At 40.6% G+C, this 66,542-nt stretch overlaps 3 protein-coding genes, 1 long non-coding RNA gene and 50 other non-coding genes across 54 annotated transcripts; 3 read left to right on the forward strand and 51 right to left on the reverse strand.

Annotated features, from left to right (window-relative positions):
- The first annotated feature begins 822 nt into the window (after positions 1–822).
- On the forward strand, positions 823–1,666 carry LOC149640199 (uncharacterized). Its single transcript, XR_016372234.1, has 3 exons — positions 823–901; positions 1,452–1,538; positions 1,645–1,666. It is a non-coding gene; the product is annotated as an uncharacterized LOC149640199 (long non-coding RNA).
- A 5,165-nt stretch (positions 1,667–6,831) lies between these two features.
- LOC149640200 (uncharacterized) lies at positions 6,832–9,836 on the forward strand. Its single transcript, XM_089850665.1, has 2 exons — positions 6,832–9,674; positions 9,745–9,836. The coding sequence occupies exons 1-2, from the start codon at positions 7,134–7,136 to the stop codon at positions 9,805–9,807; spliced, it is 2,604 nt and encodes an 867-aa protein (XP_089706791.1). The 5' UTR covers positions 6,832–7,133; the 3' UTR covers positions 9,808–9,836.
- Positions 9,837–9,864: 28 nt separating this feature from the next.
- LOC149640201 (uncharacterized) lies at positions 9,865–12,644 on the forward strand. The gene is made up of 2 exons (XM_089850670.1): positions 9,865–9,901; positions 10,006–12,644. The coding sequence occupies exons 1-2, from the start codon at positions 9,865–9,867 to the stop codon at positions 12,642–12,644; spliced, it is 2,676 nt and encodes an 891-aa protein (XP_089706796.1).
- Positions 12,645–14,905: 2,261 nt separating this feature from the next.
- On the reverse strand, positions 14,906–14,977 carry TRNAP-CGG (transfer RNA proline (anticodon CGG)). Its single transcript has one exon. It is a non-coding gene; the product is annotated as a tRNA-Pro (tRNA).
- A 565-nt stretch (positions 14,978–15,542) lies between these two features.
- On the reverse strand, positions 15,543–15,614 carry TRNAP-UGG (transfer RNA proline (anticodon UGG)). Its single transcript has one exon. It is a non-coding gene; the product is annotated as a tRNA-Pro (tRNA).
- Positions 15,615–16,976: 1,362 nt separating this feature from the next.
- Positions 16,977–17,048, reverse strand: TRNAP-CGG (transfer RNA proline (anticodon CGG)). The gene has a single exon. It is a non-coding gene; the product is annotated as a tRNA-Pro (tRNA).
- Positions 17,049–17,296: 248 nt separating this feature from the next.
- TRNAP-CGG (transfer RNA proline (anticodon CGG)) lies at positions 17,297–17,368 on the reverse strand. The gene has a single exon. It is a non-coding gene; the product is annotated as a tRNA-Pro (tRNA).
- Positions 17,369–17,616: 248 nt separating this feature from the next.
- Positions 17,617–17,688, reverse strand: TRNAP-CGG (transfer RNA proline (anticodon CGG)). Its single transcript has one exon. It is a non-coding gene; the product is annotated as a tRNA-Pro (tRNA).
- A 1,366-nt stretch (positions 17,689–19,054) lies between these two features.
- Positions 19,055–19,126, reverse strand: TRNAP-CGG (transfer RNA proline (anticodon CGG)). Its single transcript has one exon. It is a non-coding gene; the product is annotated as a tRNA-Pro (tRNA).
- A 5,154-nt stretch (positions 19,127–24,280) lies between these two features.
- TRNAP-CGG (transfer RNA proline (anticodon CGG)) lies at positions 24,281–24,352 on the reverse strand. The gene has a single exon. It is a non-coding gene; the product is annotated as a tRNA-Pro (tRNA).
- Positions 24,353–24,920: 568 nt separating this feature from the next.
- TRNAL-UAG (transfer RNA leucine (anticodon UAG)) lies at positions 24,921–24,992 on the reverse strand. Its single transcript has one exon. It is a non-coding gene; the product is annotated as a tRNA-Leu (tRNA).
- A 246-nt stretch (positions 24,993–25,238) lies between these two features.
- TRNAP-UGG (transfer RNA proline (anticodon UGG)) lies at positions 25,239–25,310 on the reverse strand. The gene has a single exon. It is a non-coding gene; the product is annotated as a tRNA-Pro (tRNA).
- An 89-nt stretch (positions 25,311–25,399) lies between these two features.
- On the reverse strand, positions 25,400–25,471 carry TRNAP-CGG (transfer RNA proline (anticodon CGG)). The gene has a single exon. It is a non-coding gene; the product is annotated as a tRNA-Pro (tRNA).
- Positions 25,472–25,876: 405 nt separating this feature from the next.
- TRNAP-CGG (transfer RNA proline (anticodon CGG)) lies at positions 25,877–25,948 on the reverse strand. Its single transcript has one exon. It is a non-coding gene; the product is annotated as a tRNA-Pro (tRNA).
- Positions 25,949–26,358: 410 nt separating this feature from the next.
- Positions 26,359–26,430, reverse strand: TRNAP-CGG (transfer RNA proline (anticodon CGG)). Its single transcript has one exon. It is a non-coding gene; the product is annotated as a tRNA-Pro (tRNA).
- An 88-nt stretch (positions 26,431–26,518) lies between these two features.
- TRNAL-UAG (transfer RNA leucine (anticodon UAG)) lies at positions 26,519–26,590 on the reverse strand. The gene has a single exon. It is a non-coding gene; the product is annotated as a tRNA-Leu (tRNA).
- Positions 26,591–26,836: 246 nt separating this feature from the next.
- TRNAP-UGG (transfer RNA proline (anticodon UGG)) lies at positions 26,837–26,908 on the reverse strand. The gene has a single exon. It is a non-coding gene; the product is annotated as a tRNA-Pro (tRNA).
- Positions 26,909–26,997: 89 nt separating this feature from the next.
- Positions 26,998–27,069, reverse strand: TRNAP-CGG (transfer RNA proline (anticodon CGG)). Its single transcript has one exon. It is a non-coding gene; the product is annotated as a tRNA-Pro (tRNA).
- A 244-nt stretch (positions 27,070–27,313) lies between these two features.
- On the reverse strand, positions 27,314–27,385 carry TRNAP-UGG (transfer RNA proline (anticodon UGG)). Its single transcript has one exon. It is a non-coding gene; the product is annotated as a tRNA-Pro (tRNA).
- Positions 27,386–27,634: 249 nt separating this feature from the next.
- TRNAP-CGG (transfer RNA proline (anticodon CGG)) lies at positions 27,635–27,706 on the reverse strand. Its single transcript has one exon. It is a non-coding gene; the product is annotated as a tRNA-Pro (tRNA).
- Positions 27,707–28,117: 411 nt separating this feature from the next.
- On the reverse strand, positions 28,118–28,189 carry TRNAP-CGG (transfer RNA proline (anticodon CGG)). The gene has a single exon. It is a non-coding gene; the product is annotated as a tRNA-Pro (tRNA).
- A 563-nt stretch (positions 28,190–28,752) lies between these two features.
- On the reverse strand, positions 28,753–28,824 carry TRNAP-CGG (transfer RNA proline (anticodon CGG)). The gene has a single exon. It is a non-coding gene; the product is annotated as a tRNA-Pro (tRNA).
- Positions 28,825–29,548: 724 nt separating this feature from the next.
- TRNAP-CGG (transfer RNA proline (anticodon CGG)) lies at positions 29,549–29,620 on the reverse strand. The gene has a single exon. It is a non-coding gene; the product is annotated as a tRNA-Pro (tRNA).
- Positions 29,621–30,345: 725 nt separating this feature from the next.
- Positions 30,346–30,417, reverse strand: TRNAP-UGG (transfer RNA proline (anticodon UGG)). Its single transcript has one exon. It is a non-coding gene; the product is annotated as a tRNA-Pro (tRNA).
- Positions 30,418–30,506: 89 nt separating this feature from the next.
- On the reverse strand, positions 30,507–30,578 carry TRNAP-CGG (transfer RNA proline (anticodon CGG)). The gene has a single exon. It is a non-coding gene; the product is annotated as a tRNA-Pro (tRNA).
- A 249-nt stretch (positions 30,579–30,827) lies between these two features.
- On the reverse strand, positions 30,828–30,899 carry TRNAP-CGG (transfer RNA proline (anticodon CGG)). The gene has a single exon. It is a non-coding gene; the product is annotated as a tRNA-Pro (tRNA).
- Positions 30,900–30,988: 89 nt separating this feature from the next.
- Positions 30,989–31,060, reverse strand: TRNAP-CGG (transfer RNA proline (anticodon CGG)). The gene has a single exon. It is a non-coding gene; the product is annotated as a tRNA-Pro (tRNA).
- An 87-nt stretch (positions 31,061–31,147) lies between these two features.
- Positions 31,148–31,219, reverse strand: TRNAP-CGG (transfer RNA proline (anticodon CGG)). Its single transcript has one exon. It is a non-coding gene; the product is annotated as a tRNA-Pro (tRNA).
- Positions 31,220–32,105: 886 nt separating this feature from the next.
- TRNAP-CGG (transfer RNA proline (anticodon CGG)) lies at positions 32,106–32,177 on the reverse strand. Its single transcript has one exon. It is a non-coding gene; the product is annotated as a tRNA-Pro (tRNA).
- An 84-nt stretch (positions 32,178–32,261) lies between these two features.
- On the reverse strand, positions 32,262–32,333 carry TRNAP-CGG (transfer RNA proline (anticodon CGG)). The gene has a single exon. It is a non-coding gene; the product is annotated as a tRNA-Pro (tRNA).
- Positions 32,334–32,742: 409 nt separating this feature from the next.
- Positions 32,743–32,814, reverse strand: TRNAP-CGG (transfer RNA proline (anticodon CGG)). The gene has a single exon. It is a non-coding gene; the product is annotated as a tRNA-Pro (tRNA).
- An 89-nt stretch (positions 32,815–32,903) lies between these two features.
- Positions 32,904–32,975, reverse strand: TRNAP-CGG (transfer RNA proline (anticodon CGG)). Its single transcript has one exon. It is a non-coding gene; the product is annotated as a tRNA-Pro (tRNA).
- A 728-nt stretch (positions 32,976–33,703) lies between these two features.
- Positions 33,704–33,775, reverse strand: TRNAP-UGG (transfer RNA proline (anticodon UGG)). Its single transcript has one exon. It is a non-coding gene; the product is annotated as a tRNA-Pro (tRNA).
- A 410-nt stretch (positions 33,776–34,185) lies between these two features.
- TRNAP-CGG (transfer RNA proline (anticodon CGG)) lies at positions 34,186–34,257 on the reverse strand. The gene has a single exon. It is a non-coding gene; the product is annotated as a tRNA-Pro (tRNA).
- An 88-nt stretch (positions 34,258–34,345) lies between these two features.
- Positions 34,346–34,417, reverse strand: TRNAP-UGG (transfer RNA proline (anticodon UGG)). The gene has a single exon. It is a non-coding gene; the product is annotated as a tRNA-Pro (tRNA).
- A 249-nt stretch (positions 34,418–34,666) lies between these two features.
- Positions 34,667–34,738, reverse strand: TRNAP-CGG (transfer RNA proline (anticodon CGG)). Its single transcript has one exon. It is a non-coding gene; the product is annotated as a tRNA-Pro (tRNA).
- Positions 34,739–35,310: 572 nt separating this feature from the next.
- TRNAP-UGG (transfer RNA proline (anticodon UGG)) lies at positions 35,311–35,382 on the reverse strand. Its single transcript has one exon. It is a non-coding gene; the product is annotated as a tRNA-Pro (tRNA).
- A 250-nt stretch (positions 35,383–35,632) lies between these two features.
- TRNAP-CGG (transfer RNA proline (anticodon CGG)) lies at positions 35,633–35,704 on the reverse strand. The gene has a single exon. It is a non-coding gene; the product is annotated as a tRNA-Pro (tRNA).
- A 404-nt stretch (positions 35,705–36,108) lies between these two features.
- TRNAP-CGG (transfer RNA proline (anticodon CGG)) lies at positions 36,109–36,180 on the reverse strand. Its single transcript has one exon. It is a non-coding gene; the product is annotated as a tRNA-Pro (tRNA).
- An 87-nt stretch (positions 36,181–36,267) lies between these two features.
- Positions 36,268–36,339, reverse strand: TRNAP-CGG (transfer RNA proline (anticodon CGG)). Its single transcript has one exon. It is a non-coding gene; the product is annotated as a tRNA-Pro (tRNA).
- Positions 36,340–37,064: 725 nt separating this feature from the next.
- Positions 37,065–37,136, reverse strand: TRNAP-UGG (transfer RNA proline (anticodon UGG)). The gene has a single exon. It is a non-coding gene; the product is annotated as a tRNA-Pro (tRNA).
- Positions 37,137–37,225: 89 nt separating this feature from the next.
- On the reverse strand, positions 37,226–37,297 carry TRNAP-CGG (transfer RNA proline (anticodon CGG)). The gene has a single exon. It is a non-coding gene; the product is annotated as a tRNA-Pro (tRNA).
- A 249-nt stretch (positions 37,298–37,546) lies between these two features.
- Positions 37,547–37,618, reverse strand: TRNAP-CGG (transfer RNA proline (anticodon CGG)). The gene has a single exon. It is a non-coding gene; the product is annotated as a tRNA-Pro (tRNA).
- Positions 37,619–37,707: 89 nt separating this feature from the next.
- On the reverse strand, positions 37,708–37,779 carry TRNAP-CGG (transfer RNA proline (anticodon CGG)). Its single transcript has one exon. It is a non-coding gene; the product is annotated as a tRNA-Pro (tRNA).
- Positions 37,780–37,866: 87 nt separating this feature from the next.
- TRNAP-CGG (transfer RNA proline (anticodon CGG)) lies at positions 37,867–37,938 on the reverse strand. Its single transcript has one exon. It is a non-coding gene; the product is annotated as a tRNA-Pro (tRNA).
- Positions 37,939–38,663: 725 nt separating this feature from the next.
- On the reverse strand, positions 38,664–38,735 carry TRNAP-UGG (transfer RNA proline (anticodon UGG)). Its single transcript has one exon. It is a non-coding gene; the product is annotated as a tRNA-Pro (tRNA).
- Positions 38,736–38,824: 89 nt separating this feature from the next.
- On the reverse strand, positions 38,825–38,896 carry TRNAP-CGG (transfer RNA proline (anticodon CGG)). The gene has a single exon. It is a non-coding gene; the product is annotated as a tRNA-Pro (tRNA).
- An 84-nt stretch (positions 38,897–38,980) lies between these two features.
- On the reverse strand, positions 38,981–39,052 carry TRNAP-CGG (transfer RNA proline (anticodon CGG)). Its single transcript has one exon. It is a non-coding gene; the product is annotated as a tRNA-Pro (tRNA).
- Positions 39,053–39,140: 88 nt separating this feature from the next.
- TRNAP-UGG (transfer RNA proline (anticodon UGG)) lies at positions 39,141–39,212 on the reverse strand. The gene has a single exon. It is a non-coding gene; the product is annotated as a tRNA-Pro (tRNA).
- A 249-nt stretch (positions 39,213–39,461) lies between these two features.
- TRNAP-CGG (transfer RNA proline (anticodon CGG)) lies at positions 39,462–39,533 on the reverse strand. The gene has a single exon. It is a non-coding gene; the product is annotated as a tRNA-Pro (tRNA).
- Positions 39,534–39,622: 89 nt separating this feature from the next.
- On the reverse strand, positions 39,623–39,694 carry TRNAP-CGG (transfer RNA proline (anticodon CGG)). Its single transcript has one exon. It is a non-coding gene; the product is annotated as a tRNA-Pro (tRNA).
- Positions 39,695–39,783: 89 nt separating this feature from the next.
- Positions 39,784–39,855, reverse strand: TRNAP-CGG (transfer RNA proline (anticodon CGG)). The gene has a single exon. It is a non-coding gene; the product is annotated as a tRNA-Pro (tRNA).
- Positions 39,856–41,379: 1,524 nt separating this feature from the next.
- On the reverse strand, positions 41,380–41,451 carry TRNAP-UGG (transfer RNA proline (anticodon UGG)). Its single transcript has one exon. It is a non-coding gene; the product is annotated as a tRNA-Pro (tRNA).
- A 5,807-nt stretch (positions 41,452–47,258) lies between these two features.
- Positions 47,259–50,044, reverse strand: LOC149640252 (uncharacterized). Its single transcript, XM_089850626.1, has 4 exons — positions 48,712–50,044; positions 48,462–48,623; positions 47,512–47,542; positions 47,259–47,437 (listed from the first exon to the last, which is right to left on the reverse strand). The coding sequence occupies exons 1-4, from the start codon at positions 49,690–49,692 to the stop codon at positions 47,259–47,261; spliced, it is 1,353 nt and encodes a 450-aa protein (XP_089706752.1). The 5' UTR covers positions 49,693–50,044.
- Positions 50,045–66,542: the final 16,498 nt, after the last annotated feature.

Genomic DNA, 66,542 nt, shown 5'->3' on the forward strand with positions numbered 1-66,542 from the left:
CTTGATGAGGGTAACTTGGGGGATCAAGCGTTTCCCTGGTAAATTTATGCTTATGTTTCACGTGTCGATGATAAGTTTTGATATTAGTGAAAGACCTTCCGCAATTGTCTAGTCCACAAACAATACTAAAGTTACGATCGTGAGAATGCTTATTTAGCATATGAGTTAAAAGTATCCCAAATGTTTTAGCAAAAAAGGTACATCTAACACAGCTAAATAAACCGGGTGACGCCATATTTCCTCGAAGAGTGGAGGAAAGGAGAAAATTTTAACTATATACACGTACCACTGGACCAGAGTTTTAGACTCCAAGATTTAACCGTGCATTTGTTAATTGACAGTAAAGTCTGTTCTACACAAGGTCACGATTAAATGGTTAGGCCCATGTACCGCATTTTTCTTATAGCCAAAAGATAAGCTTCACTTCTCAAGGTAAATTCCACGGCCCATTGTTTGTGTTCTGGGAAAAAAAGGGTCGGCGACGATGGGACGGGGACAATATTCCCCCCCCCAAACCAAAAACTTTCCATTTTACGTAGGCTGTCCCATAGGAAATGGAAAGTTTTTAGCTGCGGTGCGACTGTACCAGCATCAAGAAAAGAACGGGTAAGGTCACTCTATGGTACTAGCATAGATACCAGTAACCAGTATTCGAGAAAATCTCGGAAAGAGTGGATTTAGAGGAGCGGACAAAAACTATTTCGAATATTTGAAATTAAATCTGCGGAAATAGTCTTATAATTATTAACAAGGATGAAAATGGAACTTTGTTGTTGTTGTGTTTTGGAGAACAAAAAAAAAGAAAATTCGGATCAAAGATAACACATATTCAGCGTTTTTGGAACATTTAAAATGTGATGAAAACCTACAGGACTTCGTGGGTCCGGATAAAGTTTATCAGGTAATATCCTTTTTAGATATTCTTTAAGTATTAGGGCTTCCTGAATATTAAACTAGGTCAAACCAGATATGGTTTTCAGATATGTTCAACCAACAAAATTGTTATCCTATATGAAGTTTGCACGATGTATAGAAACTAATATAAGCCTTTTCTTTACGTTTAATTTTCACGAACAAGACTCCACGACGTTAATTATTAAATAGACTTTTGTATATAACTCTCTCTCTCTCTTTCTGGCTCCCTTTCTCTCTCTCTTTCTCGCTCTCTTCAGCGAGCCATCCCTTCTCAACAGGTATCTATAGGGAAGTTGTAGGAGCACCTGTCTGTTTTATCCCATATAGAGTTGGAAGGCAAAATGAATGTGATAGAGGAAGTTATCATATCACGTGAAACCTTCCTATATGCATAACCAATCCCTATTATAGTAGTATCATATCAATTTTATTAAGAGTAGAGTTGCCCGCATGTCTTCGATTATTTTAATATTAAAGGAAGCTGATACTCTTAGAGACAATAAAATTTAAAAACCGCTAAAATTGGTCATTATTAGGTCTATGATGAAGATTTTGAGGAATATGTGGACCTGGGTCAAACTAGCATTTTTAAAAGCAAAACTAAAGTCAAAGTGGTTTTAAAAGTAAATATTTGAAATATTAAAGGGAAACTAACCCTGAATATAAAATGGTGATAATTATTTTAAGTCAAAATTATAGCTTTTCTAATTAAAATATGTTTAAATATAGAAAAAACGATTAAATGAGGACCCAGAATATTCAACAGAAAAAAGGTCAAGAAATGACCAGATAGATGCCACATCGACGTCGAACGCAGGCGAAAATGAAAATGAACCTCAATTGATTACCTGTTTAGTGCAGTTTTAATGCAATGAATTACATCAATATACTCAATTTTAATTTATCATTAATCTATGAATAATCCTAAGAGTTTGAGTAAACTTTTTCAACTTATGGTTTTACTGTAAATAATTGACTTTTTACATTTAAAAATGTTATTATTATTGCAAACTGCAAAGGATCAAGATTATCTTTTTTATAGAATTATCTTACTAAATTGAAAATACTATAGGGTTGCTGAAAATCTTAGAGAAGATATTGGCAGCTGTTCAAGAACGACATTTGCTTTGACATACTCCCTTCCGGATTTGCCAGAAATGTTTGTTAGTGCTGACAAATACCAGGGTCTTTCCCCTCAGGTTAAAATCACAATGAACAAAGAGCTTTTAAGCATTTTATTCAGTGATTTAATCAAGAGATATGGTTTGAAAGTATAACGTTTTGAAGATATAGAAATTTTACTTGATGAACTTGTATATTTACAAATACCCTTCAGGTATCCATATCACAAAATTGTTGCAGAAAAATTAATCATGAAATACCCACACTTAAGAACACAACCAGGAGAATGGCATGTATTAATCTTTATTGATTTTAATAGATTAAATTTTGTGATATCGCAGTGTACTCCAAATAACTTGTACAAGTACTGAAATTTCTTATTGTGAATTTCAATTACCATTTATTTAATGAAGTTTTAGCAGGTTAATCATGTTTGTAAAATAATATTACAGGAAATGTGGTACCAAATGCTGCGATCCAAATTCAAAAATTTTAGACAAAATTTGACAAATATAACCATTGTAGCGGATAACAAAAAAAATATGGAAAGGAGTCCTACAAAAAAGTACAGACATCTTGTCCTGGTTCAGATATCAACGTCATAGTAAACGTACAAAGAGTTCAGGTGATTATACATTCATATTCTATTTATCCATGATAGTCTAGCAGCATGAATCTATACAATATAGGTTCATGCTAGCAGTATGAGTTCAAATTCCAAAGCAAAAAACGTAAACCTAGGTTTTACCCGAATTTAAGATTTTTATATTACTTTGAAGCTTGGGTCCAAGTAAGAAAAAATTAAAACAGTGAGCAACAGTAAAAACATTTTTCGTTGCTTTACCGAGTTTAGTCATGTATCGCAGCTAAGCCTATTTATCTCTTAAATTTAAAAAGTATTTCCAATTATTTATTTGTACAATTTTTGCTTTTAAATTTGCCTTATATTATTACGATTAAGAATCGATAAATAATAAAGGTTTGTCAGATTTCATCTCGCACATATCCTTATTAAAGGGAGGATTAAGTAATGAAACGAGTTGCTTTTATTTGATAAAATTAGCTATTACAAGCCCTAAGATATTAATAGAACTTAAAGGAACATTCCAAAATTAAGTTTTAAAGTCCTCCATTTTCGCCTAATTTAAAATAATTTCAAACGCGCTCGTTCAATCGTGTATTGTCCCGCAAAGTGCGCGGCGCCCATGAGAAAAACCAACCATCGTGTGCTAAAGATTTTGCGGTACAATACGCGTTTGAAAAGCATAATATCGAGGAGGCTCTTTTTTATTGAGGACTGCAAAGATTAACGGGGATATTCCAGTAAGTTAAAATGGCTTTGGACTTCTAATAAAATAAAAGCAGCTTGTTTCGTTACTTCATCATCCCTTTAAAGGGATGCAAAAGTACCTATGTAAAGGCAAAATATTCCGATCTGAACTTAGGTCAAATTTGGCTCGGAAATTTTTTTGTATTAGGTAGTTTCATGTAACAGTTACTATATCAATTCTCTTTATTTGAAGCTTGCTGATGTGGAATCTTTTGAAGATGATAATGATAACATCGCCGCTCATAAATCAATAATGATCAATGAATTAAAAAAAAAGAAATAGACTGGGAGAAGATTGATACAAAAATGGATAAAACTATGTCTGATAGAAGAGAAGTTCTAAAAGCAGAGGGTACTTCTGTGGATAAGGTGTTGAAAGAGTACCCAGCGCTTTCCAATGCTCAACAAGTATGAACTTTGAATATGATCTGTAAATAAAGAATAGACAGAGGAGTAGATGGTGAAGTTTTCACTTGGAATTTTCACTCCTATTTCCGATTGAGGGAAAATCCCAAGCCTTCAACTCCTCTTCTTTCTATTCTCTATGGATTGATCAAGTCAATGCACTTTATCATTTAATTTTTAATTAAAGATATCCTTGGAATTTGAGAGAATAACAAAGATAAACATTGAGAAAAAACTGGATGAAATGTTAAAAAAATACTCAGAAAAAATTTGGGTTTTGGCAAAAAAAGAAGTGGTTAATTTGAAAGCGGAAATTCTAGACCAGATAAAAAAGGAAGAGGACCCTGAATCCATGCAAAGTAATTTGATTCAATAGTACGGAAATTCTACTATAACAATAATAATTTTCCTTTCCTTTCTTATTCTACAGGGCCGGTAGGCCCTTGTAGATATGACTTGATACTCTTCTTTAACGTTAAAGCAAAATTCACATGCTTTTTCCAATTTTCCTCTGGAGATTAACATGGGGTTTTTCGTGATATTTAACCACCTCTAACTGAAAAACTACAGCGAAGTTACTTTTCGGAATACTCTTAATTTAACAATTAAGTATTCAGGGTGTGCGATCGGCTAGTTTAATCAGAAAAAATTAAGTCTAAGTATGTTAATTTTAGTTAATTACAGAAGTACTTGTTTCGACCATCGTGATTGGACATAATAATAATGCTAGAGCTCTTCGAAAACTCAGATTAACCAAGTATCCATTGTGTAGTGGTTATCACGTCCGCTTTACACTCGGAAGGTCCCAGGTTCGAGCCCTGGTAGATACATGACTTGACTATCGTTATTGGACACAATAATAAGCTAGATCTCCTCGGAATCTCAGTATTACCTGGTATGTGTAGTGTAGTGGTTATCTCGTCCGCCTAGATACATTTTTTGACCATCGTAATTGGACATAATAATAAGCGGTAAAGAAAACATAATTACTCAAAATTTAATTACATTAAGACTGAAGCGACAGATATTATATAAAAACGTCTTGGTTTGGACCAAGGCCGAAAAAACAAACGATATGTGTAAGGTTTATCAATTGACTGAAGTTTCAGATATTGAAATTTTTTCTAGTTATTTTTATACACTCAATCCTTAATCAATATTTAATTCAATCAACTGATTTTACTGTTAATCGACCTAGTCCCTCTAAATTAATTGAAAAAATTACATATCTACGCTTTTTCAAGAACAATTACATTTTCCGAAAACATTTTATCATGAAATTAATTATTTTGAAGGGATTTCGTGTCGATGCTCACTAACTTGTGAGCATCTTGACCGACATAGTTTTAATTGTTGCTGGCTTGACAAATTTTCAAGTTTGCACCAAAAGAAGTTTAAATCTGTTTTAAGTTGTTGATAAGACTGTCGTTTAGAGTGAATGTCGTCTACTTAAGACAAAGCAACAAAGTTTATCCTGTGTAGTAAAGGGTAAAGATCACATGAACAGAAATACTTCTCAGATTTGTTATATTCATTTCCCGCGGAAATAATATGGTTAAACACATCATTCATTACTAGTTATGCCAAGAAGGTCACATTTAACTCCGACACCCCCTCCCTTCCTCTATTTTCCCAATATATGGCATTTTATAATCACCAGTGGTTTCAGTGTATGGGTCATCTGAGCTGTCGCAACACGCTCAGCCAATATTACCATAGACTGAGTTATGACCAAGAAATTCTTAAGTACGGAAAAGGAAGTTCCAGTGCAACTTTACCATCAAAGAGGCGACAATAGAAATGTAGCATTTCGATATACGAAATTAAATGTAAGAATTCGCGCAACACCCTTGTTTGACATCCACGATCAAATATTTACATTTTCCATTCAAGTTATGCCAAAGTTCGCTTGCTTTTTTTAGACATCCAGTAGAACCTTTCAAATATTCAATACTGTATCCTCAAGATGATAAATTAATTTCATGATAAAATGTTTTCGGAAAATGTAATTGTTCTTGAAAAAGCGTAGATATGTAATTTTTTCAATTAATTTAGAGGGACTAGGTCGATTAACAGTAAAATCAGTTGATTGAATTAAATATTGATTAAGGATTGAGTGTATAAAAATAACTAGAAAAAATTTCAATATCTGAAACTTCAGTCAATTGATAAACCTTACACATATCGTTTGTTTTTTCGGCCTTGGTCCAAACCAAGACGTTTTTATATAATTCTTATAGGTCTCAAGAGGTCACTTTAAATTTTGCAAATTCCCACCAGATTTAAGGAAAACCATGAAAAGTTTTTTTTCCCCAATGGCGACTCTTCCCGATACCCGAAAACGCCAGTCCTTGTTTTTTCGGGAAGCAAGATTCTAATAAATACAGACTACGAACTGTACATTGATCGTACCAAAGTGGCTGAGGCTTCCGACTTTCCGACTGCAATGATGATACTCATCGCAAGCTATTGGATTCAATACCCAGATGAATTATTTAAAACTTATAGTTTTATTGAATCGTGCTTTTTGGAATTAAACTTGACGAAATGTGCTGCGCCACTTAAAAGACTCATAACAACTCTCAAAAAATGAACTTCCTAAAAAATTTCACTAAAATGATTCGCAGTGCAAAAACAAATCAAAATTCACATCTTCACCTTGTTTTTTCTAGCCAGGAAAGTGAATACTTAAACTGTAACTGTAAATTTCAGTAAATATGAATGGTAGAAATCAAAATAAATTTCCTCTTGAAACATAATTTCTGTAATTTTTCTAAACTTAATTGAATATCTACATTTCGGAGCTAGTTATCAGGATAATGTGAAAAGTTTCCGAGAGAAAATAATTATAATGTTTATTTTTTTTATTTCCCCGGACAATTAATATTATTAAAGGGTGTGTGAAAATAATGCAATGGGTTCGATATTTGCAGAAAAACCCAGCTTGTTTTTTGAAAGTTTCGAACTTCTCTCCTATTATAAGCGCAGTTCGGTTTTTTTCCATCCATAGTAACATTACCTCTACAGAGGGTCCTCTCTCTTTTTTTTTGGCTTTGTTGTATTGAATACAGAAAACGCGGGAACGGGGACTTTTTTTAGTCGAAGAAGAAATTCAGTAGAAGAAGGATGCTACCCTTTTTTTTGTAAACGCATTGAAATTATCTTTTCGTTTTTTTGGAATTAAAACTGTTTATTATTAAACCTAGCATTATTTATCTCTGAAAACTTTATGGTGCAGAAAACTCGGGGATATCCTTTAGATTAGGCGGAATTAAATTGCGTAATTAAATATATTTAAAACGAACGAAGGCGCGACTTAATTAGGATACCTTTTGAACGAGAATAAACACAAGAAGGTACTATGGCGGATAAACAGAATAACCAAGAACAATTTTATGAAGATGAAGGACTCAAACGATTAGCAAAGAAGAGAGCCGCGGCCAGGGGGCAAGTTACAAGAATTTTAAATAAATTCAAGGACGAAAGGGATCAACCAAACGGGCCGGACAAAGAAAAATTACGAGCATGGCTTCAACAAATAAAGGAGAAAGGAAAAGCCCTCGTAGAAATGGACGAATATATCCAAAACTCGATAGATGTTGAAGACATGGAGGAAGACATCTATAAATCCGAAGAAGTTCAAGAAGCAATTTTAATTGCTACATACAAGATAGAAGAATTCCTTAAACCGACCCAAGACTCCTTATCAGCTGCTCAGTCAGATTCAACAATCATCCAAACAGGACAAAGCAACGTGATATCAAATCCCATCCAAACTACTTTCCCATTGACGGTAAATACACCACCTTTCGTATCAAATCAAAATCAACCAATACCCCCACAAGAAGAGAGCCGTCACGTCACAAATAGCCTAGTAAATTTGAACCAAGTCACAAACCTTCCGAAACTCGAAATACCTAAATTTGATGGTGACGAAGATAAATGGACAAATTTTTGGTTCTTATATGAGGTAGCAATTCACAACAATGAAGGACTGCATCCAGTTAACAAGTTTTGCTACCTCAGATCGTATCTGGAGGGAATCGCGGCAAACGTCATTAGAGGCCTAGATTTAGGTGAAGAAAATTACTATCACGCTATTGACTTATTAAAGGGCCGTTTCGGAAGCAAGGAATCTAGAGTGAGAACTCATATCAATAATTTAAGGCATTTGGAGTCGATTGAAAATCCGAGAGATGTGACGGGGCTGAGAAGATTTTTTGATAAGTGTGAAGTGGAGGTGAAAAGCTTGCAATCGTTAGGAGTAGCCGAATCGAAGAATTACGGAACTATTTTATGTCCAATGCTTTTGGATAAATTACCAGAGGACATTAGTTTGGAGTACACACGAAGATACGACAACGACAGTAGCCTAGATTTGCTATGTTTACTGGAATTCTTAAGGAAAGAGGTACAGAGTAGGGAACGAGCGCGATCGTTTAAAAGCCCGGACGCCTTAACTAAAGCTAATGAAGGAGGAACCAAGAAAGGCGACCCGCAGCCCCAAAGGCAAAAATTTAGCAGCGCGGGAAATTCAAATTGGAAACGTTCGGAGCCAACACGAACCGAGTATGGAAATAAACAACCAAACCGGTTCTCAGCCGCTAGCTTAACTACAAGCACGGAGTCCGCGTGTCTCTTTTGTCAAAGAAATCACAAGAGCGAAGCCTGTCCGAAGGTAACAGAAGTCGAAGAAAGGAAGGGAATCTTGAGAAAATTGGGCCGTTGCTACGTATGCGTCAGCGGACGCCACCTAGCGAGAACTTGTAAGGTAAAATTAAAATGCGAGAAATGCGAAAGAAGGCATCACACGGCTGTATGTGAAGATTCAGAAGGAGAGAAAAAAGGGGAAACCACCCCCAATTCCGTAGGCAACGAAACGGCTAACAATGCCGTCGGTTCGAACGAGGGAGAATGGTCCTCCTCCGTTCTCTTGCAAACGGCTAAGGCGAAAGCGGAGGGGGGATCACAACCTCAAGAAGTAAGACTCTTGATTGACAGCGGAAGTCACCGGACGTTCATTCTAGAAACGTTATCAAGAAAATTGGATCTTCCGGTAGTGGGAGAAATTGACCTAGAGTTACACACTTTCGGAGGGAAGGAGGCAAAAAGGGTTAGATGCAAAAAGGTGGAAGTTGTCTTACGCATCTTAAGGGACGCAAACAAATGGATAAAGGTTGTAGCCCTGGAAACCCCCACGATTAACACAGCAGTGTTCAACGTTCCTGGGGAAGAAATAAAGAAGGCGCTTGAGAATAAAAATCTACCCATGGCCGATAGTCCCAATTACCACAAGACTAGAGAAGAAGGACTATCAATTCTAATTGGATCTGATTTCTATTGGAGAGTCATAACTGGACGAATCGAGAAATTAAACGGAAACGGATTAACCGCTTTAGAGAGTACTTTCGGTTGGATTGTACAAGGACCGATGGAAATCTCCAATCAAGATAACCAAGTTGGAATTGGCACAGTTTGTGTTAACTCCATCGGTATTGAAATTCCAGAACAAGAAGAAATTTCCAGAGAATTAAGAAGATTCTGGGAATTAGAATCAATGGGAATCCGAGACCCGAGTACAGAAGCAAAACCCATGGATGAAGAAGCGATCAAGGTTTTTAATGAATCTGTCCAGATAGAAGACGGGCGTTACTGCGTAAAGCTTCCGTGGTCAAAACCCCAAGAAGAATTATCTCTCAATTATTTGGCCTCTAAGCGCAGACTTCTCAACCTGATACCACAATTCAAGAATAACCCAGAGCTTTTCTTCGAATACCGGAAAACCTTCAACTATTATTTAGAGGAAGGCATTGTGGAGCCAGTTTTTGAGAAGTCAGAAGAAGGGCCGATTAGCTACCTACCTCATAGGCCGGTAGTTGACATGGAAAGAGAAACTACGAAGGTCAGGATTGTCTTTGACGGCTCAGCCCGTGAAAGGGGAAAAGCTTCCCTAAATGAATGTGTCCCCACAGGCCCTCACCTTAACCCAGACCTCTTGGACGTACTGGTTAAGTTCCGGTTACATCGTGTTGTAATCACAGCGGACATCGAGAAGGCCTTCCTTCAAATCAAGATTCACAACGAAGATAGGAATGCTGTCAGATTCCTGTGGTTCCAAGAACCCGTTGAGTTGGAGGGACCATGGAAGATTATAGAATTGCGATTCACGCGCGTGCTTTTTGGAGTCTCAGCCAGCCCATTTTTACTGGCGAAGACTATACGATACCATGCAGGAAAGTACTCCAATCAGTACCCTGAAACCAGCCAGGTAATTGGCCGAGATACGTTTGCGGATGATTTATTATCGGGAGAAGAAAGCGAGGAGAAGGCTTATACAATAGCCAAAGAAGCAAGAGAAATTTTCCAAGCGGCGAAAATGAATTTAAGGAAATTTCAGACTAACTCCTCGAGATTACGCGAACGCTTAAGGATGGAAGAATTTGACGTTTCGTCACTAGAAGATAGCCCTATCAGAAAAGTACTGGGACTTCCGTGGAATCCAGCAACAGACGACTTTAGTTATGAAGTTTTTGGTATAATCCAATCATTACCCACCCTCGAAGATACGAAGCGCAGCGTACTGAAAATATCAGCCAAGTTATTTGATCCCTTGGGTCTGATTTCGCCCTTTGTCGTGAAAATCAAGATGCTTTTCCAAAGAATCTGGCAAAGGGGAGTCGATTGGGATGATCCTTTACCGGAAGAATTAGCCCAGGAATGGCATGAATGGTGCGCAGACTTGGAGAATATGGGGAAAATAACTATTCCTAGATTTTACGGGCCCAATAGAGACGAGGAAGTAGTACAATGCCAATTACATTGTTTTTCGGACGCCAGCGAGAGGGCCTACGGGGCTGTCTTGTATGTTCGATACGTAACCGAGACAGGGAAGATACACGTCTCTATGGTGGCCTCGAAGACACGAGTAGCGCCAATTAAGAAGGTGACTCTACCCCGATTAGAATTGCTTGGGGCATTAATCGGCGCGCGATTGACCACTCGGTTGAGGAAGATGTTTACTATACAAGAAGCCGATATCTACTACTGGAGCGATTCCACCATAACCATCAGTTGGATACGGGGTTCTCCTGAAGACTGGAAACCATTCGTTTCCAACCGAGTCTCAGAGATTCAAACGTTGACGGAACCCCACTCTTGGAACCACTGTACAGGGAAGGAAAACCCCGCTGATGTGTTAAGTAGGGGACAAGGAATAGGAAGACTTCAAGATAACACCACCTGGTGGCACGGACCTTCTTGGTTAAGTCAAGCAAGAGAATTCTGGTTAAAGGAATCTATAGAACCCGATCAAGAGAAAATAGATGAAGAAAGAAGAGTTACACGGCAAACAATAGCCGAAAACTATGTAGGAGTCAAAACGAAATCAGAACCCCTACTCAACCTAAATAAATACGAAGAAGTACGAAAATTGGTCAGAGTAACGGCATGGGTAAAGCGTTACACTCCTACCGCTATGAAGAATAAAACAAAAAGCGATTTTTTGACCACAGAAGAATTGTGGCAAGCCAAACTCTATTGGATCAAATTAGTCCAGAGGGAAAACTTTGAAGAAGAGTATCTTGCAATTAAAAATAAGGAAGAACTACCACTGAAATCAAAAATCGCGCAATGGAAACCCTTTCTAGACGAGGATGACGTCATACGAATAGGAGGAAGACTGCAAGAGTCCGAATTCTCCTTCGAGACCAAGCATCCTATTCTTCTCCCGAACGACCACCGATTTACCCACATGATTATTATGCATGCCCACCAAGAAGTCATGCATACGGGTACAGCCGCCACCCTCACGCAGCTGAGGGAAATGTATTGGGTACCGAAGGCCAGACAGACCCCAAAAAGGGTCCTACGTGATTGTCTCATTTGCAAGAAGTGGGGAGTAAAACCGATGGACGTAGAATGGGCTCCCCTCCCCAAAGACAGAGTTAAAGAATCCTCGCCCTTTATGATAACCGGGGTCGATTTCGCGGGTCCTATTTACATTAAAGGATTAGAAGGAAAGGGAGAGAAGGCGTACATAGCCTTGTTCACCTGTGGAACCACGAGAGCCATACATTTAGAGTTGGTTTCCAATTTATCCACGGAATGTTTCCTGCTGGCATTTAGACGGTTTGTGTCCAGAAGAGGTCTGATCCACACGATATATTCGGACAATGCCAAAACATTCCAGAAGGCAAACCGAGAGCTAATAGCCGTTTGGAAGCATTTAAACAAAAAGAAGATTGGAGAATTTCTAGGGTCACGGGGTGTCCAGTGGAAATTTATCAATGAACGAGCGCCCTGGTATGGGGGATTTTACGAGCGTCTTGTTAAATCTGTCAAAATGGCTTTGAAGAAGACTTTGGGGAATGCTTTCCTCAACTTTGAAGAAATGGTAACGGTGTTGACAGAAACCGAGGCAACTATCAATAGTAGACCAATCACCTATTTGAATGACGATTCTACTGATCCGGAACCTCTCACACCTGGGAATTTCCTTATTGGAAGACGATTGACCTCTATTCCTCAACCTTCTACGATCTTAGACAACAGATCCAGTGACTTGCGTAAACGATGGAAATACCAACAGACGATCCTGAATCGCTTATGGCAGAGGTGGAATCATGAGTACCTGCTCGAGTTGAAGACAGCTCATGAAGTTCATCGCGTGAAAACGGGTCGTGAAATTCGGTCGGGAGATGTAGTTCTCATCTCAGACGAGAAGTTAGCTAGGCAACAGTGGAGGCTCGCGCGGGTCCTTGAAGTTCATGTTGGTCGCGACGGACGTATTCGATCGTGCTCCTTGAAATTACCCTCGGGAATGATTATTAGAAGAGCTATTAAGATGTTGTGTTTATTAGAAGCTAACGATTAAGTTTAAGAATGAATTAAATTGGTTATGAGCAAGCTCATGGCCCGGGAGTGCAGAAAAACCCAGCTTGTTTTTTGAAAGTTTCGAACTCCTCTCCTATTATAAGCGCAGTTCGGTTTTTTTCCATCCATAGTAACATTACCTCTACAGAGGGTCCTCTCTCTTTTTTTTTGGGCTTTGTTGTATTGAATACAGAAAACGCGGGAACGGGGACTTTTTTTAGTCGAAGAAGAAATTCACTAGAAGAAGGATGCTACCCTTTTTTTTGTAACTGCGTTGAAATTATCTTTTCGTTTTTTTGGAATTAAAACTGTTTATTATTAAACCTAGCATTATTTATCTCTGAAAACTTTAATATTAAACCCGCATTGGTTTAAAAATGTACGGGTTAGGTTCTGTATCAATACCATAATGGGTTTTGGACTAGATGGGAATGGGAAAAATATTAAACCTGCTGTGCTAAGGTTCTAAACCTGCTTTGGTTTGGAAACGTACCGACATAGTTCTGAACTATAACCATAAAGGGTTTAACAGTAGATTGAAAAAGGTAAGGTTCTAAACCTGCTTTGGTTTAAGAGCCTACCGACAAAGTTCTAAACTATAACGATGAAGGGTTTACCACTAGATACAAAACGGTAAAGTTCTAAACCCTCTTTGATTTGAAAACGTACCGACAAAGTTCTGTACTATAACCATAAAGGGTTTAAGAGTAGATTGAAAAAGGCAAGGTTCTAAACCTGCTTTCTTCTGAAAACGTACCCGTTATGCTCTGACTTTAAACCATAAAGGGTTTAACACTAGGTTGGAAAAGGTAAAGTTCTAAACCCGCTTTGGTTTGAAAACGTACCCACAAAGTTCTGAACTATAACCATAAAGGGTTTAAGACTAGATTGAAAACGGTAAAGTTCTAAACCCGCTTTGGTTTGAAAACGTACCGCCAAAGTTCTGAAATATTACCATAAAGGGTTTAAGACTAGATTACAAAGGGATTAATATTAATCCCGCTATGGTTTAAACACGTTCCATACACGTTCTGAATTTAAACCAACTAAGGGATCAACAAAAGACCCGACATGGGTCGAATATCTAGCCTGTAATGGTAAATAAACAAACCAGGAGTGTTCTAAATTTAAACCGTCAAGGGGTTTAATAAAATAGTCCTTAAACCCTTCAGGCACTGAAACTAAACCACTGATGGACTGGTTTTCGGACAACTTTGACCAAACCCTTTGGGGTTTATTCACAGACCATTATTTCTCACTGTGTAGGGTACAATTTAACTAGTTGCATTTAAATAATCACTAAATTACTTCTGCAAAACTCGGGTCCGTCCGGGATATGAACCCAGGACCACTCGCACCCAAAGCGAGTATCATACCCCTAGACCAAAGGGACTGTATGACACTGAAACATGCTAAACTCATAGGCCTACAATTCTACTATTTGTGTTTAAATAGTCAATTACTTCTGCAAAACTCGGGTCCGTCCGGGATATGAACCCAGGACCACTCGCACCCAAAGCGAGTATCATACCCCTAGACCAAAGGGACTGTATGACACTGAAACATGCTAAACTCATAGGCCTACAATTCTACTATTTGTGTTTAAATAGTCAATTACTTCTGCAAAACTCGGGTCCGTCCAGGATATGAACCCAGGACCACTCGCACCCAAAGCGAGTATCATACCCCTAGACCAAAGGGACTGTATGACACTGAAACATGCTAAACTCATAGGCCTACAATTCTACTATTTGTGTTTAAATAGTCAATTACTTCTGCAAAAACTCGGGTCCGTCCGGGATTTGAACCCGTGACCACTCACACCCGAAGCGATTATCATACCCCTAGACCAACGGACCATGTATGTAACTGAATCATGCTCAACTCATAGGACTACCCTGTCAATAGTTGCAATTAAATAGTCACTAAATTCCTTCTGCAAAAATCGGGTCCGTCCGGGATATGAACCCAGGACTACTCGCACCCAAAGCGAGTATCACACCCCTAGACCAACGGGACTGTATGATACTGAAACATGCTTAACTCATAGGCCTATAATTTAACTAGTTGTATTTAAATAGTCGCTAAATTACTTCTGCAAAACTCGGGTCCGTCCGGGATATGAACCCAGGACCACTCGCACCCAAAGCGAGTATCATACCCCTAGACCAAAGGGACTGTATGACACTGAAACATGCTAAACTCATAGGCCTACAATTCTACTATTTGTGTTTAAATAGTCAATTACTTCTGCAAAAACTCGGGTCCGTCCGGGATTTGAACCCGTGACCACTCGCACCCGAAGCGATTATCATACCCCTAGACCAACGGACCATGTATGTAACTGAATCATGCTCAACTCATAGGACTACCCTGTCAATAGTTGCAATTAAATAGTCACTAAATTCCTTCTGCAAAAATCGGGTCCGTCCGGGATATGAACCCAGGACTACTCGCACCCAAAGCGAGTATCACACCCCTAGACCAACGGGACAGTATGATACTGAAACATGCTTAACTCATAGGCCTATAATTTAACTAGTTGTATTTAAATAGTCGCTAAATTACTTCTGCAAAACTCGGGTCCGTCCGGGATTTGAACCCGGGACCACTCCCACCCAAAGCGAGTATCATACCCCTTGACCATCGGGCCATGTATGTAACTGAAACATGCTCAACTCGTAGGGTACAATTTAACTAGTTGCATTTAAATAGTCACCAAATTTCTTCTGCAAAACTCGGGTCCGTCAGGGATTTGAACCCGGGACCACTAGCACCCAAAGCGAGTATCATACCCCTAGACCATCGGGCAATGTATGTAACTGAAACATGCTCGACTCAAAGACTACCATGTCAATAGATGCATTTAAATAGTCACTAAATTTCTTCTGCAAGAATCGGGTCCGTCCGGGATTTGAACCCGGGACCACTCGCACCCAAAGCGAGTATCATACCCCTAGACCAACGGACCATGTATGTAACTGAATCATGCTCAACTCATAGGACTACCCTGTCAATAGTTGCATTTAAATGGTCACTAAATTACTTCTGCAAAACTCGGGTCCGTCCGGGATATGAACCCAGGACCACTCGCACCCAAAGCGAGTATCATACCCCTAGACCAACGGGACTGTATGACACTGAAACATGCTAAACTCATAGGCCTACAATTTTACTATTTGTGTTTAAATAGTCAATTACTTCTGCAAAAACTCGGGTCCGTCCGGGATTTGAACCCGTGACCACTCACACCCGAAGCGATTATCATACCCCTAGACCAACGGACCATGTATGTAACTGAATCATGCTCAACTCATAGGACTACCCTGTCAATAGTTGCAATTAAATAGTCACTAAATTCCTTCTGCAAAAATCGGGTCCGTCCGGGATTTGAACCCGGGACCACTCGCACTTAAAGCGATTATCATACCCCTAGACCAACGGACCATGTATGTAACTGAATCATGCTCGACTCATAGGACTACCCTGTCAATAGTTGCATTTAAATAGTCTCTAAATTACTTCTGCAAAAACTCGGGGCTGTCCGGGATTTGAACCCGGGACCACTCACACCCGAAGGGAGTATCATACCCCTAGACCAACGGACCAAGTATGAAACTATAACATGCTCAACTCGTAGGGTACAATTTAACTAGTTGCATTTAAATAGTCACTAAATTACTTCTGCAAAACTCGGGTCCGTCCGGGATATGAACCCAGGACCAATCGCACCCAAAGCGAGTATCATACCCCTAGACCAACGGGACTGTATGACACTGAAACATGCTTAACTCATAGGCCTATAATTTAACTAGTTGTATTTAAATAGTCGCTAAATTCCTTCTGCAAAACTCGGGTCCGTCCGGGATTTGAACCCGGGACCACTCCCACCCAAAGCAAGTATCATACCCCTTGACCATCGGGACATGTATGTAACTGAAACATGCTCGACTCAAAGACTACCATTTCAGTAGTTGCATTTAAATAGTCACTAAATTACTTCTGTAAAACTCGGGTCCGTCCGGGATTTGAACCCGGGACCACTCGCACCCAAAGCGAGTATCATACCCCTAGACCATCGGGCCATGTATGTAACCGAAACATGCTCGACTCAAAGACTACCATTTCAGTAGTTGCATTTAAATAGTCACTTAATTTCTTCTGCAAAAATCGGGTCCGTCCGGGATTTGGACCCGGGACCACTCGCACCCAAAGCGAGTATCATACCCCTAGACCAACGGACCATGTATGAAACTGAAACATGCTCAACTCGTAGGACTACCCTGTCAATAGTTGCGATTAATTAGTCACTAAATTCCTTCTACAAAGACTAGGGTCCGTCCGGGATTTGAACCCGGGACCACTCACACCCGAAGCGAGTATCATACCCCTAGACCAACGGACCATGTATGTAACTGAATCATGCTCAACTCAAAGGACTACCCTGTCAATAGTTGCAATTAAATAGTCACTAAATTCCTTCTGCAAAAATCGGGTCCGTCCGGGATTTGAAACCGGGACAACTCGCACCCAAAGCGAGTATCATACCCCTCGACCAACGGGACTGTATGACACTGAAACATGCTTAACTCATAGGCCTATAATTTAACTAGTTGTATTTAAATAGTCGCTAAATTACTTCTGCAAAAACTCGGGTCCGTCCGGGATTTAAACCCGGGGCCACTCACACCCGAAGCGAGTATCATACCCCTAGACCAACGGACCATGTATGTAACTGAAACATGCTCAACTCATAGGACTACCCTGTCAATAGTTGCGATTAAATAGTCACTAAATTACTTCTGCAAAACTCGAGTCCGTCCGGGATATGAACCCGGGACAACTAGCACCCAAAGCGAGTATCATACCCCTAGACCATCGGGCCATGTATGTAACTGAAACATGCTCGACTCAAAGACTACCATGTCAATAGTTGCGATTAAATAGTCACTAAATTACTTCTACAAAGACTAGGGTCCGTCCGGGATTTGAACCCGGGACCACTCACACCCGAAGCGAGTATCATACCCCTAGACCAACGGACCATGTATGTAACGGAATCATGCTCAACTCATAGGACTACCCTGTTAATAGTTGCAATTAAATAGTCACTGAATTCCTTCTGCAAAAATCGGGTCCGTCCGGGATTTGAACCCGGGACCACTCTCACTTAAAGCGAGTATCATACCCCTAGACCATCGGGCCATGTATGTAACTGAAACATGCTCAACTCGTAGGACTACCCTGTCAATAGTTGCGATTAAATAGTCACTAAATTCCTTCTACAAAGACTAGGGTCCGTCCGGGATTTGAACCCGGGACCACTCGCACCCAAAGCGAGTATCATACCCCTAGACCATCGGGCCATGTATGTAACTGAAACATGCTCGACTCAAAGACTACCATTTCAGTAGTTGCATTTAAATAGTCACTTAATTTCTTCTGCAAAAATCGGGTCCGTCCGGGATTTGGACCCGGGACCACTCGCACCCAAAGCGAGTATCATACCCCTAGACCAACGGACCATGTATGAAACTGAAACATGCTCAACTCGTAGGACTACCCTGTCAATAGTTGTGCTTAATTAGTCATTAAATTCCTTCTACAAAGACTAGGGTCCGTCCGGGATTTGAACCCGGGACCACTCACACCCGAAGCGAGTATCATACCCCTAGACCAACGGGACTGTATGACACTGAAACATGCTTAACTCATAGGCCTATAATTTAACTAGTTGTATTTAAATAGTCGCTAAATTTCTTCTGCAAAACTCGGGTCCGTCCGGGATTTGAACCCGGGACCACTCGCACCCAAAGCGAGTATCATACCCCTAGACCATCGGGCCATGTATGTAACTGAAACATGCTCAACTCGTAGGGTACAATTTAACTAGTTGCTTTTAAATAGTCACTAAATTACTTCTGCAAAACTCGGGTCCGTCCGGGATTTGAACCCGGGACCACTCGCACCCAAAGCGACTATCATACCCCTAGACCAACGGACCATGTATGTAACGAAATCATGCTCAACTCATAGGACTACCCTGTTAATAGTTGCAATTAAATAGTCACTGAATTCCTTCTGCAAAAATCGGGTCCGTCCGGGATTTGAACCCGGGACCACTCTCACTTAAAGCGAGTATCATACACCTAGACCATCGCGCCATGTATGTAACTGAAACATGCTCAACTCGTAGGTAACAATTTAACTAGTTGCATTTAAATAGTCACTAAATTACTTCTGCAAAACTCGCGTCCGTCCGGGATTTGAACCCGGGACAACTAGCACCCAAAGCGAGTATCATACCCCTAGACCATCGGGCCATGTATGTAACTGAAACATGCTCGACTCAAAGACTACCATGTCAATAGTTGCGATTAAATAGTCACTAAATTACTTCTACAAAGACTAGGGTCCGTCCGGGATTTGAACCCGGGACCACTCACACCCGAAGCGAGTATCATACCCCTAGACCAACGGACCATGTATGTAACGGAATCATGCTCAACTCATAGGACTACCCTGTTAATAGTTGCAATTAAATAGTCACTGAATTCCTTCTGCAAAAATCGGGTTCGTCCGGGATTTGAACCCGGGACCACTCTCACTTAAAGCGAGTATCATACCCCTAGACCATCGGGCCATGTATGTAACTGAAACATGCTCAACTCGTAGGACTACCCTGTCAATAGTTGCGATTAAATAGTCACTAAATTCCTTCTACAAAGACTAGGGTCCGTCCGGGATTTGAACCCGGGACCACTCGCACCCAAAGCGAGTATCATACCCCTAGACCATCGGGCCATGTATGTAACTGAAACATGCTCGACTCAAAGACTACCATTTCAGTAGTTGCATTTAAATAGTCACTTAATTTCTTCTGCAAAAATCGGGTCCGTCCGGGATTTGGACCCGGGACCACTCGCACCCAAAGCGAGTATCATACCCCTAGACCAACGGACCATGTATGAAACTGAAACATGCTCAACTCGTAGGACTACCCTGTCAATAGTTGTGCTTAATTAGTCATTAAATTCCTTCTACAAAGACTAGGGTCCGTCCGGGATTTGAACCCGGGACCACTCACACCCGAAGCGAGTATCATACCCCTAGACCAACGGGACTGTATGACACTGAAACATGCTTAACTCATAGGCCTATAATTTAACTAGTTGTATTTAAATAGTCGCTAAATTTCTTCTGCAAAACTCGGGTCCGTCCGGGATTTGAACCCGGGACCACTCGCACCCAAAGCGAGTATCATACCCCTAGACCATCGGGCCATGTATGTAACTGAAACATGCTCAACTCGTAGGGTACAATTTAACTAGTTGCTTTTAAATAGTCACTAAATTACTTCTGCAAAACTCGGGTCCGTCCGGGATTTGAACCCGGGACCACTCGCACCCAAAGCGACTATCATACCCCTAGACCAACGGACCATGTATGTAACGAAATCATGCTCAACTCATAGGACTACCCTGTTAATAGTTGCAATTAAATAGTCACTGAATTCCTTCTGCAAAAATCGGGTCCGTCCGGGATTTGAACCCGGGACCACTCTCACTTAAAGCGAGTATCATACCCCTAGACCATCGGGCCATGTATGTAACTGAAACATGCTCAACTCGTAGGACTACCCTGTCAATAGTTGCGATTAAATAGTCACTAAATTCCTTCTACAAAGACTAGGGTCCGTCCGGGATATGAACCCAGGACTACTCGCACCCAAAGCGAGTATCATACCCCTAGACCAACGGGACTGTATGACACTGAATCATGCTCAACTCATAGGACTACCCTGTCAATAGTTGCAATTAAATAGTCACTAAATTCCTTCTGCAAAAATCGGGTCCGTCCGGGATTTGAACCCGGGACCACTCGCACTTAAAGGACCCTGCGGCTCTATCATCTGCCCCTGTAAATTGTTTTTTCTGCGCAAAATTTTATAGCCAGATAGTGCTGGTCCCTTTCGGTGGGTTTGAGAACTATCCATAAGAAGCAACTAGGGTTCATTGCCCCGTTTTGGATTTGCTACTAAAATGGAGTATTTCCTTCTGTCGTTGGGAGGGGCTAAATTTTGTCCCAACATCGCCTATGAAAGGTTTTGTGAAGTTGCGCTTGGTCTTGGTGTAAAGAAACGCGCGCCGTGCCTATGCAAATTTTACCTAGAAGAACTATCTCTCTTTGCACTAATGTGAAGTGCAGGCACAGTGGGGTTCTAAAGTTATTTTCCTCTGAACACCAACCCTTTTTCTATTATCAAAGGAGGAAGTGTTTTCAAGCAAAACCTGCATTTCGAAAAGAAGCAGGTTGTTTTTATTTCAAAACGTTAGGGATTACAAGGTTACTTGTGACTACTATCAAAGGCTAATCCACCCTTTGTGATAATTCGGGGTTGACACATATCAAACTATAATTTATATAGCACTTGTTGTAATTCTCTCAGGCTCTACTATTGGTTTTTGCCTTGCCCAGTATTATGAGAAGGTAACGTGCTGTGACCATGAACGCTGAATCTCTAAAGGGACTGGTAAACCAAAGAGAGTTACAATGAGCTAAATTACAATGTTCCCCCTAAATTATACTAGTGGTACGAGGGAGTTTCCGGCTCAGTCGCGCCACCTACGATACCGTTTAATGCCTCAAACGGAATTGCCTTGGTACTGCGCATTGAAGATGCGCGGTAGAAAAGAGGAACAAGATTTTCCTCTCTTTCCACTCCTCCCCTATACTCTCTTTGGGTAAACGGAATAGATTTTTCTTTATAGCACGATTGCTTTGTAAAAAAATAAATAAAAAAAAACGGGTACGGCCAAGGTCATTTAAAATTTTTTTCAATAGGTTTTTGAAGCACAAAAGACCGAATGGCCTTGAGTGTTCCCAAATTGACAGCCCCCATTCCTTCCCCCAATGCTATGCTAGAGAGGAATCGGTTTGTACAGTGGAAGGCGGGCGTTTTCCGGTCCCTTTAGAGATCCAGCGTTCATGGTGTGACGCTAAACTGTAAGGCATATAGAGAAATGGAAGCAGGCAACGCCCGACAGAGACGTAAACTGCTTATCCAACCCCCTCCCATACACGCTTTTGTAACAAAAGAAATTTTAGAAGCTAAGATATAGAACTCTGTTGCAGGCAGATTGTTTGAAAAGCGCATTAATGAAAGGCGCTTTTAATCCGCCTCATATAACACCTGGAAAGAGGCTTTTCACGAGAACGAAAACTATCGCGGTTCGTCGGAAAGGCCCGTATGCTAGAAGTTATTAAACATAATTTCAGAACTTAGTGCCTTTCCCAAACGCGGTTTTATCAGTGCAATGATAAACCGTCTTTCGTACTGGTAAACCGAGCTCATTAGCAAGCACGTATAAGGAGGAGAATCGGAGAGACGAGTTTTTACTTTATAAGAGAAAATGCAAGAAAAATTTCTAGCACCAACTCAAACAATTTATGCATTCAGTATTTATAAAATGCCCGCGCGCGGAATCTACCAATAAAGGCCCGTTCAGACGACACTATTTTTCTCGCTACGCTCGCTGTGCTGAGCTCATCAGATTTTCTGGCTTCACCAGCCTCTAGAAAATTCACTGTTCACACGGACAAAATTTTCTCACTGTTGACATGCTGTTGACCTCGGTGAGGAAATTTTGTCCGTGTGAACAGTGAATTTTCTAAAGGCTGGTGAAGCCAGAAAATCTGATGAGCTCAGCACAGCGAGCGTAGCGAGAAAAATAGTGTCGTCTGAACCGGCCTTAATAGAGCTATCTCAGTTGTGACGTCTATGCCTAGGTGAAACGTCACGGGCTTAGCTTTGGCAATGGGCGGCCATGTTTGGTACCGCTTTGGTTCTATGGGCAAATAGTATGGGTGATGTCACACTAAGCCTTCTGAGATAGCTCTATTATTTTCGAACCGTAATAAATAAACCGAAATAGATTCAGGGACTTGAACCTTCTAACATAGGCCTAGATCGAACAGCATTCTGCGCCAATTTTTGAACTCAAGAATGTGATGGGATTATTTACGCTATTGTTGAATGAAAAAAAAACACCCCAATTTTAGATATATTTAAAACGTACATCGCTTGTCAGTAATATATTGCGCGTATTGTATGAAATAAGCTAGGCGAATAGGGTCAATTGACAACGGCGATACAACTTAACAAAACCTTTCCATCGGAGAGGGTTAGATATTTTTTTACCCCACTCCGCCCCAAATGGGCGATACGACAACAAAAGACTCTATCCAACAACTGATAGGATCTTAGGAGGTTTTTCGAGGGGAAAAACCTACTACATTACTCAAAGAATAGAGACAGAATTTGGACTGTAAACTACTTTTCCTTCAATGAAAATTTCCATACTCGAAAAGTATTAAAGAGCTAACTTGCCAGTCCATCTAGGTAGTCTCTTTTATTGGTTTTTTATGAACGAAAATATTCGAATTTCGCGCCTCGATATTTCAACCAATAAGACGAAATGCCAGAGTTGTACAACTGCGTCGCCAGCGCAGCCTAGTGGCAAAATGACTGAACTAACAGCGACCGCGTGGGACTTTAAAGCGATTATCATACCCCTAGACCAACGGACCATGTACGTAACTGAATCATGCTCGACTCATAGGACTACCCTGTCAATAGTTGCATTTAAATAGTCTCTAAATTACTTCTGCAAAAACTCGGGGCTGTCCGGGATTTGAACCCGGGACCACTCACACCCGAAGCGAGTATCATACCCCTAGACCAACGGACCATGTATGTAACTGAAACATGCTCAACTCATAGGACTACCCTGTCAATAGTTGCGATTAAATAGTCTCTAAATTACTTCTGCAAAAACTCGGGGCTGTCCGGGATTTGAACCCGGGACCACTCACACCCGAAGCGAGTATCATACCCCTAGACCAACGGACCAAGTATGAAACTATAACATGCTCAACTCGTAGGGTACAATTTAACTAGTTGCATTTAAATAGTCACTAAATTACTTCTGCAAAACTCGGGTCCGTCCGGGATATGAACCCAGGACCACTCGCACCCGAAGCGAGTATCATACCCCTAGACCAACGGGACTGTATGACACTGAAATATGCTTAACTCATAGGCCTCTAATTTAACTAGTTGTATTTAAATAGTCGCTAAAATCCTTCTGCAAAACTCTGGTCCGTCCGGGATTTGAACCCGGGACCACTCCCACCCAAAGCGAGTATCATACCCCTTGACCATCGGGCCATGTATGTAACTGAAACATGCTCGACTCAAAGACTACCATTTCAGTAGTTGCATTTAAATAGTCACTAAATTACTTCTGTAAAACTCGGGTCCGTCCGGGATTTGAACCCGGGACCACTCGCACCCAAAGCGAGTATCATACCCCTAGACCATCGGGCCATGTATGTAACTGAAACATGCTCGACTCAAAGACTACCATTTCAGTAGTTGCATTTAAATAGTCACTTAATTTCTTCTGCAAAAATCGGGTCCGTCCGGGATTTGGACCCGGGACCACTCGCACCCAAAGCGAGTATCATACCCCTAGACCAACGGACCATGTATGAAACTGAAACATGCTCAACTCGTAGGACTACCCTGTCAATAGTTGCGATTAATTAGTCACTAAATTCCTTCTACAAAGACTAGGGTCCGTCCGGGATTTGAACCCGGGACCACTCACACCCGAAGCGAGTATCATACCCCTAGACCAACGGACCATGTATGTAACGGAATCATGCTCAACTCATAGGACTACCCTGTTAATAGTTGCAATTAAATAGTCACTGAATTCCTTCTGCAAAAATCGGGTCCGTCCGGGATTTGAACCCGGAACCACTCTCACTTAAAGCGAGTATCATACCCCTCGACCAACGGATCATGTATGTAGCTGAAACATGCTCGACTCATATGACTACCCTGTCAATAGTTGCGATTAAATAGTCACTAAATTACTTCTGCAAAATCTCGGGGCTGTCCGGGATTTGAACCCGGGACCACTCACACCCGAAGCGAGTATCATACCCCTCGACCAACGGACCATGTATGTAATTGAAACATGCTTAACTCATAGGACTACCCTGTCAATAGTTGCGATTAAATAGTCACTAAATTACTTCTGCAAAACTCGGGTCCGTCCGGGATATGAACCCAGGACTACTCGCACCCAAAGCGAGTATCATACCCCTAGACCAACGGGACTGTATGACACTGAAACATGCTTAACTCATAGGCCTATAATTTAACTAGTTGTATTTAAATAGTCGCTAAATTTCTTCTGCAAAACTCGGGTCCGTCCGGGATTTGAACCCGGGACCACTCGCACCTAAAGCGAGTATCATACCCCTAGACCATCGGGCCATGTATGTAACTGAAACATGCTCAACTCGTAGGGTACAATTTAACTAGTTGCTTTTAAATAGTCACTAAATTACTTCTGCAAAACTCGGGTCCGTCCGGGATTTGAACCCGGGACCACTCGCACCCAAAGCGACTATCATACCCCTAGACCAACGGGACTGTATGACACTGAAACATGCTTAACTCATAGGCCTATAATTTAACTAGTTGTATTTAAATAGTCGCTAAATTACTTCTGCAAAACTCGGGTCCGTCCGGGATTTGATCCCGGGACCACTCGCACCCAAAGCGAGTATCATACCCCTAGACCAACGGACCATGTATGAAACTGAAACATGCTCAACTCGTAGGACTACCCTGTCAATAGTTGCGATTAAATAGTCACTAAATTCCTTCTACAAAGACTAGGGTCCGTCCGGGATTTGAACCCGGGACCACTCACACCCGAAGCGAGTATCATACCCCTAGACCAACGGACCAAATATGAAACCATAACGTGCTCAACTCGTAGGGTACAATTTAACTATTTGTGTTTAAATAGTCAATTACTTCTGCAAAAACTCGGGTCCGTCCGGGAATTGAACCCTTGACCACTCACACCCGAAGCGAGTATCATACCCCTAGACCAACGGACCATGTATGTAACTGAATCATGCTCAACTCATAGGACTACCCTGTCAATAGTTACAATTAAATAGTCACTAAATTCCTTCTGCAATAATCGGGTCCGTCCGGGATTTGAACCCGGGACCACTCGCACTTAAAGCGTGTATCATACCCCTAGACCATCGGGCCATGTATGTAACTGAAACATGCTCAACTCGTAGGACTACCCTGTCAATAGTTGCGATTAAATAGTCACTAAATTCCTTCTACAAAGACTAGGGTCCGTCCGGGATTTGAACCCGGGACCACTCACACCCGAAGCGAGTATCATACCCCTAGACCAACGGACCATGTATGTAAATGAATCATGCTCAACTCTTAGGACTACTCTGTCAATAGTTGCAATTAAATAGTCACTAAATTCCTTCTGCAAAAATCGGGTCCGTCCGGGATTTGAACCCGGGACCACTCGCACCCAAAGCGAGTATCATACCCCTCGACCAACGGATCATGTATGTAGCTGAAACATGCTCGACTCATAGGACTACCCTGTCAATAGTTGCATTTAAATAGTCTCTAAATTACTTCTGCAAAAACTCGGGTCCGTCCGGGATTTGAACCCGGGACCACTCACACCCGAAGCGAGTATCATACCCCTCGACCAACGGATCATGTATGTAGCTGAAACATGCTCGACTCATAGGACTATCCTGTCAATAGTTGCGATTAAATAGTCACTAAATTCCTTCTACAAAGACTAGGGTCCGTCCGGGATTTGAACCCGGGACCACTCACACCCGAAGCGAGTATCATACCCCTAGACCAACGGACCATGTATGTAAATGAATCATGCTCAACTCTTAGGACTACTCTGTCAATAGTTGCAATTAAATAGTCGCTAAATTTCTTCTGCAAAACTCGGGTCCGTCCGGGATTTGAACCCGGGACCACTCGCACCTAAAGCGAGTATCATACCCCTAGACCATCGGGCCATGTATGTAACTGAAACATGCTCAACTCTTAGGGTACAATTTAACTAGTTGCTTTTAAATAGTCACTAAATTACTTCTGCAAAACTCGGGTCCGTCCGGGATTTGAACCCGGGACCACTCGCACCCAAAGCGACTATCATACCCCTAGACCAACGGGACTGTATGACACTGAAACATGCTTAACTCATAGGCCTATAATTTAACTAGTTGTATTTAAATAGTCGCTAAATTACTTCTGCAAAACTCGGGTCCGTCCGGGATTTGATCCCGGGACCACTCGCACCCAAAGCGAGTATCATACCCCTAGACCAACGGACCATGTATGAAACTGAAACATGCTCAACTCGTAGGACTACCCTGTCAATAGTTGCGATTAAATAGTCACTAAATTCCTTCTACAAAGACTAGGGTCCGTCCGGGATTTGAACCCGGGACCACTCACACCCGAAGCGAGTATCATACCCCTAGACCAACGGACCAAATATGAAACCATAACGTGCTCAACTCGTAGGGTACAATTTAACTATTTGTGTTTAAATAGTCAATTACTTCTGCAAAAACTCGGGTCCGTCCGGGAATTGAACCCTTGACCACTCACACCCGAAGCGAGTATCATACCCCTAGACCAACGGACCATGTATGTAAATGAATCATGCTCAACTCTTAGGACTACTCTGTCAATAGTTGCAATTAAATAGTCACTAAATTCCTTCTGCAAAAATCGGGTCCGTCCGGGATTTGAACCCGGGACCACTCGCACCCAAAGCGAGTATCATACCCCTAGACCAACGGACCATGTATGTAACTGAATCATGCTCAGCTCATAGGACTACCCTGTCAATAGTTGCAATTAAATAGTCACTAAATTCCTTCTGCAAAAATCGGGTCCGTCCGGGATTTGAAACCGGGACCACTCGCACCCAAAGCGAGTATCATACCCCTCGACCAACGGATCATGTATGTAGCTGAAACATGCTCGACTCATAGGACTACCCTGTCAATAGTTGCATTTAAATAGTCTCTAAATTACTTCTGCAAAAACTCGGGTCCGTCCGGGATTTGAACCCGGGACCACTCACACCCGAAGCGAGTATCATACCCCTAGACCAACGGACCATGTATGTAACTGAAACATGCTCAACTAATAGGACTACCCTGTCAATAGTTGCGATTAAATAGTCACTAAATTACTTCTGCAAAAACTCGGGTCCGTCCGGGATATGAACCCAGGACTACTCGCACCCAAAGCGAGTATCATACCCCTAGACCAACGGACCATGTATGTAACTGAAACATGCTCAACTCATAGGACTACCCTGTCAATAGTTGCGATTAAATAGTCACTAAATTACTTCTGCAAAAACTCGGGTCCGTCCGGGATATGAACCCAGGACTACTCGCCCCCAAAGCGAGTATCATACCCCTAGACCAACGGACCATGTATGAAACTGACATATGCTCAACTCGTAGGACTACCCTGTCAATAGTTGCGATTAAATAGTCACTAAATTCCTTCTACAAAGACTAGGGTCCGTCCGGGATTTGAACCCGGGACCACTCACACCCGAAGCGAGTATCATACCCCTAGACCAACGGACCAAGTCTGAAACTATAACATGCTCAACTCGTAGGGTACAATTTAACTAGTTGCATTTAAATAGTAACTAAATCACTTCTAAAAAACTCGGGTCCGTCCGGGATATGAACCCAGGACCACTCGCACCCAAAGCGAGTATCATACCCCTAGACCAACGGGACTGTATGACACTGAAACATGCTAAACTCATAGGCCTACAATTTTACCATTTCTGTTTAAATAGTCAATTACTTCTGCAAAAACTTGGGTCCGTCCGGGATTTTAACCCGTGACCACTCACACCCGAAGCGAGTATCATACCCCTAGACCAACGGACCATGTATGTAACTGAAACATGCTTTACTCATAGGACTACCCTGTCAATAGTTGCGATTAAATAGTCACTAAATTACTTCTACAAAGACTAGGGTCCGTCCGGGATTTGAACCCGGGACCACTCACACCCGAAGCGAGTATCATACCCCTAGACCAACTTACCATGTATGAAACTGAAACATGCTCAACTCGTAGGGTACAATTTAACTAGTTGCATTTAAATAGTCACTAAATTACTTCTGCAAAATTCGGGTCCGTCCGGGATTTGAACCCGGGACCACTCACACCCGAAGCGAGTATCATACCCCTAGACCAACGGACCATGTATGTAACGGAATCATGCTCAACTCGTAGGACTACCCTGTTAATAGTTGCAATTAAATAGTCACTGAATTCCTTCTGCAAAAATCGGGTCCGTCCGGGATTTGAACCCGGGACCACTCTCACTTAAAGCGAGTATCATACCCCTCGACCAACGGATCATGTATGTAGCTGAAACATGCTCGACTCATAGGACTACCCTGTCAATAGTTGCGATTAAAAAGTCACTAAATTACTTCTGCAAAACTCGGGTCCGTCCGGGATATGAACCCAGGACTACTCGCACCCAAAGCGAGTATCATACCCCTAGACCAACGGGACTGTATGACACTGAAACATGCTAAACTCATAGGCCTACAATTTTACCATTTCTGTTTAAATAGTCAATTACTACTGCAAAAACTTGGGTCCGTCCGGGATTTTAACCCGTGACCACTCACACCCGAAGCGAGTATCATACCCCTAGACCAACGGACCATGTATGTAACTGAAACATGCTTTACTCATAGGACTACCCTGTCAATAGTTGCGATTAAATAGTCACTAAATTACTTCTACAAAGACTAGGGTCCGTCCGGGATTTGAACCCGGGACCACTCACACCCGAAGCGAGTATCATACCCCTAGACCAACTTACCATGTATGAAACTGAAACATGCTCAACTCGTAGGGTACAATTTAACTAGTTGCATTTAAATAGTCACTAAATTACTTCTGCAAAACTCGGGTCCGTCCGGGATTTGAACCCGGGACCACTCACACCCGAAGCGAGTATCATACCCCTAGACCAACGGACCATGTATGTAACGGAATCATGCTCAACTCGTAGGACTACCCTGTTAATAGTTGCAATTAAATAGTCACTGAATTCCTTCTGCAAAAATCGGGTCCGTCCGGGATTTGAACCCGGGACCACTCTCACTTAAAGCGAGTATCATACCCCTCGACCAACGGATCATGTATGTAGCTGAAACATGCTCGACTCATAGGACTACCCTGTCAATAGTTGCGATTAAAAAGTCACTAAATTACTTCTGCAAAACTCGGGTCCGTCCGGGATATGAACCCAGGACTACTCGCACCCAAAGCGAGTATCATACCCCTAGACCAACGGGACTGTATGACACTGAAACATGCTTAACTCATAGGCCTATAATTTAACTAGTTGTATTTAAATAGTCGCTAAATTACTTCTGCAAAACTCGGGTCCGTCCGGGATTTGAACCCGGGACCACTCGCACCCAAAGCGAGTATCATACCCCTAGACCATCGGGCCATGTATGTAACTGAAACATGCTCAACTCGTAGGGTACAATTTAACTAGTTGCATTTAAATAGTCACTAAATTACTTCTGCAAAACTTGGGTCCGTCCGGGATTTGAACCCGGGACCACTCGCACCCAAAGCGACTATCATACCCCTAGACCAACGGGACTGTATGACACTGAAACATGCTTAACTCATAGGCCTATAATTTAACTAGTTGTATTTAAATAGTCGCTAAATTACTTCTGCAAAACTCGGGTCCGTCCGGGATTTGAACCCGGGACCACTCGCACCCAAAGCGAGTATCATACCCCTGGACCAACGGACCATGAATGAATCTGAAACATGCTCAACTCGTAGGACTACCCTGTCAATAGTTGCGATTAAATAGTCACTAAATTCCTTCTACAAATACTAGGGTCCGTCCGGGATTTGAACCCGGGACCACTCACACCCGAAGCGAGTATCATACCCCTAGACCAACGGACCATGTATGTAACTGAATCATGCTCAACTCATAGGACTACCCTGTCAATAGTTACAATTAAATAGTCACTAAATTCCTTCTGCAAAAATCGGGTCCGTCCGGGATTTGAACCCGGGACCACTCGCACTTAAAGCGAGTATCATACCCCTAGACCATCGGGCCATGTATGTAACTGAAACATGCTCAACTCGTAGGACTACCCTGTCAATAGTTGCAATTAAATAGTCACTAAATTCCTTCTACAAATACTAGGGTCCGTCCGGGATTTGAACCCGGGACCACTCACACCCGAAGCGAGTATCATACCCCTAGACCAACGGACCATGTATGTAACTGAAACATGCTTTACTCATAGGACTACCCTGTCAATAGTTGCGATTAAATAGTCACTAAATTACTTCTACAAAGACTAGGGTCCGTCCGGGATTTGAACCCGGGACCACTCACACCCGAAGCGAGTATCATACCCCTAGACCAACGGACCATGTATGAAACTGAAACATGCTCAACTCGTAGGGTACAATTTAACTAGTTGCATTTAAATAGTCACTAAATTACTTCTGCAAAACTCGGGTCCGTCCGGGATTTGAACCCGGGACCACTCACACCCGAAGCGAGTATCATACCCCTAGACCAACGGACCATGTATGTAACGGAATCATGCTCAACTCGTAGGACTACCCTGTTAATAGTTGCAATTAAATAGTCACTGAATTCCTTCTGCAAAAATCGGGTCCGTCCGGGATTTGAACCCGGGACCACTCTCACTTAAAGCGAGTATCATACCCCTCGACCAACGGATCATGTATGTAGCTGAAACATGCTCGACTCATAGGACTACCCTGTCAATAGTTGCGATTAAAAAGTCACTAAATTACTTCTGCAAAACTCGGGTCCGTCCGGGATATGAACCCAGGACTACTCGCACCCAAAGCGAGTATCATACCCCTAGACCAACGGGACTGTATGACACTGAAACATGCTTAACTCATAGGCCTATAATTTAACTAGTTGTATTTAAATAGTCGCTAAATTACTTCTGCAAAACTCGGGTCCGTCCGGGATTTGAACCCGGGACCACTCGCACCCAAAGCGAGTATCATACCCCTAGACCATCGGGCCATGTATGTAACTGAAACATGCTCAACTCGTAGGGTACAATTTAACTAGTTGCATTTAAATAGTCGCTAAATTACTTCTGCAAAACTTGGGTCCGTCCGGGATTTGAACCCGGGACCACTCGCACCCAAAGCGACTATCATACCCCTAGACCAACGGGACTGTATGACACTGAAACATGCTTAACTCATAGGCCTATAATTTAACTAGTTGTATTTAAATAGTCGCTAAATTACTTCTGCAAAACTCGGGTCCGTCCGGGATTTGAAACCGGGACCACTCGCACCCAAAGCGAGTATCATACCCCTGGACCAACGGACCATGAATGAATCTGAAACATGCTCAACTCGTAGGACTACCCTGTCAATAGTTGCGATTAAATAGTCACTAAATTCCTTCTACAAATACTAGGGTCCGTCCGGGATTTGAACCCGGGACCACTCACACCCGAAGCGAGTATCATACCCCTAGACCAACGGACCAAGTATGAATCCATAGCGTGCTCAACTCGTAGGGTACAATTTAACTATTTGTGTTTAAATAGTCAATTACTTCTGCAAAAACTCGGGTCCGTCCGGGAATTGAACCCGTGACCACTCACACCCGAAGCGAGTATCATACCCCTAGACCAACGGACCATGTATGTAAATGAATCATGCTCAACTCATAGGACTACCCTGTCAATAGTTGCAATTAAATAGTCACTAAATTCCTTCTGCAAAAATCGGATCCGTCCGGGATTTGAACCCGGGACCACTCGCACCCAAAGCGAGTATCATACTCCTAGACCAACGGACCATGTATGTAACTGAATCATGCTCAACTCATAGGACTACCCTGTCAATAGTTAGAATTAAATAGTCACTAAATTCCTTCTGCAAAAATCGGGTCCGTCCGGGATTTGAACCCGGGACCACTCGCACTTAAAGCGAGTATCATACCCCTAGACCATCGGGCCATGTATGTAACTGAAACATGCTCAACTCGTAGGACTACCCTGTCAATAGTTGCGATTAAATAGTCACTAAATTCCTTCTACAAATACTAGGGTCCGTCCGGGATTTGAACCCGGGACCACTCACACCCGAAGCGAGTATCATACCCCTAGACCAACGGACCATGTATGTAACGGAATCATGCTCAACTCATAGGACTACCCTGTTAATAGTTGCGATTAAATAGTCACTGAATTCCTTCTGCAAAAACTCGGGTCCGTCCGGGAATTGAACCCGTGACCACTCACACCCGAAGCGAGTATCATACCCCTAGACCAACGGACCATGTATGTAAATGAATCATGCTCAACTCTTTGGACTACCCTGTCAATAGTTGCAATTAAATAGTCACTAAATTCCTTCTGCAAAAATCGGGTCCGTCCAGGATTTGAACCCGGGACCACTCGCACCCACAGCGAGTATCTTACCCCTAGACCAACGGACCATGTACGTAACTGAATCATGCTCAACTCATAGGACTACCCTGTCAATAGTTACAATTAAATAGTCACTAAATTCCTTCTGCAAAAATCGGGTCCGTCCGGATTTGAACCCGGGACCACTCGCACTTAAAGCGAGTATCATACCCCTAGACCATCGGGCCATGTATGTAACTGAAACATGCTCAACTCGTAGGACTACCCTGTCAATAGTTGCGATTAAATAGTCACTGAATTCCTTCTGCAAAAATTGGGTCCGTCCGGGATTTGAACCCGGGACCACTCTCACTTAAAGCGAGTATCATACCCCTCGACCAACGGATCATGTATGTAGCTGAAACATGCTCGACTCATAGGACTATCCTGTCAATAGTTGCGATTAAATAGTCACTAAATTCCTTCTACAAAGACTAGGGTCCGTCCAAGATTTGAACCCGGGACCACTCACACCCGAAGCGAGTATCATACCCCTAGACCAACGGACCATGTATGTAAATGAATCATGCTCAACTCTTAGGACTACTCTGTCAATAGTTGCAATTAAATAGTCACTAAATTCCTTCTGCAAAAATCGGGTCCGTCCGGGATTTGAACCCGGGACCACTCGCACCCAAAGCGAGTATCATACCCCTAGACCAACGGACCATGTATGTAACTGAATCATGCTCAGCTCATAGGACTACCCTGTCAATAGTTGCAATTAAATAGTCACTAAATTCCTTCTGCAAAAATCGGGTCCGTCCGGGATTTGAAACCGGGACCACTCGCACCCAAAGCGAGTATCATACCCCTCGACCAACGGATCATGTATGTAGCTGAAACATGCTCGACTCATAGGACTACCCTGTCAATAGTTGCATTTAAATAGTCTCTAAATTACTTCTGCAAAAACTCGGGTCCGTCCGGGATTTGAACCCGGGACCACTCACACCCGAAGCGAGTATCATACCCCTCGACCAACGGATCATGTATGTAGCTGAAACATGCTCGACTCATAGGACTATCCTGTCAATAGTTGCGATTAAATAGTCACTAAATTCCTTCTACAAAGACTAGGGTCCGTCCGGGATTTGAACCCGGGTCCACTCACACCCGAAGCGAGTATCATACCCCTAGACCAACGGACCATGTATGTAAATGAATCATGCTCAACTCTTAGGACTACTCTGTCAATAGTTGCAATTAAATAGTCACTAAATTCCTTCTGCAAAAATCGGGTCCGTCCGGGATTTGAACCCGGGACCACTCGCACCCAAAGCGAGTATCATACCCCTAGACCAACGGACCATGTATGTAACTGAATCATGCTCAGCTCCTAGGACTACCCTGTCAATAGTTGCAATTAAATAGTCACTAAATTCCTTCTGCAAAAATCGGGTCCGTCCGGGATTTGAAACCGGGACCACTCGCACCCAAAGCGAGTATCATACCCCTCGACCAACGGATCATGTATGTAGCTGAAACATGCTCGACTCATAGGACTACCCTGTCAATAGTTGCATTTAAATAGTCTCTAAATTACTTCTGCAAAAACTCGGGTCCGTCCGGGATTTGAACCCGGGACCACTCACACCCGAAGCGAGTATCATACCCCTAGACCAACGGACCATGTATGTAACTGAAACATGCTCAACTAATAGGACTACCCTGTCAATAGTTGCGATTAAATAGTCACTAAATTACTTCTGCAAAAACTCGGGTCCGTCCGGGATATGAACCCAGGACTACTCGCACCCAAAGCGAGTATCATACCCCTAGACCAACGGACCATGTATGAAACTGACATATGCTCAACTCGTAGGACTACCCTGTCAATAGTTGCGATTAAATAGTCACTAAATTCCTTCTACAAAGACTAGGGTCCGTCCGGGATTTGAACCCGGGACCACTCACACCCGAAGCGAGTTAAATACCCCTAGACCAACGGACCATGTATGTAACGGAATCATGCTCAACTCATAGGACTACCCTGTTAATAGTTGCGATTAAATAGTCACTGAATTCCTTCTGCAAAAACTCGGGTCCGTCCGGGAATTGAATCCGTGACCACTCACACCCGAAGCGAGTATCATACCCCTAGACCAACGGACCGTGTATGTAAATGAATCATGCTCAACTCTTAGGACTACCCTGTCAATAGTTGCAATTAAATAGTCTCTAAATTACTTCTGCAAAAACTCGGGCCCGTCCGGGATTTGAACCCGGGACCACTCGCACCCAAAGCGAGTATCATACCCCTAGACCAACGGACCATGTATGTAACTGAAACATGCTCAACTCATAGGACTACCCTGTCAATAGTTGCGATTAAATAGTCACTAAATTACTTCTGCAAAAACTCGGGTCCGTCCGGGATATGAACCCAGGACTACTCGCACCCAAAGCGAGTATCATACCCCTAGACCAACGGACCATGTATGAAACTGACATATGCTCAACTCGTAGGACTACCCTGTCAATAGTTGCGATTAAATAGTCACTAAATTCCTTCTACAAAGACTAGGGTCCGTCCGGGATTTGAACCCGGGACCACTCACACCCGAAGCGAGTATCATACCCCTAGACCAACGGACCAAGTATGAAACTATAACATGCTCAACTCGTAGGGTACAATTTAACTAGTTGCATTTAAATAGTAACTAAATCACTTCTAAAAAACTCGGGTCCGTCCGGGATATGAACCCAGGACCACTCGCACCCAAAGCGAGTATCATACCCCTAGACCAACGGGACTGTATGACACTGAAACATGCTAAACTCATAGGCCTACAATTTTACCATTTCTGTTTAAATAGTCAATTACTACTGCAAAAACTTGGGTCCGTCCGGGATTTTAACCCGTGACCACTCACACCCGAAGCGAGTATCATACCCCTAGACCAACGGACCATGTATGTAACTGAAACATGCTTTACTCATAGGACTACCCTGTCAATAGTTGCGATTAAATAGTCACTAAATTACTTCTACAAAGACTAGGGTCCGTCCGGGATTTGAACCCGGGACCACTCACACCCGAAGCGAGTATCATACCCCTAGACCAACGGACCATGTATGAAACTGAAACATGCTCAACTCGTAGGGTACAATTTAACTAGTTGCATTTAAATAGTCACTAAATTACTTCTGCAAAACTCGGGTCCGTCCGGGATTTGAACCCGGGACCACTCACACCCGAAGCGAGTATCATACCCCTAGACCAACGGACCATGTATGTAACGGAATCATGCTCAACTCGTAGGACTACCCTGTTAATAGTTGCAATTAAATAGTCACTGAATTCCTTCTGCAAAAATCGGGTCCGTCCGGGATTTGAACCCGGGACCACCCTCACTTAAAGCGAGTATCATACCCCTCGACCAACGGATCATGTATGTAGCTGAAACATGCTCGACTCATAGGACTACCCTGTCAATAGTTGCGATTAAAAAGTCACTAAATTACTTCTGCAAAACTCGGGTCCGTCCGGGATATGAACCCAGGACTACTCGCACCCAAAGCGAGTATCATACCCCTAGACCAACGGGACTGTATGACACTGAAACATGCTTAACTCATAGGCCTATAATTTAACTAGTTGTATTTAAATAGTCGCTAAATTACTTCTGCAAAACTCGGGTCCGTCCGGGATTTGAACCCGGGACCACTCGCACCCAAAGCGAGTATCATACCCCTAGACCATCGGGCCATGTATGTAACTGAAACATGCTCAACTCGTAGGGTACAATTTAACTAGTTGCATTTAAATAGTCACTAAATTACTTCTGCAAAACTTGGGTCCGTCCGGGATTTGAACCCGGGACCACTCGCACCCAAAGCGACTATCATACCCCTAGACCAACGGGACTGTATGACACTGAAACATGCTTAACTCATAGGCCTATAATTTAACTAGTTGTATTTAAATAGTCGCTAAATTACTTCTGCAAAACTCGGGTCCGTCCGGGATTTGAACCCGGGACCACTCGCACCCAAAGCGAGTATCATACCCCTGGACCAACGGACCATGAATGAATCTGAAACATGCTCAACTCGTAGGACTACCCTGTCAATAGTTGCGATTAAATAGTCACTAAATTCCTTCTACAAATACTAGGGTCCGTCCGGGATTTGAACCCGGGACCACTCACACCCGAAGCGAGTATCATACCCCTAGACCAACGGACCATGTATGTAACTGAATCATGCTCAACTCATAGGACTACCCTGTCAATAGTTACAATTAAATAGTCACTAAATTCCTTCTGCAAAAATCGGGTCCGTCCGGGATTTGAACCCGGGACCACTCGCACTTAAAGCGAGTATCATACCCCTAGACCATCGGGCCATGTATGTAACTGAAACATGCTCAACTCGTAGGACTACCCTGTCAATAGTTGCGATTAAATAGTCACTAAATTCCTTCTACAAATACTAGGGTCCGTCCGGGATTTGAACCCGGGACCACTCACACCCGAAGCGAGTATCATACCCCTAGACCAACGGACCATGTATGTAACTGAAACATGCTTTACTCATAGGACTACCCTGTCAATAGTTGCGATTAAATAGTCACTAAATTACTTCTACAAAGACTAGGGTCCGTCCGGGATTTGAACCCGGGACCACTCACACCCGAAGCGAGTATCATACCCCTAGACCAACGGACCATGTATGAAACTGAAACATGCTCAACTCGTAGGGTACAATTTAACTAGTTGCATTTAAATAGTCACTAAATTACTTCTGCAAAACTCGGGTCCGTCCGGGATTTGAACCCGGGACCACTCACACCCGAAGCGAGTATCATACCCCTAGACCAACGGACCATGTATGTAACGGAATCATGCTCAACTCGTAGGACTACCCTGTTAATAGTTGCAATTAAATAGTCACTGAATTCCTTCTGCAAAAATCGGGTCCGTCCGGGATTTGAACCCGGGACCACTCTCACTTAAAGCGAGTATCATACCCCTCGACCAACGGATCATGTATGTAGCTGAAACATGCTCGACTCATAGGACTACCCTGTCAATAGTTGCGATTAAAAAGTCACTAAATTACTTCTGCAAAACTCGGGTCCGTCCGGGATATGAACCCAGGACTACTCGCACCCAAAGCGAGTATCATACCCCTAGACCAACGGGACTGTATGACACTGAAACATGCTTAACTCATAGGCCTATAATTTAACTAGTTGTATTTAAATAGTCGCTAAATTACTTCTGCAAAACTCGGGTCCGTCCGGGATTTGAACCCGGGACCACTCGCACCCAAAGCGAGTATCATACCCCTAGACCATCGGGCCATGTATGTAACTGAAACATGCTCAACTCGTAGGGTACAATTTAACTAGTTGCATTTAAATAGTCACTAAATTACTTCTGCAAAACTTGGGTCCGTCCGGGATTTGAACCCGGGACCACTCGCACCCAAAGCGACTATCATACCCCTAGACCAACGGGACTGTATGACACTGAAACATGCTTAACTCATAGGCCTATAATTTAACTAGTTGTATTTAAATAGTCGCTAAATTACTTCTGCAAAACTCGGGTCCGTCCGGGATTTGAACCCGGGACCACTCGCACCCAAAGCGAGTATCATACCCCTGGACCAACGGACCATGAATGAATCTGAAACATGCTCAACTCGTAGGACTACCCTGTCAATAGTTGCGATTAAATAGTCACTAAATTCCTTCTACAAATACTAGGGTCCGTCCGGGATTTGAACCCGGGACCACTCACACCCGAAGCGAGTATCATACCCCTAGACCAACGGACCAAGTATGAATCCATAGCGTGCTCAACTCGTAGGGTACAATTTAACTATTTGTGTTTAAATAGTCAATTACTTCTGCAAAAACTCGGGTCCGTCCGGGAATTGAACCCGTGACCACTCACACCCGAAGCGAGTATCATACCCCTAGACCAACGGACCATGTATGTAAATGAATCATGCTCAACTCATAGGACTACCCTGTCAATAGTTGCAATTAAATAGTCACTAAATTCCTTCTGCAAAAATCGGGTCCGTCCGGGATTTGAACCCGGGACCACTCGCACCCAAAGCGAGTATCATACCCCTAGACCAACGGACCATGTATGTAACTGAATCATGCTCAACTCATAGGACTACCCTGTCAATAGTTACAATTAAATAGTCACTAAATTCCTTCTGCAAAAATCGGGTCCGTCCGGGATTTGAACCCGGGACCACTCGCACTTAAAGCGAGTATCATACCCCTAGACCATCGGGCCATGTATGTAACTGAAACATGCTCAACTCGTAGGACTACCCTGTCAATAGTTGCGATTAAATAGTCACTAAATTCCTTCTACAAATACTAGGGTCCGTCCGGGATTTGAACCCGGGACCACTCACACCCGAAGCGAGTATCATACCCCTAGACCAACGGACCATGTATGTAACGGAATCATGCTCAACTCATAGGACTACCCTGTTAATAGTTGCGATTAAATAGTCACTGAATTCCTTCTGCAAAAACTCGGGTCCGTCCGGGAATTGAACCCGTGACCACTCACACCCGAAGCGAGTATCATACCCCTAGACCAACGGACCATGTATGTAAATGAATCATGCTCAACTCTTTGGACTACCCTGTCAATAGTTGCAATTAAATAGTCACTAAATTCCTTCTGCAAATACTAGGGTCCGTCCGGGATTTGAACCCGGGACCACTCACACCCGAAGCGAGTATCATACCCCTAGACCAACGGACCATGTATGTAACGGAATCATGCTCAACTCATAGGACTACCCTGTCAATAGTTGCAATTAAATAGTCACTAAATTCCTTCTGCAAAAATCGGGTCCGTCCAGGATTTGAACCCGGGACCACTCGCACCCACAGCGAGTATCTTACCCCTAGACCAACGGACCATGTACGTAACTGAATCATGCTCAACTCATAGGACTACCCTGTCAATAGTTACAATTAAATAGTCACTAAATTCCTTCTGCAAAAATCGGGTCCGTCCGGATTTGAACCCGGGACCACTCGCACTTAAAGCGAGTATCATACCCCTAGACCATCGGGCCATGTATGTAACTGAAACATGCTCAACTCGTAGGACTACCCTGTCAATAGTTGCGATTAAATAGTCACTGAATTCCTTCTGCAAAAATTGGGTCCGTCCGGGATTTGAACCCGGGACCACTCTCACTTAAAGCGAGTATCATATCCCTCGACCAACGGATCATGTATGTAGCTGAAACATGCTCGACTCATAGGACTATCCTGTCAATAGTTGCATTTAAATAGTCTCTAAATTACTTCTGCAAAAACTCGGGGCTGTCCGGGATTTGAACCCGGGACCACTCACACCCGAAGCGAGTATCATACCCCTAGACCAACGGACCATGTATGTAACTGAAACATGCTCAACTCGTAGGACTACCCTGTCAATAGTTGCGATTAAATAGTCACTAAATTACTTCTGCAAAACTCGGGTCCGTCCGGGATATGAACCCAGGACTACTCGCACCCAAAGCGAGTATCATACCCCTAGACCAACGGGACTGTATGACACTGAAACATCCTTAACTCGTAGGGTACAATTTAACTAGTTGCATTTAAATAGTCACTAAATTACTTCTGCAAAACTCGGGTCCGTCCGGGATTTGAACCCGGGACCACTCGCACCCAAAGCGACTATCATACCCCTAGACCAACGGGACTGTATGACACTGAAACATGCTTAACTCATAGGCCTATAATTTAACTAGTTGTATTTAAATAGTCGCTAAATTACTTCTGCAAAACACGGGTCCGTCCGGGATTTGAACCCGGGACCACTCGCACCCAAAGCGAGTATCATACCCCTGGAACAACGGACCATGTATGAAACTGAAACATGCTCAACTCGTAGGACTACCCTGTCAATAGTTGCGATTAAATAGTCACTAAATTCCTTCTACAAAGACTAGGGTCCGTCCGGGATTTGAACCCGGGACCACTCGCACCCAAAGCGAGTATCATACCCCTAGACCATCGGACCATGTATGTAACTGAAACATGCTCAACTCGTAGGGTACAATTTAACTAGTTGCATTTAAATAGTCACTAAATTACTTCTGCAAAACTCGGGTCCGTCCGGGATTTGAACCCGGGACCACTCGCACCCAAAGCGACTATCATACCCCTAGACCAACGGGACTGTATGACACTGAAATATGCTTAACTCATAGGCCTATAATTTAACTAGTTGTATTTAAATAGTCGCTAAATTACTTCTGCAAAACACGGGTCCGTCCGGGATTTGAACCCGGGACCACTCGCACCCAAAGCGAGTATCATACCCCTAGACCAACGGACCATGTATGAAACTGAAACATGCTCAACTCGTAGGACTACCCTGTCAATAGTTGCGATTAAATAGTCACTAAATTCCTTCTACAAAGACTAGGGTCCGTCCGGGATTTGAACCCGGGACCACTCGCACTTAAAGCGAGTATCATACCCCTCAACCAACGGATCATGAATGTAGCTGAAACATGCTCGACTCATAGGACTACCCTGTCAATAGTTGCATTTAAATAGTCTCTAAATTACTTCTGCAAAAACTCGGGGCTGTCCGGGATTTTAACGCGGGACCACTCACACCCGAATTAAAACAGCTGTAGACTACAGGGGCTGAGCTACAGCCTGTAGTCGGCTAGTAGCTGGTGTTGTTTACTAAAAATGTATGCGTTCAATGAGTTGTTTTAGCATTTTTATGATTTTAATCATGGTGCGGGTCGAGGTTTACGAATTCAACGTAATTTGTGAAATAAAATAACAAGCGTGGACACTGTATGATCTATGTTTTAAGAGGAATTTGACGACGAGGGACGACAGACTCGACAGTAAGTAAAACCTTTATGAGGCCTTTGCCCCACGTTGACTGAGCCCCTTTGTCACATTATCTCAAATTATCACATATCATAATAATTTCAACCTTTGTTATCTTATGATGGGAATATTGTTATAAAGTTGGTAACTCTCGATTTTGAAGGTAGATACTGTCTTGTGACACTTGAAGTTCCGAATTATCTTATAAACAGACAAACATCGTCAGCCGATATCGTAATTAAACTGATGTCACTATCAAAGCTTAACCGAAATACAAATTTAAATTTTTTTAAATTCGGCGAATCTTTAAAACATATCATTAATTTTCTACTGAAAAAGATATTCACCTATTTTTACTTCTAAAAACTAAGCCCAAACCGAATTTATGACCGATAACGATCACCGATAGTATTTACCTCGCTTCTGAAATGGAAAACGAAATTTGCGAGTAGGAGTAGCGTTTAAAATATTTATGGATTATTTACCTAATATTAATACTCGGCAATTGTCTCGATTAGTAAAATCAATTATCTTAAAGGTTACCTTTAACGATACCTGGGACCCTATTCTCTAAGGTCCTTTTGGAGGAATTTCGATCCGAATCTTTTCATTCGGAGTCAATTTCTCCGAATGAAAATAAAACGTATTCTGTAAGAACCTTATCCTAATCATACGGTGATAACCTCTCCGAATCATTCGGCAACCGAAAGAGATGGCCGAATCGAGCATTCGGATATTTTACCGCCTCTCTTCCCTCCATCAATCTTAGATTCGCGGAACTTTCGCCGGAGATTTCTAGTATTTTTCCCCGTACCTTTTCGCTGGCACCTTGGCTGCGGTTCATATTCTTATTTAGTATGGCTGCTTTGTTTTTTCAACTCAAGCTTTGCGATTTGAACATGGTAATCGCATTGCCCGTCGCGATTTACGAGTTCAAAGGGTTTTTCGAGACTTAAAATCAAGCGTGGGCAAAATTTTAGGTTAAAGCGGGAAATGGCTTTAGGCCTTGGCGGGCCTTGGCGAAATCTACAAGGTAGAACTAGATCGACGGCTTTTTGGTAGATTTAAAGGTAAAAAAACGTCGTTGAATTTATCCTACATTTAAGGGATAATTTCGCGAGATCCAAATACTTAACACAGATTTAATTGTTCATTTTAATACTTTTTCTACCGGGGCTTGTAAGTTAGAGCCACCTATTTTTGACCAATTGCATCAATTATTTATAATTACTAGATTAAATTTGGTTATTTCGTTTAGCATCTATTTAAATTATTAAATTTTGGTAGGTGTGTAACCATTGATAGAGGGCTAATGATCTACATTAATGAATTTATCATATCTCACGAGATCCACACAATTGGATTATAATTTGTGATTAATTAACGTTGTTATTCTAGGTTCTCATTGCCTCATATTTAACCCTACTAAAACTTGCGCTAAGTTTCATTCAAAATTCGACGTATATTAACTGTTGTTTAGCGTGTTCTTTAATACCCATTTTAAAAGAATATTATGAAGCAATTTAAGAATAAATAATTTTATTAATCAAAAATAAATAAATAAATAAATAAGGAAAAAAAGCTCTTATTCCTATCTTAAGAAAAGAAATCGAAAAAGAGAACAAGTTGGGAAAACCAAAATATTACCTCTCCGAGTCAAGAGGTCTACTACTACAAACTTATTTACCTAGATATGGAATTATTTCTCTTTTTTGAAGTAAAAATTTACGAAATATTGAAGCAGTATTCCAAGCATAGCGAATAATACAGTATAGCAGACGACATTTTACATCCAATAAGGATAAATCTTGGACACATGGAAATCAGTCAATGGGGAAAAGATCAGGAAATGAAGTCTACGCTTCAGCTGTTTACCGTATATTCTGATAGCTACATTCACAACTGGTTTGCAGTGTAAACACTATCGTCTCGTCTCACCCAAAGAAAATATACGCTCCGGGAATGGAAGCTATGTCTCGGGGTTGGGTTGACCAAGGAACTTCCGGTCTATGCAATTTCAATGTAGCCGGAAATACCTCGGTCAACCGAGCCTGCCTTTGGAGCGTACTAGGAGGGGAGAGACAAAAATTTACACTAGAGGAAGCTACACTTACCATTCCTGGGGCGTGTATCTTCTTTGTCTCACCTCAACAATATTCTTAGTTTGCCAACATGAATGTTAACGTTAAATAACACCAAAGCTAAATTGTAGCTAGACGCACTGATAGTCAATGCGCACCATAAAGAGAATAAAAGGTCTGTAGCTACTACCCGTTTACCATTAGCCCTTTTACTATTTTAATTGCCACCATGATCTTTTCTTCTATTATAAAATCTTAACCTGATTATTTAACAGTGTATTTAACTTTCGGCTCACTCTGAACCGTTGATGTCTCTTCATTTCAGACACGAAAATCAAAGCCCAAAGTTTACTTCACCTCAGGCCTCAATTATTTACTCTTTGTTTCACTAAGCCTATTGCGGATGATACTTAATATACCCGCCGGAGTCTAGGTCTTAGTTTTCTTCATGAAATCACTCAACCAAGGATTATTCTATATACAGATGTAGTATAGCTTAAGCAATATATAAACAGCCATTTCAAATAACAATATTAAAAAAAATCTTTGGAATATCAAAATGAAACGGAGCTTTAAAGCTACAAAAGTACTAAATGCATCATAATTACGAAAAATACTTCCACATATTCACTTTATATTATGGAAAAAGGGAATATTAAGGTTCTGTATGATTTCTTAACACATCAACACAAGGCTAACTGCTAACACGACGCACTAGTGTAACAATGGACGGACACACACAGACAAAAACATAGACTGCTTATTAACTCTTTCCGTAATAATTTTGAGTTGAGAAACAAGATTATCTTTAATATTTAAATAAATATAATTATTTTTAATTATTTTAATCTTCAATAATTAACATTAATAATAGTTAAATCGTTTAAAATAAAGTTATACCTATTATCATCTCAAACTTTGCTAATATTGACGTTTAAAGTGAAGGGTACCCCTCTTGCCCGCTTTCTTCAGATTTTGGGGTATATATACGATTCGTTTCCATTATAATAGTAAGGAAAAAGCGCAATTGCGAAAACCTTCGGTGGTCGATCCCACCTTAGGGAGGCTAGACGTTTCTCGTAACCCTAGCTGATCGCCGCGTATATCCTAAAACCAAACGATGATAATGGAGTAGAAGCCCATGAGACAGATTGGTGTCTATGTGGAATAGACGGAAGACCAGTAGATGGTGGTGTTTAGAAGCCAGAATGTACAGATTGGTGTCCAAGTGGGATGGACAAAGACCAGAAGATGGTGGTGATTAGAAGCCAGTATGGACAGACTGGTGTCCAAGTGGAATGGACGAAGACCAGAAGATGGTGGTCATTAGAAGCCGGTATGTACAGACTGGTGTCCATGTGGAATGGACGAAGATCAAAAGATGATGGTGATTAGAAGCCGGTAAGTACAGACTGGTGTCCGTGTGGAATGGACAAAGACCAGAAGATGGTGGTGTGAGAACTCAAGTAGAGGAGCCATTTCCGTGACTGTGAAAGCAGTTCGGAAATGGCGAACACGTTTGCTCCGATTTGTAAACTGCGAACGCGGTCACGTGGGGTCTGACAGACAGACAGACAGACAGACAGACAGACAGACAGACAGACACACACACACACACAGACACGGTCAGTGCATTACCTCTCCGTGACGTCATCGTCACTCGGAGAGGTAAAAATTGCTTTGTATTGAATGTGTTCCCAATACAAAGACCATTTCCCAAAATTTCCACTCCTTGGGAAAAACCAAAGTTTCCATCCCTTCAATTTGAAAGCGCGCCAAATAAAATTGTCCAATAAAGAAAAAGTGGGCGTCAAAAAGTACCACGTGGCTTAAGAGGAAGTGACGTCCATTTGCACTGAGAGAAAATTTTCGAAGTATCCGAATGACGATAAGGATTGGGGTTAGAGAATACGGTTTGTTCGGTCCACTCCGAATGAGCCCGATCCGAATCATAAGGATTCGGAGTGATCCGAATGATTTTCGATTTTTAGAGAATAGCCGCCCTGGAATATTTTGGAAAATCCCAGGGAACTAAAGGGGAAAGTAGCGCTCAATTTCAAAGGGTTTTCAAATAAATGAAAATATTAAACATTGAGAAAATAATTAAGTTTGTTGAATTCTTATTTGAAACAAAACTTCGAAAAGTTTCGATTTTTGCTCTCCTAAATCTTTAAAATTAAATTTAATCGTTACAAAAAATATATATTTTAATTTTCATAGAAAAAACTCGTAAATTCATGAGAAATAGTTTGCATGAATAAGTTTTGCAAATAAATTGATTCTTTAGTTCTTGAAAATGACCATTAGAGTTCGCTGGACATTATTTAAAAGAAACGGAAAATAAAGTCTTCGTTGCATTTGCGAATAAAAAAGTTAGTGAGTTATTTACAAAGTTGAAATATTTGGCGAAAACTTTAATTTGAAATGATTGAGTTATTTGGTCCGGAATTATCGCGAAAACTTACACGGGAAGTTCGTTCCCCAAGACACGACGCGACACAAATTAATAAAATGTTGAAAACTCATTTAAATATTTTGAAATCCGTAAATGGTTTTAATTGTTCGTCACTAATTCTTGAAATAGAGACTAAATTGAAAATGGCGTCAATTCGGCAAATTGTCGAATCCCGAACTGAGGAAATGAGCAACTGAAGTTCGTGTCTTACTGGAAGGTAGTCCAATGATGAGGAAGGTCAAAGTGGAGAAGGGAACACTCTTTTACGGACACCGTTTAGACGGGGGAAGAAGGTGGTGTCCAGTTGTCGGGACAGTGGTCGAATTGACGGACAACAATTCCAGATGAAGGGAAAGTGAAAGGAACCACGAGAAAGAACTGCCAGAAGATACTTAAAGGGAAAGTGAACTGTCCACTATAATCCAAAGAGATTTTCTAATGGTGGTCGTCTGTCCATTTTCCCCTTGAACAACCTTTACAGGTTGTGCTTGACCACCATGTCCTGAATCTCAAGCAGAGCCTGTCTCCTCAGTAGAAGGGGCGAGGTTTGGATTAAGGTAAATATTGGGTTTAGGTTAAGTATGAGGTTGGGTTAGATCCGGAGGGGTAAGGTTGGTGTGTTGAATGAGGTTTCCCCTTCCCCGAGGTCAGGCTTCCTGAGTTGGCATGCGGTCACTTTACTTCTCTTAGGATAGGGGTCAAAAATGGAAACGTAGTTCTTTTCGGTGGTCCTTCACTCGCTCAACTTCTTAAGGTTCATTTCCCTTCATTTGCAATTGATATCTCGACCAAGTCGACCGTATCCGTTATCCGTCTGGACTTCTGATGCGTACGCGACGAACACTCGTGTCGTTTCATCCGGAATGATCTCCCGCGTTCGCGTACACGTTCATCCTTCCCAACTTCTACGGAGTGACGACGAGATGACGTTGATCCTGAAAATAAAAACAATGAAACGTCTCTGTTACAATGAAACTTTTCAAGAATTTCAAATTTGTACCGACCTTACGTAAACTTGGATGAAACAAGAAGAAATTCGTCTTCTCAAAACAAGATCTTCAGAATTTAAGGCGACTGGATGTTGATGTTAGTTTCCTGTGACGTAGAAGGTGAAAAGGGTAAGAGAAATAAGACTAAGTTCAATCTTTAGCGTGATTTTAAGAGTGGCTAAAAGTGCGCCTCCTAAAATAGTAAAAAAATGTGAGAGGTGGCAATAAACGAGATATTTAGCAGTAATATGGGGGTTCAAACATGTCCATTTAGTGTTATTTTGAAAAAGGTTGAAATTTATCAGCCGATAAAAACAGGCACATATTTAATCGCTCCTGTAATGTTCTTGCTAAGCCTATTTTGAAAATTTTAATTTATGCGGCAACCTCTTGCGTAATTATGACGTCAAAGGGAATAGAAAATAATGCCAGCGTATTTCAAATATCACAATAGATTAAAAGGGTGAACCCGAGTTTCAAAATATTTCTAAAATTTGCATCTCGTTTAAAGGCCAACTTCCATCAAAAAGAGTTCTAGCGAAGTGAAAACCGAGTGCTCATCGAGACTAACAATGGAGTAGCGACCGTGCCGATTTTCAAATCCCCGCAGGGGTAAAAGATGGAAGGGTTCTATAGCTAACTGAAAGCCGTGCTGCAATGTGGTTCTAGCGAACAGAAGATGAACAATAGAGAATTTCCTTTGGGGAAAAGCAAAAATTCGAGAGGAAATAAATTTAAATAAATTAAGTTATCGAGAACATTTCCAACTTTTGTTAGTCTCGATGCTCGCTTTTCAGTTCGCTAGAAGCCTTTTCGCTGAAAGTAGACCTTTAATTGTTAACCCATTTTAACGAAGCTTGTCTTATTTCAAAGAGAAAGAGACCCCCTACCTCTTTAAATTGGATATAGAAATTTAAGCGCATTATATGATAGCTTCGAGCCTTTTCAGTTCGTTTCGAGAAAAGCTTACCTTTTCAGTTATTGAGGGTTGACGGTCGTTCCTCCAGAGTTGTCTCCCAGGTTTATGTTTCTTTGTTCTATCGGAGTGTTGTTTATTGTTGTCGGCCCGAAGATGTTGATGGTCCCTTGATTCACTAGGTTGAACTGTTGCCCTTGACTCGCCGGCGCAGAACTGTTATTGAGTCTCATCCTCATTTTGGCATTGCGTAGGTTCATCTTGGATAAGGTCTCCGTCAATTGGGCCAGATCCCTTTCCCGGCCTCAATCTCGTCAATGTCACTTCTCGAAGGGCCGGCGCTGTTTATCGGCGTCTCACTCGATCCACTTAATTCCGATCTTTCTCGCTTCAGTTCTCCAATCTCACTCTCTAATTTCTCTTTTTCAATCCTGAGCGACGAGACTTGAATTTCCAATCTTTCCTTGTCTTCGTTCAAGACGGATACATCCGCGGGTAGATTTGAATTCTCTTCAGTCTGAACGGATCTCGATCCCGCCGCCTCGCTCTTTGCTCCTTCGTTCGAAATTTCTCTTTCTTCTGCCTTCCTTTTTTCGTGTTCATCAAACAATTTTTCAATTTGTTTTTTAACGGAATCTTTCGCGTAGGACAAAGCGGTGCGACCAACATTGTTAGTCAAGTGGATGTCGGCGCCGTTTTCCAGCAACAATCCGACGACTTCCAAGTGGCCCTTATAGGAAGCGATTGACAAGGGTGTGACGCCATCGTTTCGAGCCCCATTGACTTGCGCCCCATTTTGGATCAAGAGACGTACGACGTCCAAGTGACCATTCTGGGAAGCCATGAACAAGGGTGTGGTGCCATCGTTACGAGCCTGATTGACTTGCGCCCCCTTTTGGATCAAGTGGGTGACGACGTCCAAATGACCATTCTCAGAAGCGATATACAAGGGTGTGGCGCCACTATTTTTGGCCTGATTGACTTGCGCCCCGTTTTGGATCAGGTGAGGGACGACGTCCAATTTGCCTTGCCAGGATGCCAAGTATAAGGGTGTTCTGCCTTCATTGTCGAAGGCCCCAATTCGAGCTCCTTTTCCAAGAAGTAGTTCGACAATTTCAACATGTCCATTTTGGGCAGCGACGTGTAACGCCGTGCCACCATTTTCCTCCTCCCGCTTGTCTGGGTCTTCCCCTCTGGCTAATAATGTCTTTACTCTTTTTACGTCACCATCCCGCGAAGCTTCGTGTAAGTTCGGTGAATTCCCTTTTCTTCTGAACCACTCCATCAGTTTCCCAGGATTTAATTCCTAAGAAAGTTCTTGTTTCAAGGGCGATTGTGGATCTTAATTTTAAAAGTGGCCAATTGGTGACTGCGTAATTCGGGACATTGTTCCTCCCAACACATTCGTGTATTTACACGGGGAAGTACACTAATGGGTGTTGACGTCAGGGACAGGGAAGTAACAGTGTTCGGGAGCTTCATTTTGTTCCTCGTTGTCGGTTGACGCTCATTTCATTTCAGCGCGTTCTTATTTTGAGTCTAAAAACATTAAAGACACGCCTTCAAAACCAAATATTGATAGCTATGGAGTTTTAAACTGCACTCACTTGGATTGAAATGGCCCATCAGGGTTGGGATCTTTCACCATCGCGTCGGTGTTTTTCGTTGGCCTCGAATTTTTGTTTTCCCAACTCGAGAAATGATCGTCCGCTGTAAGACAGATGAATCAGTGATTTGGAACCTTCAAAATCCGCAATTACTCGATTCGACGTAGTTTGCCCGAACTGAAATTGTCTGTGTCGTGAAATTACCTGGAAAATGTCTTTGAAGCAGTTTAGAAGAGAGGCCGAAGACTCCGTTGTTTCATTAGAGATGACCATGGGTCATTGAAATCCTGGAATATACATTGAGTTTTGAAATTGACCGCCAAAAAATGCCTCGAAATTAAAAATTTTTTAGCCAGGGAAGGCAATTTGATTTCAGTGGAAAACAAAACTTGACAACAGTTCTTGGGTTTACGAAAATAGCAAAATTGCATGATAAATTTGTGTTTAAAAGATATTTGTTCAAATGAAAAGTTGACTTGTTTGTAACTTAATAATATTCTGAAGAAATATCCCTATTGACATTGACAAATAGCTTTTGAGCTACAGAATAATTAGGGAAAATATTTTGAAGGAATCATTTTGGGGAATCTGGGAATTTATTGCTAACCCTGAACAAGTTGTTTTCCCGAACTGAACTTTTCCATAATCAAGTTCTACCGTTTCAATTTCGTTGTCTTCGATTGAGATTAAAGATAAGAATCTATTTGAAAATGAACTTTAGCATTTCGATGTCTGTCTCTCGATAGTTGCACTTTGAATGAGTTTGGGCGTCTTCCTTCACCCTGCCCAGAAGGAACGACCCGCTGCAATTTGAAAAAGATCGATATGGGTGCAATTAATAAAATGCACAACCATAATTTAAGAAAGAACTTTAAAAATTTGATGAAGTTACCTCGAAAGACTTTGTTTCTTTATGGGAGATTCGAGGGGTGTTTCACTCCGCCGTTCCGTGGAGCGGACCACCAACTCAAAGCTCGCGTCTTCAATCGCTGCTCTTCGACGTTCCCGAATGACGAGTGCCACTCCCCCATCAACCAGCTCCCAAATCCTGAAAATTTTCAATTTAAAGAGTTAGTGCCATAATTTTCGTCATCAACAAACTTAAAATACCAAAAAAATCCTTGAAAAATCTAGTTTATTATTATATGTTTACTCCTTTGTATTTGGTTTCGTAGAAATTTATAAAATTGCAATTAAAGTATTGTGTTTGGAAAAGGCCTAGTTAAAATTTGGTTTCGCTTGATGACGTAGTAGGGAGAAATTTTCTCTCTTGATGTCGCTCACGTGACGCCTGTTAGTGTCTCACGTCTTCATTTGATTATAGACCACCTCATAAAACTCCATTTCAAGTGTTAGCTAAAACGAGAAATTTTGGAGGCTTTTCAAATATATTTCTTTATAAAAACTATTTTCACATTTACATCAAGAGCTCCAAACTTCAGGGTTTTGTTAAACCTGAAAAAGATAAAATGAAGTTCGACAATAGGTATGTTACATCTAAACGACAACTGGCTTTAATTACACACAAATGTGTGTTAGTTTCAGAGCTTATTTATAAATACTTAAAAAATGATCACTTTTCGTTGTTGTTGGGGTCCATTTCTTTTTTTTTCAAAATACCGATCGGTCACGTGATGAAAGTTGAACAATGACAGAGACAATTTTAGGATTCGCTTCACAATTTTGAGAAATAGCTTTATGCAATATCAATAAAAATTTTAAATTTTGCAGAGTTGTAGAAAAATTAGAGAATTCGGATTTTTCTAAACTCAGAGAAAATTCAGGAAATTAGTAACAAAATCTAAGAATCTTATAATTGGGAAATACAAGGTATTTAAAAGCCTACAATTAACATAAATGCAAAATGCGTTCTTGATCTCTTAAATTTCATAGAATGTCTGAATCTAAAAATTCTCTGGTACCGTTTCAATCGATAACAAAAGTTTTGACGTCGTACGTTTTGTGGGCTTGTTACAATAAATTTCACTTAATTATTACAAGATAATTTTTTAATAGATTTTTTCAGATTTATTTATTTTTTCAAAAAGAAACACCCAATAACAGGGGGTTATGTTTGAGGTGCTACTGTAGAAATTTAACTTACACGAATTATAACGTTATGGCAGAAGTAAGATGAGACTAGAAGTAAAGAGCTCTAGCATTGGTAGTAGATCCTGGCACTAGTGAACAAATTTGAGGATCTTATGCCGCTTCCATCGCGCCTACACAAGAGAGAAAAAATTGGTCGAGTTCCAAAAAATTTGCAACCCCCTAAGCCTCAACCTAAAGCCGCGGAACACAGACTCGGGTGCTTGAATCTAGTTCGGCCGTCTACCGCCACGAGCGTCTCACGTTTTGGAAGGAAAATTCAGAAACCGCTACCAGAGGGCCAACGGTTGGTGTGTTATCAAGAATATTCACATTCGCCAAGTGAAGAATTTGGTTACGTCGATACTACTAGTCCCTTATCTTACTTCTGGTTATGGCGATAATAAATACGTTGGAAAATAACAGGTGTGCTTATTTTTAAGAACTAACATAGAACGACCAAAATTCATAAAGTGCATTTTTTGTGCGAGGCTAAATGTGCTCGTGTTTCCTTATTAAATCAACCGAATAAACTGAGAAATTTTCCAAAAAAATTACTAAATATTATATTTTTAACCGCAAAATATTGGAACGTTTTTGCTAATTTAGGTTTTTTTTTTCACTTTTTCCACAATAGTGCTATTTTAGTTTCTTTCTACCCTGAAATTGTTAGAATATTTCCATCTGATTATCAATTCTTGTTTTTAAATATTTATTGCAATGAAAATACTGTTGAAGTTAAATTTTCTTTCGAGAAATGTAAACTTTTTAGGACTATTTACAATGAAAATGAAATTGTACTGGTCGTAACGCAAATTCATAAAATACGACATTTCTCATTGCCCTAATGCTAAATTTCATAAGAAATAATTGTTCCCACGTTACAGATTGGTGTTTTTACTTGAAAATATGAACATTAGTGAGTTTGGTGTAACTGTAAAACCTTATTAATCATGACGTTTATTCCCATTGGTCCTAAATCATCAGTTCCTTTTCCGTGATTGTTTTTAAAAGTAAGAAGTTGGTTTGGCGGTAATCACATTTATTAGCAAACACACCTCAATTAACGTATTTAATTGAGTGCATTTATACTTATATTGGTTTTGTTATTTATGGTGCTTCCTAGATAAATGTTTATATTGTCTTAAAATGATTTAAAACGACACTATGGATTTATGCATTGATATTTGCTAAGCCATTGAAAACTTTATACAATGCACCTTCACGACGGGGTTGCAACGTTCACCAAGGATGAAAGAATTGACTTAAAAAGCTATCGAACGATTGTCGATACGAGAACTAGTTGTGGTTAGAAAATTGAAAATAAATTACAAACACAATATTATTGCAGCTAAAACAATTCCACACGTGTAAACACGAAAGAGAGCTTCGAAGCCTTTGAATGAAATGGCTTTTATCTCTGTCAGTGGTTCAACCCATGTAATGAAATCTAGCAGATATTAATTGACTTTTCGATGCTTGTCCAACCATTGCGTCTCCATTATAGAGTCTTGCCAATAGCAAATAGTACACTATTAGTATGCATCTTTCTTAGCGTAGAGGTTTACAGCACCTTTTTTTTTCTTTTAGCTTTGATTAGCGTGTCTCCCCCTTGGAAAGTGTTTACTTTTTGCTATACTCACATCTTTCGAAATTTTCCCTGACATGTACAAACCCCGAGGTATAAAAAGTCTCTTCTACTCTCAAACTTGAAGTAAACCTATTCTTAATTGACTACTTTAAGTGATGTACTAAAATATAAAATGACTAACCCTTATACTTCCAGGAGTGGTTCAGCGACAGCACAAATTTCACCGAGAATAACGGCCCAAATACAATATTATATAGTTATTTAAATAATCTTATAAAACGTTTACGCGTTGCTTTCTTTTCCCGTCTAACAAAAATTGATTTCTAGAAAACAATATAGCGGCCTAGAACTACTAGTATTGATTTTCATTGAAGTAAAGAAATTATTTAGCTCTACTAAAGCTGAGTTCACACAGGTGGAACTCTATACTGAAGACTATTCACAAACTTAATACTAAAAACTAACCTCCAAACCCGCTTCAAGTTGGTTTTCCAAGTAACTTCAACAGACGGTATTTGTAATTAATTTCTCCATTAATAGTTGTGTTAGAAAAGCCTATTGAATCGCTTTGAAACTGTTTCCCTGTAAGTGTTAACATGGCTTAAGTGACCTTTTTATCGACATTTCTTCATCCTTTGGCGTAAATGTATTGTACCCATACCACGATCAAATACCTTATACAGCAAGGTATACCTAAATGTGGTCGTGTTTTCTTATTAAATCAACCGAATAAATTAACAACTTTTCCAAAAAATTACAAAATATTACATTTTTAATCCGCAAAATATTGCAACCTTTTAAAAAATTTTGTTAATTAAGGTTTTTTTTTACACTTTTCCCACAATAGTGCTATTTTAGTTTCTTTCTACCCAACTCGGAGAGGTTTATTACGGTTTCCCAACTTGTTTTAAAATGACGTAAAACGACAATAATGATATTTGCTAAGCCTTTGTAAACTTTAGACAATGCACCTTCACTATGAGGTTGCAACGTTTGCCATGGATTCAAGAAACGACCTAAAAATCTATAGAACGATTGTCAATACGAGAACTAGTTTTGGTGCGAAAATTGAAAATCAGAGAATATGGAGCCAGTATACCGATCCAAGATGGCGGCCACTCAAGGGGGAGGAGTCGGGTTTTTCCGATCTCCTCTCGTTAACTGTCAATATTTGATTGACTGATTGTATAGGCTTGTAAATTAAAAAAAGAAATTATTTCACAAGAATGGCAAATGTTATTCTAATTGAAATAAAACTATTCACAATTAACATATAAAAGAAACATTAAAAATTAAACAAAAAAACATATATTTGGAAAAAAATGTCTATATATATACAAATATATATATATACAATTTTACAAATTTAAATTTACTTAAGATACCCGTAAGGGGTCGTGCAGTAATCTGGGAAAACTCTTACTTTATCGACGACTACCTGATATGTTTTAGTTTGATCAATAATAATTAAAGTGTGATTAGGTAATCGTCTAATTTGCGGGCCAATCGGTACTTATACTGAGTTCATTTCTGGTTTACCATCGTTGTTTACACCTAATAGTTTCTTCATTATATCAAAATTGACGTGGTTTTCTGTTGGTGAATTTAAATAGAATCCTTTAACTTTAATTATGTTAGTGATTTTTTCTGTTGCGGGGTCGTAAATGTTCATGGAGTGGGTCATTGGACTACAGTTCCTCAGGTATCTCTCTTTTTTGGAAAATTTTGAAAAATCCCCAGTATTTCTTTGGTTGCTCATCCAAGCTTCTTTGGTTGTCGGTACAAGCTTCTTTAACCGTATTTACCATCTTGAATAGTGACACACGATGTTAAAGGTCCATAAAAGATACCATAGTGAAGGGCAGGATGATGTCAACGCGTTTGTGGTGTTGGCCTACCCGCATGAACCGTGCTTCTCTTCCGCGAGCCGTTTGGGGCGCCCGACCGCGTTTAGGGGGTGGGGGGTTCGCGAACCACGCGCGCGCGTTTTAATTAATCGCGTTTAAGTATGAATGAAAATTACAAATTTGTTTCATTCAAGTATTAGCCATGATACCATTCACTACACCTGGATATTTTATTATTTTCGGTCCTTCGGGATCTGGTAAAACAGTTTTATATAAACGAATAATAGAAAATAAGGATAAAATGTTTCAACCTAAAGTTGATTTAGTTGTTTGGCATTATAGTATATATCAGCCTAGCTACGATGAATTAAAAGAAATGGGTGTAATTATGCGTCAAGGTTTACCCGACGTTACTATATACGATGGTACTCAAACAATACTAATCGTATTAGACGATATCATGTTAGAAAATAAAATAATATTTATCAGAAAAATTTACTAAACAATCACATCATAGGAAATTATTCGTAATTACCCTTTTACAAAATATATTTGAAAAAACTTGAGAACAGCTTCCTTAAACGCTCATTACATGATTCTTATGAAAACCGTGAGAGATCTTATGCAATTAGTGGCCCTTTCTAAACAATTGGCACCCAAAAACTCTAAATTTATATTATAATGTTATTTGGATGCGACTGAAAAACCACACGGGTATTTACTTTGCGATTTAACCGAAAAGTGTCATTCCGATTTAAGGTTTAGAACAAATATTTTACCGGGAGAACAAATCGTCATCTATACTCCCAAGAAGAAAACTATTTAATTAAATAACATTTCCGAGATTTAATCATTATTTACGATGTCACCACCGAGAAAGATCAAGAAAACATCGTTGAATAAAAAGAAAAAAGTTTAGCCGCTAAAAATATCAGTTTAATAGCCGCTTTGGGGCAATTAAGAAAACCTCAAAGACTAGCTACTCTTAAAAATTCTAATCGAGAAATTATTGATTCAATTAGCGAGTGTTGTCATAACGCCTTACAAGGCGCCATCAATTTGAAACCAGACGTTTATAATAAACTGTGTAAGCATAAGAAACATATTCGTAAAATTGCTTGCAAAAATACCCATTGGAAAGACAAAAGAGCTGTATTATCTAAACAAACCGGAAGTGGTTTCTTTAGCGTCCTTTTTCCAGTAATTTCGTGCCTTTTAGGTGGATTATTCTCAAAATGAATAAAATGCTAGTTTCCGCTAATAAAATTACCTTAGTGCCTTTGGAACAACAGCAACAACAAAGTCCTAACCCAACACCCCATCAATTAATAACAACAACAAACAATGATATTTCAAAAAACAATGCAGTGTTATCAGAGTTGGATAAAGAGATGAACCTAATTATCTCAAATCCCGCTTTAGATGAAAAATCAAATGGGTTTTTTTCGAGGTAGCCTTGAAACGCTACCAGAACATCTTGAAACCCCGCCCATCGAATAAACACGACAACTGGATTAATATCTTTCCACTGAAATATAGGGGAGCAGCGAAGAAGATATTTGATCATTTGACAAGTAACGCTCATAGTATACGTTGGGATGATGCGGGGATTCTTTATGTGAACGACCTTAAGATCCCTGATTCAGATATAGTTCAATTAGTATATTTTACTATACAACCTATGCTCTTCAACAAATAAGGGGTAACTCGTTCGCTTATGGGGATTCCCCCAACAGGATGGACAGAATTTGAACCTTTTGTTGAAAACTTTCTACCTTCAAAAAGTAAATCAAAGCCCCTCTCAGCACCGCCCCCATCAATCAAGACATCGCCTCTTTCCAAACCTTTAAAAAATAGGCTTCGACCCCGAACGTATTTAAGAGCGAAGAAGAGATTAACCTTTGACAATAAAGCCAGCCCTTTAATATTAAAGAAACAACCTTTTAATACCAAGGGTACAGTATGGGAGGTCTATCGCAGCTCCAAAAAGAAGAAATCTTAAAGGATACTTATCTCAATAGTAAACACAAAGCCGCCTTCACTGGACTAAACCCTTCGTACCAAGCAGTCCGAGACATTTCGAGAAACGATGTCAAAGCCTTTCTAGAGGCCACTGACGATTACACACTAAATAAAACTGCTATAAATAAATTCAAAAGGCGTAAAATACCTGTATTTAACATTTCGGATAGGGTCGAAGTTGATCTAGCTGATTTAGGGTCAATCGCCAAATACAACGATGGCTGCAGATGCCTTATGGTAGGCATTGATTGCTTTTCCCGAAAAGCTTTTGTAGTACCCATGAAAATAAAACACGCTGCCGAAGCTACGAAAGCTCTCGAAATAATCATCCAACAAAGCAAACCTAAAGCCATCTGGTCCGATTTAGGAAAAGAATTTAATAATAAAAACTTCTAAAGAAAAATAAAATCAAATACGGTTCTATGACGTCAGAAAAATTCCACTGTCCTTTTGTAGAAAGATTAATTAAAACTTTGAAACATCGAGTATTCAAAATGTTGACTCATTTCAATTCTCATAGATATATAGATCATTTGACAGACATAGTTAAAGGCTGCAATGCCTCTTATCATTCCGTAATAAAAATGGCACCCGATAATATTTCCCCATCTAACGTTCTGGAAGTATACAAAAACATTTACGAGCCAGAATTGAGTAATAAGCCTACTAAAAAATGACGTCAAATTTCGTGTTGGTGATTACGTAAGAATAAGCAAGCTTAAACCAGAATTTTCTAAAGGTTATGAGCCTAATTTCTCGACGGAAGTATTTGTCATTTCCTCTATTCTGAGTTTCAGAAAACCAGTGTTATATCGTCTTAAAGATTTGGACGACAAGCATATAAGCGGGTTGTTTTACTCTGATCAGCTCATTCGAACTGTAGAACCCAAACTGTTTAAGATAGACTCTATACTCAAGAAACGTAAGCGTAAAGGAAAATTAGAACATTTTGTATCGTTTATCGGTTTAGCTAAATCACAGAACTCTTGGGTAACAGCCGAAAATGTCGAGAAAATCTGAATTCTATTTAACGCTACCTAGCGACGCTAGTATGGATATCTACCCTAATAACACTATGGATAGTTACATCACTAAACTACCGGATCCTATTAATTTACAAGGACAATGGGAAATTTCGTTAGTAGAGATAATATATACAAACAGCTTCTACAATGTAATATACAAAACCAATAAGAGAAAAACACCTGAAGATTCATTGGATGATGGCAACTTTAAAAAACCTAAAAACCCAAAGTCATGCGACTTAACATACCAGGTTCAACGAAAAGATGGAAAACTGACCAGATACGAAAACTATCATCTATATAATATACCGGCCGGCCATTACAAATCACTAAACCACATTGTGGAAACTATCAAGACTCCCAAAGTATGCGAAAAAACAGCTTCTCTGTTTCATTTTAATGAGACGACGGGGCATGTATAACTAAAAACCGATGCCTCTGGTGATACAAAAATTATCATCAAGACCCAGAAATCATAAGCCGACATCTTGGGGTACAAAGACCATCTCAGTATACAAGGGTTGAGCGATAGACCAGGCAGGCTAAACTACCACGTACCATCTCAATTATATATTTATTGCGACCTGGTCGAAGGGAAATTGTCGGTAACATCCACGCCCCCCTCTTACGTATTATACCCATCGAAGACCAGAAACACGTGGATACCGTGTGCCTTACTTTTGTCTCACCCCATTACGTCCCTTTGTCAAAACATTATATCAGCGAGGTTGGCATTTATATAAAGGATCACATGGGTGAACCAGCTTTATTTCAGTTTGGACTGTTGCACTGTAAAGTTCATTTAAGATGCGCAGGTCAAACGCGTTAGATAACAAAAGATGTGTCTACACGGATTATTATACCCAACTAGCGCAGTCGGGGTCAGGTGGTCTGACGTTTTACGTCGGAAAACAAGGACAACACGGCCATGGACAAAACGGGCACGGGATTGGTTCTTTCCTGAAATCTTTCGGAAGATACGTATCACCTTTCTTATTAAAAACGGGCAAAGTTCCTTGGTAAACAGCTTCTGGGCACATCTTCAGAGATTATAAACGATGTCGCCTCTGGAAAGGATCTGAAAACTTCCGCTAAAAGAAGGTAAAGGGGGTACCAAAAAAAAAGAAAAGACACACGGTGCATCACCAGAAGCACCTTTTATAGAGCGGAAAAGCACGTGTAAATTTGGTGTTTTAAACTACCATTGAATTGGGTGTCCTTTGACACCAACTAGGTTTTTAATAAGACCATCCAACAAGGCGCTCCTTGGCACCGTTTAGGTGTTTAGTAGTATCTTCCATCAAGGATCCCTATCGCACTGTTTAAGTGTTTAGAGATACCCTTCATCAAGGTAGTTTTTGGTACCTTTTGGGGGTTTAATAATACCGTTTATCGAGGTTATGTTTGACACCACTTTGGTGTTTAAAAAGCCTTTGGCACCACTATATATTTAATTAGTTTTTTCTAAGCTAATTATTGTGTGCGCTGATTATAATGCTGTGCAATGAGTAGGGGAAGGCATAAGCTTTCTTTTGGTATATGGTTTATTATGATTGGAAGAGCAGGTGCTATTCTTCAAAATTGCCCTTAGCTCCGTTAACTTCAGAAATTTAATAAAAAAAAGTGTTACTTATTTAACCAGAATTGATATTAATTAAACCAATAACCAGAATTGATATTAATTAAACAAATAAAGCGTTATAAATGGGATCCTCTTGTAAACCAAAACCATGACCCATAATCGTAAGTTTGAAATAATTTTTGGTAACGTAGACTTGCGTCTAAGAAACATTTATTTCCAACAGAAACTGTGACTTCTTTGAGAAGGATTAGAAACAGAACCACTAAACAGTTTGTTACATATTTAACATAAACCAAAATTAATATATTTTATTTAAACATCATGCTATGAGCTACGTTGTTATGTCGTAAATTAAGAAACAAGTTAGAGATCCAATGATCAGCAATAGTTTTCACCTTTAATGTAGAACTTGAATTTAAATAATACAATTTAAAACGTTATTAAAAGAAGAATCTATTCAATTCTGTTCGTCATTATTTACCTTGAAAAGTTATCGATTACCTTAGCGGAGCTTTCATCATTAAGGTGTAAAATTTATCACAACGGTTTTCACCTTTAATGTAGAATTTGAATTTAAATAATACAATTTAAAACGTTAGTAAAAGAAAGAATCTATTCAATTTTGTTCGTCATTATTTACCTTAAAAATTATCGCTTACCTTAGCGGAGCTTTCATCATTGAAGTGTAAAATTTATCACTAGTGTAGAAAAGGTTATTAACAAAAATGTAGTAATTGATTTACCTACCAGTAAGATTAATAATTAATTTGTTTATAATTTATTTGAACCTACCGACGGTATTCTTTTATCCCAAATAACCGAAGTTTATGTTGACAAAAAGAAGACGTAGAAAGTACTAAAACGCCGAAACGTCAATACCCAGAAGAACGTATGTCACAGTAAGTGTTTTTAATGATAAAAATTAATACTTAAACTTAATTTTTCATAATGAATATTTGCTTTTTGTTTGTTTCAAAGTTGTACAATGTAGGTAAGATTCCCAAAGGTGAGGGTTTATCCAGACGTGACATAATCGACAGCGTTCTACACACTCCAATGTACTTGAACCCCTCTTGAACATTTCTTTCGCGGCCCAAAAAATGAGGTGGGAAGAATTAAATGAAGTCGAAGATATGAAAGGAGCGCTGGTTTTGCATGAAATTATGTAGCTGACTTTTAACATGTCACATTAAATTTACACCCAAAGAAGCGATTTCTACTCTTTTAATCGTTTACAGAAACCACAGTTACGGAGTTAAATCGCAAATTGCCTTTCCGTGTAAATACAAATAGCCTAAGGAAAATCAAACGGAACAGGTAAATATGGTCTCGCCATTTTGGTCTCGTGATTTTTAAGTCCTGTTATTTTTTGGTCTTGGGACTTTTTGGTCTCGTTACTATTTGGTATCGTGATTTTACGGTCTCGGTATTTAGTATCGTAATTATTTGGTCTCGGGACGGTTTGGTTTCGTGATTATTTGCTTACCTATTTAGTTGCCACGTTTTTCAAAACAATGGTTCCAATAATTCGTTGCCACCTTTTGCAAAACAATGGTCACAATAATTTGTTGCCACAGTTCCCAAAAAATTCTCCAATTAATTAGCTGCCACCTTTTCCAAAATATTCTCCTATTAAATAGCTGCCACCTTATCCAAAACATTCTCCTACCCAGCAAACACAAAAGGTCTCAGGACACTCAAGATATATCTTTTGCGGATATTCAAAACATTCAATAATATATAAATTAGCTGCCACCATTTACAGAATATTCTCCTATTAATTAGCTGCCACCTTTTCTAAAGTATTCTCCTAGTAATTAGCTGCCACCCTTTCCAAAATATTCTCCTATTAATTCGCTGCCACTTTTTCCAAAATATTCTCCTACCCAGCAAACACAAAAGGTCCCAGGATATTCAAGATATGTCTTTTGCGGATATTCAAAACATTGAATAATATATTAATTAGCTGCCACCTTTTCCAAAATATTTCTATTATTGCTAATAAATTGTTCGTGCTAAGAGGCGGGCTTTTAATACTCATATAAATAATCTTCTTACCACCAAACAAGGTTGGGTTGGGTTGAGTTGGGTTAGGTTTGGTTATATTAGGTTGAGTTAGGTTAGGTTCGGTTTGGTTTGAATGGGTTGGGTTAGGTTACGTTTGGTTGGGTAAGGCTTGCTTTGGTTCGGTTAAATTTGGCTGGTTAGAAAAAAGATGAAAAGGTGATATTATTTTAAAACAAGTCTTTCGTGTCCAGAGACCAATTTGTCCCGAGACCCAATTGTACCGGGACCAATTTGTCTCGAGACCAAAGTGTCCCGAGACGAATTTGCCCCAAGACCCAATTGCCCTGAGACCAATTTGTCCCAAGACCAAAACGGCGAGACCAAATTGCCGCATACCGAAAATCAAATGTTTGTTGGAACTATAAATGTCTGAGAAATATTTACTAGCATACCCATAGATTTTTGGTGCAACAATATTTGGCTTACATTAGAATATCTTGGAGTTTGGAATCAGTCAGTGCTTATTAATTAAAACATTTTAATATCAGAGCATATTAATTCCTTCTCTAACACAGTACAGTCTGTTAGAAAAGTCTTTGCCCGTTGATTTTTTTTCCGAATATTTTGAATAATTCAAAAACCGTTGATCACAGAGAATTAACATTTGACACTAATATAGATATTTTAGTTCTCCATCAAATGAGACCAAATTTGAAGTCGTAGGTCGAAGCACGTGCTAAAAAACGCGAATTTTTCGAAAATCTGAAAATGTTCAACTTTTTAAATATTAGTTTTTGGAGAAAATAAATGTGAATTTCGTTATCAGGGGGGTCAATTTATATTTAGAAAGTGTCTTCAATTTCCTTGTATCTTTAATATTTCGCAAGATATTTCAATTTGTTTAAATTCATAAAATTGAGAACGCTCTAAGTTCCACAAAAAGTGAAAATGAAAACCGTTTACCCAGATATCTAGAACATCCCATATAGGGTATTTCTACCTATCTTTTTGTTGATATGACGAATTAGTAAGTTCCAGCTAACTTTAACTTTTCATTATGTTTAAAGGGATACATAAATGTTCTAATTTTAAGAATTTAGTCTTTCACTTCAATATTACCTGACCGTTGTAAATGTCACAAGGAATTTTTTTTAAATGTAAAGACTACTTTCCCATTGGTTTAGTAGCAGGGCCTGAAATAAGGTAAAATTATTATATAACGTGTGTCCAGTAACCTCTCCTTTGACTGGAAAATATATAGAACCCTGTCCTCCGGAGTTTCCAAAAATAGTGTCGAAACCTAATAGTCAAGCTATCTCAACTTCGGAAATATTTATCGGTCAAAATGTCAAGTGACCTTAATTTTTTAAAAAAAATATGGGGCATTTTCAAATTTAATTGGACAATGTCCTGTGTCCTGTGCTTATTCCCGGCCCTGTTTAGTAGTGTTTACCTGTTTGGATTAAATCTCGTAATCTAAGCTGCTGTTAATGACCGAGCTTCACGATATTTTGACTTCACCATGAATAATCAGAACAGTCGGTCTATTCAAGCCAAATATAACCCATAAGGTGAAGGTTCATAAGTAGCTGTGATCTTATATTTGAAAAGTTAGTTGGAATTTTAGTTTATTTAGTCTTTATGCACAGACACGGTTAGTAACCCAATTTGACCACTAACAATAGAGGATGACTTCACATATGGATTAGCTGAGGCTGGGTCTACGAATGTCTAGTTATTCACTCTCTTAGGAACGTCCTATTATAGACCCGCAACATATCAGTTTTATGTTAAACCCTGGTTAAGCATTGTTATTTTGAATTTGAGAGTTGTCAAACACCTGGTTTAAGTCAATTTTTACTCCCGAATAACGCCGCGTAGCTAGACTAGTTTGAAATCCTTACACACCACACTAACTTATTCATGGAAATAATGTTTAAATTTACGATTGCTGTGACGTTCAATTTCTGAATGTCTTGTATGGGTCATGAGTGAAAACAGTATTTTCAAATGATCATTGGTATGAAATTTTGGGCTTTTCTATTGCCAGGCCTATCGTAACATTGTTAGTACGACAGCAGTTACCACAAATACAAGTGGATTTTTAGTTCCGAATCTTAAATTTACTTCGAAACGGTATACGGACTAAATACCCTCAAGACCGAAACCCCATGTCATAATCCCCAGTATTGAAAAAAAAACAAAAAACCCCTCCTTAGACAAAACCCCCGGTCGTTTTCCCCCCTTCTCTAGGCAAAATCCCCCGGTCATTTTCCCTCATCCTAGAAGAAAGAAAAGCCCCCCATTCTCCCATTCTCAAGGCAAAATCCCCTCGTCATTTTCCTATTCCAAGAAGAAAGTAAAGCCCCCCATTCTCAAGGCAAAATCCCCGGTCATTTTCCTTCATCCTAGAAGAACGCAAAGACCCCCCCATTCTCAAGGCAAAATCCCCCGGTCATTTTCCCTCATCCTAGATGAAAGTAAAGCCCCCCCCCGTTCTCAAGGCAAAATCCCCCGGTCATTTTCCCTCATCCTAGATGAAAGTAAAGCCCACCCCGTTCTCAAGGCAAAATCCCCCGGTCATTTTCCCTCATCCTAGAAGAAAGAAAAGCCCCCATTATCAAGGCAAAATCCCCCGGTCATTTTCCCTCATCCTAGGAGAAAGTAAAGCCGCCGCCATTTTGTGAAAATATATCGAGTGACGTTTAAATGGCCATATAGGTTACGTCGAATTATGGACTACTAGAAGAAAAGCCCGTTGCGGTTAATACACCAACGGACGGTAGCGAATAATGTTTTTGCAATTTTTTCCCCTTGGTGACAACTACTCCTTGGTGGCTAAAATTGAATCTAAGCCCAACCTATACTAGAACCTGCAGATAAAACGGCAAATCGACACCCCAAAACTGGAAGGCAGGCCAGGGCGTTACGCTATTGGCCGAAGGTGCCAGTTTTGAATTATCGATGAAATCAGAATCTATTTTGATTTTTAAAATCATTCAGAGATATTTCCTGGATGTTTCGCTATGCAGATAGGTCTTATAACTAGTAGATGAATCGTTTGAAAATCACGAAAAGTGAATTCGGACGGGCGGCGCGAGAAAAAATAGGCTGTTATATATTAGATGAGTCGGGGTAGTACCAGTTAGATCCTGCGGAACATGAAGGGATAACGTAAATTCGAATGTGACATGAAAAAGATAAATATGGGATTCAAAATCTGCAAATTGGTTTTAAATATTCCTTTATTTTTCTGTTTGTTACCATATAGAAACGTAAATAAATCAAAAGCGAGAAAAAGTTACATACGAATTTTTGGAAACAAATATTTAGCAATAATGATGGCTAACTAGACTAAACCGTTTTGCATCAATTTGGCAATAAAAATAAACCGCTTGCAAAAATCAATTTGTAAACCAAAGAAAAAACTTATCAATATTTAATTAATACGGCAGCGAATCGCCCCTCACGCGCAAACACATTCGTAGCCTTTTCCTAAAGGACACACATAATTTCCGGATGAAATCAGGTGGCAAAGCGTTGTAAGCCGCAAGAACCATGTTGAGAAGATCTTCTCGAGTGTCCGGAATTCTCTTTTCCATGTTGTTTGCCATATGTGCCCACATGGTTTCAATGGGATTTAAGTCCGGCGAGTGCGATGGCCATTCCAACACGTTAATTCCTTCGTGGTCCAAGAAATTGGCCACAATTCGGGCATTGTGCGCGGGGCAGTTGTCCTGTTGGAACCACAGGCTGAAATATTTATGTGATAAGTCAATAAATTCCATAGAATTAATGTTAATAAACTTACCGGTTTTGGTCTTCCACGTCATAAATAGCGGCCACAGAGGGAAGCATGGAGTCCCGCAAAATCCGAATATAGGACTGGCCGTTTAGACGTCCCTCAATTGGGTGCAAAATGCCGACCCTGCCATCGCCAATACATCCCCAAACGTTGACGCTAAAACGCCCGCTCCTTTTCGTATGATTGACGAAGTTCGGGTCGTATCTTTGATTTGTGGTTCTCGTGACCCACACCACCGGCGACGATGGCGAACTTTGAAAGGACTATAAAATATCAAGAATAAAATTAATTGAAATTAGCATAAGAAATTACCCAGTTAATATTTACTTTTTCATCGGAGAAGAGAATGAACCTTTCCAAGTCTTCCCGTGGCCAAGTTAGCATTTCTTCGCAAAATTCCCGACGAGTGCGCTTATGGGCTGCCGTGAGAAAAGGCTTATTCGCCGACCTTCGTCTCCTTACTCCCGCCTTCTTTAATTTGGCCCAAACGGTTGTTGGCGTAACGTTGACACCAGTGTTGTTTTGCCACCTATTTCTTAAATGTCTGATTGAAAGAAATTG

This window comes from Phalangium opilio, unplaced genomic scaffold, assembly GCF_054372755.1.
Source record: "Phalangium opilio isolate 3A_F unplaced genomic scaffold, DU_Popi_V2 ptg000093l_1, whole genome shotgun sequence".
NCBI lineage: Eukaryota > Metazoa > Arthropoda > Arachnida > Opiliones > Phalangiidae > Phalangium > Phalangium opilio.

Excerpts from the sequence above, each read along its gene's own strand:
- LOC149640252 (XM_089850626.1), bottom strand. The coding sequence starts at position 49,692 with ATGGAGTGGTTCAGAAGAAAAGGGAATTCACCGAACTTACACGAAGCT. Across the intron at positions 47,543-48,461 it reads AACCCTCAATAACTGAAAAG|ACGAATTTCTTCTTGTTTCA; the intron begins GTAAGCTTTTCT and ends TGTTTTGAGAAG. Across the intron at positions 47,438-47,511 it reads CTTGTTTCATCCAAGTTTAC|GATCAACGTCATCTCGTCGT; the intron begins GTAAGGTCGGTA and ends TTTTATTTTCAG.
- LOC149640201 (XM_089850670.1), top strand. The coding sequence starts at position 9,865 with ATGCTGTCAGATTCCTGTGGTTCCAAGAACCCGTTGA. Across the intron at positions 9,902-10,005 it reads TGGTTCCAAGAACCCGTTGA|GAAAGTACTCCAATCAGTAC; the intron begins GTTGGAGGGACC and ends GATACCATGCAG.
- LOC149640200 (XM_089850665.1), top strand. The coding sequence starts at position 7,134 with ATGGCGGATAAACAGAATAACCAAGAACAATTTTATGAAGATGAAGGA. Across the intron at positions 9,675-9,744 it reads TGGAAAGAGAAACTACGAAG|GCCCTCACCTTAACCCAGAC; the intron begins GTCAGGATTGTC and ends GTGTCCCCACAG.